This window comes from Lytechinus pictus, chromosome 16 (assembly GCF_037042905.1).
Source record: "Lytechinus pictus isolate F3 Inbred chromosome 16, Lp3.0, whole genome shotgun sequence".
NCBI classification, from domain to species: Eukaryota; Metazoa; Echinodermata; class Echinoidea; order Temnopleuroida; family Toxopneustidae; genus Lytechinus; species Lytechinus pictus.
The window spans coordinates 9,289,239-9,350,186 of NC_087260.1; the positions used below are offsets into that span (position 1 = coordinate 9,289,239).

The 60,948-nt window shown below is 36.6% G+C and overlaps 3 protein-coding genes across 4 annotated transcripts; 2 read left to right on the plus strand and 1 right to left on the minus strand.

The window, feature by feature from the left end:
* Positions 1–7,320: 7,320 nt before the first annotated feature.
* Positions 7,321–23,236, plus strand: LOC129278872 (uncharacterized). The gene is made up of 7 exons (XM_064111511.1): positions 7,321–9,253; positions 10,821–10,936; positions 12,158–12,295; positions 14,522–14,678; positions 17,737–17,878; positions 19,112–19,260; positions 21,380–23,236. Exons 1-7 carry the CDS (start codon positions 7,573–7,575, stop codon positions 21,727–21,729), a joined length of 2,733 nt encoding a protein of 910 aa, XP_063967581.1. The 5' UTR covers positions 7,321–7,572; the 3' UTR covers positions 21,730–23,236.
* A 4,698-nt stretch (positions 23,237–27,934) lies between these two features.
* On the plus strand, positions 27,935–34,909 carry LOC129278545 (echinoidin-like). The gene is given in 4 exon segments (XM_054914692.2): positions 27,935–28,204; positions 28,207–28,217; positions 28,737–28,914; positions 30,122–34,909. Coding segments are annotated over 4 exon segments (546 nt in total). The 5' UTR covers positions 27,935–28,084; the 3' UTR covers positions 30,359–34,909.
* Positions 34,910–36,699: 1,790 nt separating this feature from the next.
* On the minus strand, positions 36,700–57,116 carry LOC129279055 (U2 small nuclear ribonucleoprotein auxiliary factor 35 kDa subunit-related protein 2-like). 2 transcript variants are annotated; one of them, XM_064111237.1, is made up of 11 exons: positions 56,287–57,116; positions 55,299–55,387; positions 54,011–54,107; positions 51,302–51,422; positions 49,896–49,973; positions 47,328–47,369; positions 45,630–45,766; positions 43,303–43,519; positions 41,141–41,306; positions 39,082–40,633; positions 36,700–39,048 (listed from the first exon to the last, which is right to left on the minus strand). In XM_064111237.1, the coding sequence occupies exons 1-10, from the start codon at positions 56,310–56,312 to the stop codon at positions 39,090–39,092; spliced, it is 2,517 nt and encodes an 838-aa protein (XP_063967307.1). In that variant the 5' UTR covers positions 56,313–57,116; the 3' UTR covers positions 36,700–39,048; positions 39,082–39,089. The 2 variants fall into 2 exon arrangements, with proteins under 2 accessions (XP_063967307.1, XP_063967306.1); XM_064111236.1 differs by having other exon boundaries at positions 36,700–40,633.
* Positions 57,117–60,948: the final 3,832 nt, after the last annotated feature.

Consider the following 60,948-nt stretch of genomic DNA (forward strand, 5'->3'; position numbering starts at 1 on the left):
TACAACTAAAAGAAATATACAGAAAATTTCTATTCTATAAAAACGAGCAATCCATCTAATAACTCATTCCGATTACCTCTCTGAAAGTGCACCTCTTTTCCAACGAAACAATATCTTACCGATTCAGAATATCATATCATTACAGACCTGTTTATTCATGTACCAATGCCACAACCATATGCTACCTAAGTCTCTTCAAGATTATTTTAAAATGATTAATTTGTATCACTCATATCAAACTAAAATTGTAACAGTTACCACCCTCCTTTGTCACGTATAGCTTTAACTAGACGATCTGTTTATTTTATTTTTTTTGGACCACTCTTTTGGAACTCATTACCTGATTCTGTTCAATTATCAAAATATTTAAATCAATTTAAACGTGCATGTCTCCAAAACAAAACACTTCTAAACACGGCTTTCCATTAGACTTTTTTGTAATTATGTTATGATTATGATTATATTGTTATTGATCATTTTACATGTATTAATATAATCTATTCTTACATTGGGGCCAACTTATACAAGCAGTTGTGATTTCTTTGACCCCTCCACGTGTAATATATCTCTTAATCATGTTAATGTCAATGATTTGTATATATATGTATATTTTTAACTGTGGAAATAAAATTTGAATTGAATTTGAATTGATTTTATATCGATAAACACAAATTTTTAATATTACAATACAAGCTAGCATTTATCTACTTTTTGTTATTGATAATTCGTAGAGGTATTTCTACATTAATTTTATAGCAATTCAATGCTAATTTCTGGTCGTCGGTGTCTAGTTTACTGTTATAGCATTGTCATACATTTAGGTACAACCATTGTATTTATTGTACGTAGTTCATTCTTTGGTTTTTCTGTTCTTTCTTTCTTTTCCGAATCCGAATTTCAAGGAAATTTCAATTAATATTACACGTGTAAATTAGGCCTATCAGGTGTCATTATTCAAATTAATGATAGGGGTCATGCATAAATATGTCACAGAGGAACCCCCACCAAATATAACTTCATTATCATTTTTTATCTTTGTTATCATATTTCGGAATGTATGCAGTTACCATTTAAAAAAATATTGTATTTTGTTATTGCCATGCATTTTCTTCTCAAAAGGAAAGTGTCATGGGCGAATTGTATCATTTCCTTCAATGTGCAGATTTTCAAATAAGTGATGAAAAAAAATAATGTAGGCCTATATATTTGTTCAATATGGAATGCATTTTATAATCGGAATAAATAAAACCAAATCACATATATAAGAATTATTGAAATCCCCTATGACGTAATAATTTTGGACTATTTTGTAGTATTGGCATTTATATGAAGAAAAGTAAAATGTAAAATTACAGTACAACTAACATGTCTAATAAGCTATATGCAAATGATCTGAACCATTGGGCTTATATTCACTGTGCTAATATGTTTCGGAAACCATCGAACTATACTATTGTCTAGTGTTTTTTTTTTCTTCATGTTTTTACTAATTCGACCAAATTATTATTTCCAACACACTTACTGGTTCTTAATTGCATGAATTGTGCCCTACTCTTAATCAGAACCATCGTGTATATGACTGGTTTTATTGCTTGATCTGAACATTCTAACACTCGACAGGACGGACTGCTCTATTCAACCATAATACCTATTTGGTCGTATGTAGTGGTTTCTTCTATGTTGACAAAGGGTTTTTAAATCGATTCCCAGCCATTAAAACGTAACTCACTTACTGTTATGTATGCAATGAATCATTTATAATAATCGGACCAATACTGCAAGAAAAAAAAAGGGAAAAGGGATGAGTAAAAGAATGATAGGAAAGGGAAAAGGGTTAAAATTACAATTAATTTTCATTATTATGTCGAAATCTAATGCAACAGTAGTTTTTCGTTAAAAAAATACCAATTTTTTGCTGGCTCACAATTTTTTCTACTCTCAATTTTTATATTAATTATTGATCACTATTATTACGCCACTCATAGGCTTTATCTTTTTGCATTCGAGATAAATTGCTTTTTTTCTAGTTGAGGGTGTCACGGTATGTAGAAAAAAAAATCTGGCCTTATTCAAGGTATATGCAAACAAAGAGGGTTATAATGGAATTACGTATTTCAAAATCTTGTGTCCTGTTTCATTGGCATTAGCAGTTGTGTGGTGGGGGTCCAGTTTTTTTCTTCCTGTTTTGTCCCTTTATTGTATTTTGCCGCAGTGTTTGCAATTCAATTTTGCTTGAAAAGGCTCTCCTCAGACATGTCAGTCGGCTACTCGGCTTTGAACTTAGGTTTTTCCTTTGCATTATTAAATGATATTGTCACAATTGTTCTGGAAAGAAATCAATATATATATCATTCATGTTTTGTTTGTTTACATAGATTTCAATAAAATTATATATTCATTTTTTTATGAGATGGTAATCCCTGACTGTTGATATTTATATCACTATGAAATATTTGCATTTGAATTTTAATTTGTCTCTCATCCTGAAATGGCGATCATGTTGATGGTGGTGATAATCGTGTTGATTTTTTTTATGATGATGATGATGATAATGATAATTATATTAATAATAATGAAAATAATAATAATAATGACAATAATAATAATAACAATAATGATAATAATAACAATAATAGTGATGATGATGATGATAATAATAACAATAATGATGATGATGACGATAATAATGGTTGTAATAATAATAGTAATAATAATGATAATGATAGTAATATGTTGTTATGATGATGATGAACATAATGATGATGATCGTGGTAATGATGAGGGTGATGTTGATCATGGAGATGATGATGGTCATGTTGATCATGGAGATGGAGATGATGATGATGAGGAAGATTATGATGATAATGGTGGTGGTAATGATAATTGACGTCGATGATGATGGTGATAAATGATAAAAATGGTGATGGAAATAAAATTAATGATAAGGATGATGGTATGTATTATGGTGGTGATGATTATGATGATGGCCATGATGAGAATAATGATTATGAAGATTATGAAATAATAATGGCCAATAATGATGTCGATAGATGGGGTGATGGATGATGACGATGATGGTGATGCCGGTGGTGATAGAAAATGTGTTTCAGTTTCATTTTTATTGCATCTACTTAAAAATAATCACATTATATACAACAAACAAAACTATATTTGATTTTTAAGTCAATTGAAATCAAACTCGATTAAATATACTGTGGAAATGAATAAAACTTTTCAGCAACCCGACCACAAGATTATGATCCAGACAATATCGTGCATTTTCAAAACTTAGAAAATGGTAGAATAGTGCCTATAGAAATAATAAAAAAGTCAAAATAGCATATACCCACTGTCATCTTTTTTAATCGTAATCGGAATTCAAATTATAAAGTGCTGACATCGTCAAAAATCCGGGAGTTTCACAAAATACTCTTTATTTGACTTGTAAAATCCCTTTTGAATGTGTGAGGGAGTGTACTTAAACTAATGGGATAATGCATTTTGACAGTAATTGTACACTGTTTCAATTAACCTTACGAGTTACGAGAAAGCGGAACGAGTGATTACAGTCACTGATCTACTTGAAAACAAATAATATCAAAAGATTATGTAGGTGTATATTTTTGTCAATCACAACTCTATTCGTGGAAAAGATTCTTGAAAAAATTATGATAAAAAAATCATCGAAGCCGTGAGGTGTAGGCCTACAGGTAAAGTGAAAAATAATGAATTTTAACGATCGTCGTCGTTCGCGGAGCGGGGAAGGAGTGGGGGTGGCCGCAATCTTTTGAGAAAACCGGGGGAGCTTTTCTCAAAAGGATGTGTTGAGGAAGGGAAGCAAATTAACGCATCCTTTTGGGGCAACCAGGGGAGCTTTTCACGAAAGGCTATGTTTAGTTTTTCTATTTTTTTAATCAGTCATTGCCCCCCACAGTGGCGTAACTACGGGGGGGGGGGGGCATGGGGGGCACGTGCCCCCCAAATCGGAAAGGAAAGGAGAAAGGAAGAGAAACGTAGTGGAAAGAAGACATTACTGTTCACTATAATGTTATATCATATCATAATTATGTTTTGCTATATTACATAAGAAACATTTTTTTTCATAACTTTATGAAAAATAATTTGCTCAGGGCCTATGTCTTCATTGTTCCTGGTGTTCGCATTGTCTGTTTACCGAGATATATAATCCTGTAATCTTAATATAAAACATTTCCTGTCCGTGCTTACGTTTGCAGTAGTGGATTGGTGAAATATAGCTGCTCTCCATGAATTCCTAGAATCAGTCCTTAAAATGTTCCTTTTTCTAATCTGAATATCAAAGATTTTCAGCTCGCGCTTCGCGCTCGCATCATTTGGTTAGTGAACTACGTATGGTCTTCGTGAATTCCTACAAACAAGCCTTAAAATGCCCCTCTTCAGGTCTGAATTTCCTAAATTTTCAGCTCGCGCTTCGCGCTCGCATCATTTGGTTAGTGAACTACGTATGGTCTTCGTAAATTCGTACAAACAAGCCTTAAAATGCCCCTCTTCAGGTCTGAATTCCCTAAATTTTCAGCTCGCGCTCGCAAGATTTGATTGGTGAGATGGGTATGTTAATCATGATTACAAGTGCTTTATGTGCATGTTTAGATGTGATTCTAACAAAATCAGCAAGCGCTTATTGGCACTCGCATTAGATGACTATGGTGACATGTGTATAGTCTTAATGGATTCCTAAAATATAGTCCTTAAAATCTTCCTGTTTGGGGGTCAATATTTACAAAAAATTTAGCTCGCACTTCGCGCTCGCGCTCGCGTTATTTGTTTAGCGAGACAGGTACGTATCATGATTTGATTACAAAAGATTGATTATAATGTCCCCTTTAGGTTTGAATATCAATAATTTTAAGATCGCGCTTCGCGCTCGCATTATTTGACCAGTGAGAGACATATCCGTTTAATGGCACTGTCCTTAAAATGTCTCTATCAGGTCAGTATACCTGGCAAATGGGCGCGCTTCGCGCGCTCACTTAGTGACTCAAAATTGTTGCTGGTGCCCCCCCCCCCCATGCCGTGACCCCCGGTACGCCACTGGCCCCCCACACCCTAAAAAATCATGACCAAGACAGAAAGAGAAAAGGAAAGTAAAAGAAAGAGAGAAGGATGAAAATGATATATTATTTGATGACCATTATGTCAAAATTTGATACAAAGTGAGATTTTACAATAAAATGTCGAAATTATCACTCGCTCGCTTTGTTCAGTCAATACTTTCTATAATTTTGCCCTTACACCATATTTGGCCCGCTCAAAAATATAACTTATTCACGCCACTGATTATTAGGAGAATTAGAAAAGAGCTTTATTTTTTTCTTGATTTTGAATAGAATTGCATAATTATTGAAGTTCATAAATATTCTAGAGCTCACCACTCACGGGGAAAATAAAAACAACGGGAGAAAGAGACAAGGGAGAAAGAAAGAAAGAAAGAAAGGGAACGGGAAAAGTGCCAAAAGAAAACTATAAAAACCTAAAACGAAAGAAAACGAGAAAACTAAGGAAAGAAGAACATGTGAGAAAGAACAAAATCATTACGAAATACTAATACATAAGAATGATTAGTAAGAAATGAAACTAAATCAAAAGGTGACAAAAAGGCAAACAAAAGCGAGAAATGAATGTAAATTCAAATTCAAATTCAAATTTATTTCAAATTCAAATTCAAATTTATTTATTTCACTTCCATCAAACAAAAACAAATTGTATACCATATATAAACATAAATATTTGTATCCGTTGCAAAACAAAAAATAATGATACATATGTTGTGAAAAAACACTTAGACAATTTGGGCAACACATTGCATCGGACCCCACCGGTCCTGCATAGCACTGTCGTGTGGAAGGGTTCGGACCATGGCCCCCAAAAGTTCTACAACCAAACAAAAAGAAAGGAGGAAAAAAGAAAAGCAAATGAAAAGTGTAAGACATTTGCTCTGAATATCATGCCAAAATATATCTCAAAGTTAGATTCTCATGAAAATGTGATTTTTTTATGTTAATTTTTGCCACACGCGCCTTACTATGCCTCCCCCTTTTTTAGGCGAATCATAGGGCTTCGCCCTAATGCTCGCGCACAATCATAAAAAAATCCTGTTCACAGTGGCGTAAAGATCAAGAAAAAAAAAAGTGAAGAGAGAAGGGTGAAATATGATATTATTTTCTAAATATTATCTGTCACAAAATTGGAATTCTATAATCAAAATGTCAAAAAATTTGCTCGCTCTCTTTGCTCGCAATTAAAAAAATTGTTTTTTGCCCCATACGCCATATCTAGCCGCCTCAATTTTGTTTGCCTCATTACGCCATTGCCTGTTCATACCATGATATGACCGGAAAAAGTTTTGGCTCTTGACCCCCCCCCCCCCCCCCGGCCGCGCACCGACCCCTGTTACGCCCCTGTATAGAACAATTGAATAGAGAAATAGCGTGTTTTCTATCGAAATAAACAAATATGCATTACAAATTTACTTATGTATGATGAAGCAAATCACCTTAAAACTGGCTTCACATTGCAAGCTGATGCAATCTGGGAAATACCCGATCTGGGAATCCCCGAGTCCGTGACCTGCGTGACCTTTTGTCATGTTTGTGTTTTGACGAGCGCAACAGCATCCGCGTGTATGATATATGGACGGAATTCACCACATAATTCGCAAGTAACTTTAATACTCAAGCTCACTGAACTATCGCACGCCTGGATTTCTTTGCACGAGGGAGATCGAGCTTACCTATGCGTGTGGATGTGATTATTGTTATGAAAATCTCCTTAATGTCATATTGATAAAAGTTAGACTTGCATACATACATACATACATACATACATATAGACATAAAATGTATCTCTTTCAGGGGATTCCATATTTTCATCTCCTAAACGCTGGAAGTGGCTTATATATATCATCACCATCAGTAATTGACAATTGTTTAATAATCGGCCGGGTTTTGTCTTCATTACTATGCTGTGTCTTTGCCCTATATTTAAGAAAATGGTGTGCGTTGATTGATCACAATTTTGAATATGTAGACACAAGTTTATATAAAGCCGGGGGACTGGCCTCGAGTAAAATCATAGCGGTCTTGGCCTTGGCCTCGTTATTTGAGTGCACTCTAAGAAATGGAGAGCTAATTTACCGTGTATAGTGACTGCACTCCGGAGTGCTGATTCGTCTCGCGTGACTGGAACTCTCTGCCTGGCCACAACTTCAGCCATAAGTCTCTCGATAGCATTGTGAAATTCATTCATAAGTTTTCGAGTCATTTATGTTGAGAGCAGCCTTCCATACACATGGATGGGATTTTTCCCGCATACGTTTGCAGTAGGCCTACGTACGTACGTCTATTAGTCTGCAAGATTTTTTTACTTTTTAATACTAATGTTATACGTGAACAATCTTTAACTCATTCTCCATTAAAATCTAGTCGACTGGTTAATTCATCCTCATTGTGAATATTCATGTGTGCCTGTGTTTGGGAAACTTGTTGAGACAAATTAAATTAAAATCGAACAGCGTGGCCCTGATTCCGCCTGGTCATGTCTATCCTCGTACACAGTGATGCTACCGGAGTTGTTGTGGAGTTTAAACAAAAAGGCAATTTTGGGTTCATACGCCCATCAGACATGTCAGACCCTTGCCTTGATGACGTTGATGACGTGTTTTTTCATATCTCAGACGTTCCGAATAGATCCATAGAACCGGCGGGCGAGGTATGGTTTGATTTGCATTTGGGACCAAAAGGATATTTTGCAAAAGATATTACGTTTCAAACTTCCGATGATGAGGATTCCGAATCAGAATCTGAGGAGCATATTTTAGAGGAAGGTGTACATGGGGTTGTTACGCAGTACAGAGAAAGAAGTCGATATGGTTTCATATACGTGAATGACACTTACAACAAAGTATTCTTTCATATCTCAAAAGTTGAAGCGGAAGACATTGAAGTTGGAGATAAAGTGGAGTTAGATTTGTATTTGGGACCTAAGGGATACTTTGCAGAAGATATTACGTTTCCAACTTCAGATGATGAGGATTCCGAATCAGAAGATGAGGATTCCGAATCAGAATCTGAGGCGCTTTTAGAGGAAGGTGTACATGGGGTTGTTACGCAGTACAGAGAAAGAAGTCGATATGGTTTCATATACGTGAATGACACTTACAACAAAGTATTCTTTCATATCTCAAAAGTTGAAGCGGAAGACATTGAAGTTGGAGATAAAGTGGAGTTAGATTTGTATTCGGGACCTAAGGGATACTTTGCAGAAGATATTACGTTTCAAACTTCAGATGATGAGGATTCCGAATCAGAAGATGAGGATTCCGAATCAGAATCTGAGGCGCTTTTAGAGGAAGGTGTACATGGGGTTGTTACGCAGTACAGAGAAAGAAGTCGATATGGTTTCATATACGTGAATGACACTTACAACAAAGTATTCTTTCATATCTCAAAAGTTGAAGCGGAAGACATTGAAGTTGGAGATAAAGTGGAGTTAGATTTGTATTCGGGACCTAAGGGATACTTTGCAGAAGATATTACGTTTCAAACTTCAGATGATGATGATTTCGAATCAGAATCCGATTCTGAGGAACTTATTCAGGATGGTGTTCAAGGGGCCGTAACGCGCTATGGAGCAAAAAGTCGTTATGGATTCATCCACGTCAATGACACTTACAACAAAGTGTTTTTTCATATCTCGGAAGTGTCGGGGGACTACATTGAAGTCGGAGACGAGGTAGAGTTTTATCTGTGTGTTGGTCCAAAAGGATACTTCGCACAGACGATCGAGGTAATAAATTTGGAATCGGGTGACGATTCTGACTCTGAGTCTGACGCTGATGACGAAACTGCTAATGAGGAGACACTTCTAGCTAGTAACGCAACTGGCGTGGTGAAGCGGTACTTAAACAGACGCCGCTTTGGATTCATTAGGGGTGATCATGGTGATACGACATATAACAAGATCTTCTTCCATATTTCTGCAGTCTCGTACCAACCCGTGGCAATCCACGATACAGTGCAATTCGATTTGCACGTTGGGCCCAAAGGATACTTCGCGAAATCAGTCACATTTTACACTCCAACAAGGGTAGACACTGACTGCACTGAAATAGGTTTGGGTCAAAACGTGGGGTCTCATGGCGGCTACAATCCTCCTCAAGAAACAGAGAAGAAAAACAATCATAAAGAACGTACAGCAAATGACCCATCGTGTGCTGGTGAGTAAGACAAATAGGGGAATTTTATTTTGCATTTGGTATTCTCCCGACAAATGAAATGTCTTAGGTACATTTCAGGTGTTTTCGCTCCACGTCGCACGACGTATCCAAGAAGCATAAATCATAAATACCCCACGAGACACTGACGAACTTCATATAACACTTAACAAAACTTTACTGGCCAAAAATACATTCATATTCAACGGTCCTAAATTCTGGAACTCCCTATATAATAATTTTAAAGACAGTGTCTCTTTAAATGCATTCAAATGTAAACTCAAACCTGCTTCATTCCTATAATTCTTGGCAACTGAACTAACACTTCATTATCTTGATTCAGCATTCTTCCATTTTTCATTTTTATTTTTTTATCTTTTTTATCTTATATTGTCCAGTAATATCATCTTTTGTTATTTCACCAGATCAAGCTAGGTTGTGGTCAGCCCTTCCCCATCTTGACTTTTCCTCCCTTTTTTTTTTTAATTTACTTATGTTCTTGTCTTGTCCTGTATCTTGTTTTGTCCTGTCTTCTATGTCTTGTCATTCACTCTCTCTGCTTTTTCTTCTGTCTAGTGCGCAATATATTCTTCATAGCGGAGACCTCTTTGTGTGACTAGCTTTGCTTTCGGTCAGTAATTATATTTACATCAATCTGATTTAGACCTTTTTTTCTTCCTTCTCTTTTTTTCTTTCCTGTATATATACGCATATATGAATAAGTTGACAACATTTTTTTTTTCATTTCCAAGGGGGATCCACACTTTACAAGCTTTGCATTTAGTGGACCCCCTCATTTCCATTTATGCTCAATTTATACTGTTTTTTTACGAATTAATAATGCTCGTCTGTAAAATTGTATCGGATTTACATTCCTTTGTACTATGTTTTGAATGGAAAAAGGAATAAAGAATTGAAATTGAAATAATTAGCAATAATCAAAGAACACTTTTTTACAATTGAAAGTATTAACCACAATGTATAAGTAATCGTGGAAATCAAGTGTACGATTGAACGCTAACTTTTGTGCCACGGGACCCAGGACGAAATTTCGACAAAGACTTTTTTGTTGTTCATTGTCATGAAGGGTATTTGACAATGCATTGTCTATGTTCTTGAAGCCGACGTGCGGCCTGGAGCGAAAACTCCTTAATAGGTACAAATCCCGGCCCAAACTTTTGTCTGCAAGCAAGAATTGAATTTCTCCACCTACTATCATGATCATCTGATCACCAAACAGGAATAAATTGAAGAGACTTTTTATTAACTTATTTCTTTCATTTGTTTTAATGTTAATTCGGTCCAATGTGTTTGGCAATCATGTAAACTAGTCGCCGTCAACGCCCCCATCCGGATGATTGTGTTTATAAGGGTAGAGGGTTCTAGAAATATGATCAAGATGGGTATGGTTTTTTTTTCCAAATGCTAGCAAGTTTGTCTTTTTATGATGCCATTCTCGTTCAGAAAAAAAACCCCGCACGTTTCATCGCGATGATTTACCGCCCCTATTATAACCATGTTATTCTCTCTGAATATGCTGAATGATATGTTCATGTGTTTATGTATGAAGGTTCGACCGGTACAACAAACTTTGAAACCTCTCGGATATCAAGAGAAAGGGGGAACACTTTCTTTAAGCAAGCACGTGAGCAGGACAGTGACAAGAGCAAAATGGCTTACTACCTTGTGAGTAAAAAAAAAAAAAAAAAAAAAAAGATACTTCACAAATCCCCAACTGAAGGAAGAAATAAGTCATAAAACACATAATTATTATATATGGCCTGAAAGAGTATATTCTACCAAATAATTTGATACCATATATATGTGGCATGTGTTAGAAGATGGACGATCAGGAGGTATTCTTTGCAGTGAGGTAAATTTTCAATTTGTGCCAAAGTAAGGCATGACTGTAGTGGTCCACCTGCACTCCCCCAATCAGTTATATCATGTATATCGTGAGGAGAGACCTGCGGGTCATAGCGATTCAGTTCGCTTTTAGCCTCCCAGGCACAGGTGACGCCAAACAAATAATAATAGTAATAATAATAATAATAATAATAACAATGATGACTGCAATATACATGATAAATGAATCCAGATGTCAATGATGTCGTAATCTTACAAGGGTTGCATCAAAATCCACTTTAAACCACTTTTTCAATAATTTACCTTATATTTTTGTGTAGTAATAAATTCTTCTTGATATAAATAAATATAAATATTTATCTTTGCATACTAAGAGAAATGAACAAATGAAGGAACGAAAGAAGGAAGAAAAGGGGGAAAGAACGATTTAGGGTATTTGTTATTTTACACTGTATATTATCCTTTGTTATTCAATTAAAAAACCGCGTCACCATTATGTTGTCCCCGCCCCCCCCCCCCCATATCAATCGATCCTATTTATTTTCAAGACTTTGACATATCTTTTAACCATATCCATCGTTCTTATTGGAGTAATGGTTCAAAATTCAAAACATCTTGGTCGTACCTGGTGTTGTAATAACAATGATTTGCACTTATCTGATAATTTTTCATAATGATAAGAATAAAGACGAAGGGTTTTACTGACTTTGGACTCATATTATGCTGCATATAATGCTTGTCGAGTCATTTTCACCAATCAAGGCCACTGCTTTCTAGATTTTTGAAATATTTTTTTAGGTGTGGCATTTTTCATTCGTCTATTTCATGCTGCATCGTATATGTATATGTAAAAACCATTATTTATATATTATTTTGCCAAAATAGAATAATATATCAATAATTAATGATAACGATGATGATAAATTGGTCATAGGAAGAAGTCGTAGTTAGAGAAGTATAGTACCAGTCGTAGTCATGGGGATAGACATTTTTTTAAGGACCAAGCGCAGGACTAAGGATAAATAATATTTTTTAATATAGAATGCTTTGGAGTGTTACAAGAAGGCCTACACAAGTTCCTTAAAGGATGAGGATTTGGTTTCAGCAGCGAAGAATACTGGTACTACCTGTTGGAAGCTCGCTAAACTCAAGATAGATGGGAATTCTTCTGAGCTGAAGGTTTGTAAATGATCTACCCCGGATATATAACCAATTCAGATATAAAAGTACTCTACCATGCAGCAGACCTTGTGTAGCATGTTATTAACACCCTTCGCCAATCTATATAGATGCTTAGCGCCTATATAGCTAGAAGGCAGATGTTTTGTGACTGATTTGTTCACATCTATTTTAGTTGGAGTGGAGTTGCATTATTTTGCATATTATTATTACTACAATTCTCACCAGCAGCGTAGTGAGCAAGGGGCCAAACTCGGCGTAGCGAAAAAAAATCTAAAGAGTTACAAGCGAGCGAGTAAACCTGTTTAGCAGAGCGAGACTATAGGCGCCACTTTTCCGACGGCGACGGCGGCGGCGGCGTCAACATCAAATCTTAACCTAAGGTTAAGTTTTTGAAATGACATCATAACTTAGAAAGTATATGGACCTAGTTTATGAAACTTGGACATAAGGTTAAACAAGTATTACTAAACATCCTGCCTAAGTTTCAGGTCACACGATCAAGGTCAAAGGTCATTTAGGGTCAATGAACTTAGACCATGTTGAAAGAATTATTTTCAAAATCTTAACCGAAGGTTAAGTTTTTGAAATGACGTCATAACTTAGAAAGTATATGGACCTAGTTCATGAAACTTAGGCATAAAGTTAATCAAGTATTAGTAAATATTCTGCTCGAGTTTCAGGTCACGTGACCAAGGTCAAAGGTCATTTAGGGTCAATGAACTTTGGTCAGGTTGGGGGTATTTGAATACTATCATAACTTTGAAAATTTATGGATCTAGTTCATGAAACTTGGACATAAGGTTAATCAAGTATTACTAAACATCCTGCCTGAGTTTCAGGTCACATGACCAAGGTCAAAGGTCATTTAGGGTCAATGAACTTAGACCATGTTGAAAGAATTATTTTCAAAATCTTAACCGAAGGTTAAGTTTTTGAAATGACGTCATAACTTAGAAAGTATATGGACCTAGTTCATGAAACTTAGGCATAAAGTTAATCAAGTATTAGTAAATATTCTGCTCGAGTTTCAGGTCACGTGACCAAGGTCAAAGGTCATTTAGGGTCAATGAACTTTGGTCAGGTTGGGGGTATTTGAATACTATCATAACTTTGAAAATTTATGGATCTAGTTCATGAAACTTGGACATAAGGTTAATCAAGTATTAGTGAACATCCTGCCTGAGTTTCAGGTCACATGACCAAGGTCAAAGGTCATTTAGGGTCAATGAACTTTGGCCAAGTTGGGGGTATTTGTTGAATTACCATCATAATTTTGAAAATTGTTGGATCTAGTTCATGAAACTTGGACATTAGGTTAATCAAGTACCACTGAATATCCTGTGCAAGTTTCAGGTCACATGACCATGGTCAATGGTCATTTCAGGTCAATGAACTTTGGCCGTGTTGGGGGTATTTGTTAAATTACAATCCTAACTCTGAAAGTTTATGGATCTAGTTCAGACAACTTGGGATATAAGAGTAATCAAGTATCACTGAACATCCCCTGTGAGTTTCCAGGTCACAAAACCAAGGTCAAAGGTCAGTTAAGGTCAATAAACTTAGGCCATGTTGGGGTAATTGTTGAATTGCCATCATAACTTTGAAAGTTTATGGATAGAGTGAATTAAATGTGGACATGAGTGTAGTTGACAAGTCTTAAGTCACCGTTCAAATGTCATTTATGGTCAATGAACGTGGTATTATGTCATTATATGAATGGTGTTTTTGTGAATGATTATTTTATAGTAGTTTTAAAAGTTGGCACTGTTGCGTTTAGAATCTTTATTACATTCCCCCTTTCAATTTTTTTTTGCCCCCCCCCCTTTTTTTTGGTCGCCCATGGCCCTGGGAAGTTTAGGTGCTGAAGCACCCACAAGATTATCCTAGGGGTAATGCGTGTATTATTTTCCATAGGCAGCACCCCATGTGTTCTGGTAGATGTGGAAATATTGAAAAAATATCACCAAAATTACGGTTTTTTTGGGGGGGGGGCTTGTCGTCAAATTTCTCTGGACCCAAATGGGTCTTCATTTTTTAGTGAAACTTTTTTTTTCTTTCGAAATTTACATCAGCACCCCCCGGCCCTAGTAAAAAAAAAAAACGTTCCCAGGGCCCTGTGATCGAACGCCCCCCCCCCCCCTCTGCTAGCTCCCATCTGTACGCCATTTATTCTCAATATGTAAACCACTGATATTAGTTGTCACCATTTTGTTTTGTACCTAGGTGGTTCATGCCTATTTCAAAGATACACTGCAGTATTTCAAGATCGCTCACGAGAAAAGGAGCTGCATGGTGGACGAATGGTCTAATCATCTGGAGAAATCCATCAAGGAATGTCTGAACGACATCAAAGCATGGGTTGCACCAAGAAACGACCAAGGTATTTCCTTGGTCTTTAAAGGGGAATCCAGCCTTGGCCATGAAATGTTGTGTTGGGAAGGAGAAAAATAAATTGAACAGAATGGTGAAAGTTTGAAAGAAATCGGACAAGCAATAAGAAAGTTATAGCTGCTTTAAAATTGAGATCACTAATACTATGTAGATTTCAAATTGGCAACTGCGTAAGTAAATTATGACAAGGGGCAAGGACAACTTTCCCATAGGCCATGTACTTTATTATCAGGGATTTGTGGTTTTCTCCTAAGTACCCATTCCCCTGGGGCAGTAATCTAAATATAATCCAGGTAGTATATTGTTGTATGTCCTCATGAAAGAAAAATATAATTTGAAATAAAACTTTGGGGAAAAATGACATTTTAGCCATAATATGCATTGGAGTACATGGAAGAGTAGTCCTTGCCTTACATCACTATGGCATCCCATATGCGGTCAATTTGAAGTCTCCATGGGTATAGTGATTACCAATATTTACAACTTTTAAAAATTCATAACTTTCTTGTTGTTTGTCCAATATTGTTCAAACTTTCACCTATCAACTTGTCTGATTTTTCTTTTCCTTATAAAAACAAGTTTTTATTTGGGTTGGATTCCCCTTTAATGAGGACTTGGGCTGACTTTTGCCAAGACTTACTTCATTCATCGTACCTATACGTAGCTTGAAATATCCTGATGTTGGCGTAATGAGCCAACATGTTTGAGGAAGTTTGACATGGCATATGAGGCAAAAAAATCTTTAAAAAATAACACTGACCTTTTTGAAACACAAATCTAATGTTGTTATATATTTCGACATGATACTCAGAGATCATATGTAAGTAATTTTCCAATCATTTGTTTCTCTTTCTACCCTTTTTCTTGGTCGTGAAAATGTGTGGTGGTCCATGGCTCAAGCCCGCATTCTTTACGCCAGCGATTAGGGTGATGATAACCTGGGTAAATCTATCCCTTTCGTTCAATGCCTTATTAGAATTTTTATTATTATTTATCTGATGATTATGATTCAATGTTAGTCGAGATTTAAATTCCCGAGATCAATTCGTGTTTGCATATTATGGGACCAGCCATCCCCCAAAACCAACAATAAGTCGCCCACGATGAATTTTGAGATTTTTTTACTGAGTTTGAACAAGCACATCCTAAGCTGTAAAGTGATGTATGATTTGTCAAACTTGATCAACAATAACTCACTCAATTACTGGATTAAATGCAGAGAAAACAAAGCGAGAGCTTCCGAAAATGAGGAAAAAACAACATTTGAAGTTTGTGTTCACCAGAGCATGAGATGTGAACACTAAGCAATTTCAATAAAAACTTCCAAGCAATTCGCAAAAACTTTTGTCAAAGAAACTCTTGTAACTTGTTTTCTATTAAAATTTAAACTAAATTTTTTTTTGGCATTATTAAGATGAAGAAATATTCCTTCAGACAAGCTAAGTTTTAAATTTTCGCTTTATGAAGACCAATTTACTATTATGGCTTTTAACAGAGATCTTCTCTGGCGACTTATTGGTGGTTTTGGGGTGGTTGTTCACACACACACACACACCCTTCCACGCACCCACACACACACACACCCTCCCTCACACACGCACACACATATATATATATATATATTGTAAAGAAATAGATGAAGAGAACAATGGTAGGCGTAGCTTAAATCAAGGTTCCCCAGAGCTATCTGCCCTTTGGAAAAATTAGTGTTGCCGAAAAAAATGTCTCTGCCGGGAATCAAACCCGGGCCCCCAGCTTTGAACGCCAGTGCCTTAACCACTAGACCAAAGAGACGGGTTAGTGGCTATAGGGCGACCCCGATCCGATTGACCGTCAGATATACAGATTTTCGACACCATACCAATTAAAATTTCTTTTGTCGAGTGTAGGTGGGTTTTGAACAATGACAAGCCGCCAAGCCTCAGCAGGATCAAAGCTATTGCTTTGATACAGTACACGTATGGGATAAAGCATACAAATGTGTGAAATTATACATGTACAACGGCTTTGGCAACTCTTTTAATTAAATATTTTGTGAAGAAATGAATAAAGAGAACAATGGTAGGCGTAGCTTAAATCAAGGTTCCCCAGAGCTATCTGCCGTTTGGAAAAATTGGTGGTGCCGAAAAAATGTCTCTGCCGGGAATCGAACCCGGGCCCCCACTGTATCAAAGCAATAGCTTTGATCTTTTGATCCGGCTGAGGCACGGCGGCTTGTCATTGTTCAAAACCCACCTACACCCGACAGAGGAAATTATAGTTGGTATAGTGTCGAAAATCTGTCTATCTGACGGTCAATCGGATCGGGGTCGCCCTAGCCACTAACCCGTCTCTGTGGTCTAGTGGTTAAGGCACCGGCGATCAAAGCTGGGGGCCCGGGTTCGATTCCCGGCGGAGACATTTTTTCCGGCATCACTAATTTTTCCAAAAGGGTAGATAGCTCTGGGGAACCTTGATTTAAGCTACGCCTACCATTGTTCTCTTCATCAATTACTTTACAATATTTAAATAAAAGAGTTGCCAAAGCTGTTGTACATGTATAACTTTACACATTTGTATACTTTCTCCCATACCTGTATCAAAGCAATAGCTTTGATCCAGCTGAAGCATTACATGGCGGCTTGTCACTGTTCGAAACCCACCTTCACCCGACAAAGGAAATTATAATTGGTATAGTGTCGAAAATCTGTCTATCTGACGGTCAATCGGATTGGGGTCGCCCTAGCCACTAACCCGTCTCTGTGGTCTAGTGGTTAAGGCACCGGCGATCAAAGCTGGGGGCCCGGGTTCGATTCCAGGCGGAGACATTTTTTCGGCATCACCAATTTTTCCAAAAGGGTAGATAGCTCTGGGGAACCTTGATTTAAGCTACGCCTACCATTGTTCTCTTCATCCATTTCTTCACAAAATATTTAAATAAAAGAGTTGTCAAAGCCGTTGTACATGTATAATCTCACACACACACACACATATATATATATATATATATATATATATATATATATATACATAATGTTTGTCTGTTTTACGGTATGTTTTCTATCTAGATCGAATTTGTGTCCTCAAAGAGTTTGTAGACTACTTGCCAGAAAGTGGAGCTAAAGTAAGCTGTTATCTTCACATTGCTAATATCTACTTCAGAAATGGAAAGGATGCTATCAAGGAAAGGGAATACAATGGCTGTCTGAGGTATGCATAAAATGCAAGATGTTTCCATATACTAAGATATTTGCTCGACTCGTTTCCTTTAATTGTGTTGGTTGTGTATGCATCGATAAGTTTAATAATATAATAAATATATTTTATTAAACTAAATTTGATTTGCCCCTGAACATAAGGAATGAACATTTCAATGGCCTATCGTTATTTGATGAAGAGTCTCCGGATTATTAAATCTTTGAAAATGAAATATTGTATAATCCATACAATAAAATAAATTTTAAAAAAGTGAGTAAGAGACATCACCGACTCTCTCTCTCTCGTATTTCACCGAGTTATGCAAGTTGGGCATATCACTTTTTTTTAAATTTCAAAATGTCGTTTCTTTCTCAATTCACATCCGATATGTCTGATTTCGATGAAATTTTTAGTGTTTAGCTTGTTTGATTTTGATATTTTTATTCCTAACAATTTTTTTATGGGGGGATAGTCTTTCGCTTTGAAAATAAATAAAAGAAGTTGCAATAAACATTGATTTCATGAGAAAGTCTGCAAAACCGAGGTTAATTGTCGCCACATCATCCAAAATCTACATCTGGTACAGTTACTTAAACTTTGTGAAATCTTGATATCTAAGCTGAAAAAAACGATCACACTGAAAATTGCCAACACAAATAAGCACATGTGAGACATTGTATAATCATTGCTCGGAAAAAGACCCGACAGACTGATGAAACGCTATGCTTATTTTGCTTATGTCATGTATGTGTGGGCACGTCTTGGTCTAGTGGTTTTGACTCTCGCCTTTCAAACAGAGGGTCGTGGGTTCGAATCCTAGCCGTGGCGTGTTTTCCTTCCGCAAGAAATTTATCCACACTTTGCTGCACTCAACCCAGGTGAGATAAATGGGTACCAGCAGGAAATAACTCTTCAAAAAAGCTGTGCGCACCTGAATCGGTAGCCTAGCTTAGCCGGGTAATAATGATAGCAGGGCCCGCTGGGAGAACAGTTTTCGGAACTGAAGTGGCTACCCTGTGTAAATATACCGTTATTATTATTTCTCAGCATTACTCAGTGTCTTCCAGAATCCTTTGGCGCAATTTTGTTATTCATTACTGTACGTAGTGACACTTGGTTGGTCATTTTATTGGATTTTGTATGAACTCATTTTTTAATCGTTACCACAACTGGTATTTAGTTTATCTTCGATCGTTTATTATCATTACTGTCAACATCTCTATCATTATCATCGTAATATCTTAGGTATATGGATGACTGCGCCGCGACTCTTAAAGAAGCAAGGAAAAGTTGTTCAGACCTTGAATCGGGCTGCGAAGTAAATATAACTGATCTGGAGAAAGATATCCACCACCAGAAAGATGTCGTTCAGAAATGTCTTGCAAAGGTCAAAGGTATGCCTTCCATCTCAAAATAACGATAAACTACCCCCATTTTTATTCGAAGTAACATATAACGTATTTTTAGCTCATCCGGCCCGAATGGACAAATGAGCTTATGCCGTGACATGGCGTCCGTCGTCTGTCGTCCGTCCACAATTTCAAAATGCTTCTTCTTCGCCATTTCAAGTCCGATTTCAATTCTGTTTGCTTTATAATTATGATAACTAGGTGGGGGATTCAAAACTTCTACACAAAATTTTGAAAATTCATTAAATATGCTAATTTATGCGCATTTTTTAAAATTCACAAAAAATGCTTCTTCTTTATATGTTGACCGATTTTGATTTTTTTCTTCCATCTGGTAGAACTTCATGATGTTCATCAAACTTCTACACAGAATTTAAAAATTTTGACTAGAACAATTTTTATGCTAATTTATGCGAAATTAATTTATTCATATATAAAAAAAATTAACATAAAATGCTTTTTCTTCTTTAATTGTTGACCGATTTTTTTTTTTCTTCCATCTGGTAGAACTTCATGAGGTTCACCAAACTTCTACACAGAATTTTGAAATTTTCAGTAGAAAATTATTAATGCTAATTTATGCAAAATTTATTCATAAATCACAGAAAATGCCTCTTCTTTATTTGTTGACAGATTTTGATTTTTTTCCTTCCATCTGGTAGAGCTGCATGGGGTTCACCAAACTTGGACACAAAATTTTGAAATTTTGTCTGGAAAATTATTTATGCTAATTTATGCAAAATTTATTCATAAATCACAAAAAAAATGTTTTTTCTTCTTCATTTGTTGATCAATTTCAATTTTGTTTGCTTTATATGATAGCTCGAGGTGGTGATACAAAATTTCAACACAGAATTTTAAAACTCATTAAATATGCTAATTTATTCATATATTTTCAAAACTCACAAAAATTACTTGTTTATTTGTTGATTGATTTTGACTATTTTTGTTCCATCTGAGAGCTACATGAGGTTCACCAAGGTTCTATACAGAGTTAAAAAATTTTGACTAGAAAATTATTTATGGTTAATTTATATGAAATTTATTCACAGATCACAAACAAATGTAATTTCTTCATCAATTTCAATTCTATATCCTCAATTTATGTCACCAATATAATTCCCTACAGTGTCAACTGGGCTGGAATTAAAATTGTGTTAAATTTCGTTGCGAGATGCCGGAAGAGCTCCACATCATTGATGTGCTAGTTAAGAAGTTCTTGCGGTTCGGGTTTTGTTGTTGTTGTTGTTGTTGTTGTTGTTGTTGTTGTCTCGCCTGCACGAGACCATGTGCGCCGCTTTTCCGACTGCAGCGAATACGACGGCGGTGTTGTCAACATTGAATTTTAACCAAGGTTAACTGTTTGAAATGTCATCATATAACTTAGAAAGTATATGGACCTATAGTCCATGAAACTTGGACATAAGGTCGAGCAAGTATTACTTAATTCTGCCCGAGTTTCAGGTCACATGGCCAAGGTCAAAGGCCATTTAGAGTCAATGAACTTAGACCATGTTCCACATGGAAATCTTAACCAAAGTTAAGTCTTTGAAATGTCATTACTTTAAAAGTTTATAGATTTGGATCTAGTTCATGAAACTTGGACAAAGGTCAATAGATCAATATATTTTGACCACCGTGGTATTTGTTGAAATACTTTGAAGTTTATGGATCTACATGTAATTCATGATACTTGGACAGAACGGTAATCAAGTATCACTGATCGTCTTGCCCAAGTCTTAGGTCATTATGGTTAAGGTCTAAGGTCATTTGATTTCAATGAATCTGGTACTTTATTCATGTGAATGGTGTATTATATTGCTATATTGTATTGTGTAATGCAAGCAACACTACCAAAGGTGTTATACTTGTTTTCAAAGCTTTTGGAGTATCATCATAATCATCATCATCATCATCATCATCACTATGGTTATTATGATTATCATTATTACTATTATTACCACTATGGTGATGATTATTATCATTAGTATCATATTACTACTACTATTACTACTACTACTACTATTATTATTATTATTATTATTATTATTATTATTATTCAATTGTTTAAAAAGAACCTTTGTCCATTCTTTATCATATGCAGAGGCACAGGAGCGTCAAACACAAGGGAAGGAGGAAGCGAAGGAGAGGGAAAATGCAAAGATTCAGCTAAAATCCGATCTAAAGAAATTGGAAGGTTTCAAAAAGCTGACCCTTGACAAATTCATCGAACGGGTGTACAAGCAGTGGCCTCCCAAGGGGGTTGATAAGTCCAAGTTGCGCAGCCCATCTTCCGCATCATCGAAGAGTTCGACAAGACGGCTCCTCATCCATGCAATTGCATTCTACCATCCAGATAAGGTGGATAAGAAAAAGCACGGCGTAAAATGGCATGTATTGTGTGACGAGATTACAAAATGTCTGAATGCTCTACTTTCGGATGTTAATATATAAATATGTGGGAAAAGAAACAGCTCCTTACAGCAGAGGCGTCGGTCCCGCGGGAAGGCAGGGGGCCATCTTCCCCCCAAAGAAAAAAAAAGATAACTTGGAAAGTGTATAATACACAATGAAAATATCATGAAAAAGCATTGAAAAGCTCAATAAGACCAACTTGGCATAAACATACTATCCACCTTAGAAGATTGTCATTTTTTCGGTAACCCGAAATTTGTTGACATAATTTTTCACTCCCGAAAACATCCGAAACATAGATTACGGCCCCTGCCTCAGAATATGTTGGAAGGAGAAAAGGGATGGGTGTGCTGCTACGCGTGGGGAGGTAACCGCCCCTATACATTTTCAAGAAGTTAGATAAAAGTTTTTAAACAGAACATAAGAAAGAGAAATGAAGGAGAAAGAGGAAAGAGGAATATAAGCAGAGTGGTTTTGGTCGCGTAACCCTATATACCTATGTTATTCAATTAATAAGCCCCCCCCTCTCGCATTATTCTATGTATGTAGTTAATATATTATTAGACGTATTATTTTATATACACCGTTAACCATCAGAAATTTCAAATATATTGTGCGCTATAATATTACAGTATTACATACTGGAGAGAATACGGCATTGCTGTTTATTTCAGTTTTAATACCAATATGTTTCTTTTACTTTTATCAAATCCAACTTAACACTAATGTGAATTCCACTCAAAGAGAAAATGGACTAGCAAATTGTTTCTATTGCAGACAAATGGGATCGGTTTGACGAAATTGAATAGAATGACTCGAGTTTGACAAGTTGTATTTCAGTGTATGACTCTAAATCTGCCCTACCATTACGTCATCACATCAACACAGAAGAGCTTAATTCCAAAAGGGGCTTAATCCACTTTTGACCAAAATTGATTTATTGATAGCAATATATGTATCTTAGACGTGGGAATCAAATACAACCATATCGCATTTGAACAAAAAATCTTTGGAGAAGGTTGGTAAAAATTGATTGAAAATTTGAATTTTATTCCAACAGATGCTTAATCTAAACAGTTTTATTCAAAAAGGAGCTAAATCCACCATGTAAAAGGGTGATGAATATCTTATTCAAGCCGATTTTTTTTTCTTGTTTTCTTTTTTTAGTTATGATTTCGGAATAATCTAAGCAATAGCCAGTTGGTTGTGTAAGTTCATGGTGTAAAAGGAAAGAACCATCTGGATGTTAGTATCCGGCTATTTCTTTTTTGTTAAATTGAATATTTCCCGATGTCTTGTGTTTCGGCACTAGCAGTGGTGTGGTGGGGTTCCAGTTCTTATTTTTTCCCCATTTCATATATAGTGCTAGCTGTTTTGCTTGAAAAGAAAATATACTAAGATTTCATATAAAAAATTGACATGTCTTGCTTTTGCTTTGGGAATATTATCAGTCTTGTTCTAGAAAGTAGCCAATATGTTTTTAAACAATGTCTTGTTTGTGTTACATGTTTAATAAACGTTAACTTCTTATTTTATTTTGCTTCTTAATTTAATCCTGTTAGTTTGATAATTGCTGGTTTGCAGTATTCGTATCAATAAAATTTGCACATGATTTTGTATGATGCCTCTGATGATGATGACGACGGTGATGCTGATGGTGATAGTGATCATTACGGTAGTGATGATGATAACGATGATTATGATTATGATTATAATGATGATGATAATGATAACGATTATGATGATGATGATGACGGCGATGATAATGATGATGTAGATGATAAGAATGACACGACATTGATAATAGAAGTAATAAATAATCGATGCATCCATGCTTCACATATCGAGTTTCAAATTTATTTTCAACGCTTACCCTTAAATAAATACATACAAGTCATAAACAAAGCTTACATTTCAGCCACTTTTACTCTACGGATTACAAAAAAACATTCAATATTGTGCATCCTAAAGACGAGAAAAACCTAAAGATGAAATAACAACGTTAGATCAAAATAATTCATCCACCATTATCCAGTGAAAATTGAAAATACTCTCGACCCCTAAAAATCAAGCGATTGTTGTTTTCGTCTCACCTGCATAGCAGAGTGAGACTATAGGCGCCGCTTTTCCGACGGCGGCGGCGTCAACACCAAATCTTAACCTGAGGTTAAGTTTTTGAAATGACAGCATAACTTAGAAAGTATATAGACCTATGATGTGGAAGAGATCTAGTTCATGAAACTTGGCCATAAGGTTAATAAAGTATTACTGAATATCCTGCCTGAGTTTCATGTTACATGACCAAGGTCAAAGGTCATTTAGGGTCAATGAACTTAGACCATGTTGGGGGAATCAACATCAAAATCTTAACCTAAGGTTAAGTTTTTGAAATGTCATCATAACTTAGAAAGTATATGAACCTAGTTCATGAAACTTGGCCATAAGGTTAATCAAGTATCACTAAACATCCTGCATGAGTTTCACGTCACATGACCAAGGTCAAAGATCAGTTAGGGTCAATGAACTGAATTGGGGGTATTTGTTGAATTACCATCATAACTTTGAAAGTATGTCGTTCTAGTTCATAAAACTTGGACAGAAGAGTAATCAAGTATCACTGAACATCCTGTATGCATTTTAGGTCACATGACCAAGGTCAAAGGTCAATGAACTTTGGCCATAATGGGGGTATCTGTAGAATTACCATCATAACTTTGAAAGTTTATGGATCTGACTCGTGAACTTGGACATAAGAGTTATCAAGTATCACTGAACATCCTGTGTAGGTTTAAGGTCACATGATCAAGGTCAAAGGTCATGTAAGGTCAATGAACTTTTGCCACGTTGGGGGTATTTGTTGAATTACCATCATATCTCTGTAAGTGTATTGGTCTAGTTCATAAAACGTGGAAATAAGAGTAACCAAGTATCACTGAACATCTTGTGCGAGTTATAGTAGTTTTCAAAGTCAGCACTGCTGCTATATTGAATCGTGTGATGCAGGTGAGACCGCCAGAGGCATTCCACTTGTATTTTAAATCTATATCTGTATTTAAAAAAAGGAAGGAAGAAAGAAAATGGATAGAAGTCGTGTTTGCTCGCCAGTAGCGTACCTAGGATTTTGCACTGGGGGGGGGGGGCAAAACCGTCCGCCAATAAATTTGACAAACAAAAAAAAGGTCTTCAATGAAAAAGATTTTCAATGGTACCAGAAAAAAAATTGACCAGCAAAAAATAAAAATAAAACAGTCTTCAAGCTCGTCGGGGGGGGGGACAAAAAAGGTCTTCAAGCTCGTCAGGGGGGAAAGGTTTTCAAGCTCGTCAGGGGGCAGACTGCCCGGCTCGGTGTAAAAATGGCAGAGGTAATAATGGCAGAGGTAAAAATGGCAGAGGTAATAATGGCAGAGGTAAAAATGGCAGAGGTAATAATGGCAGAGGTAAAAATGGCAGAGGTAAAATTGGCAAAGGTAAAAATGGCAGAGGTAAAAATGGCAGAGGTAAAAATGGCAGAGGTAAAAATGGCAGAGGTAAAAATGGCAGAGGTAAAAATGGCAGAGGTAATAATGGCAGAGGTAAAAATGGCACAGGTAATAATGGCAGAGGTAATAATGGCAGAGGTCATAATGGTATAGGTAAAAAGGGTCTTAAACCCCCATGCAAAAAAAAAAAAAAAAAGCCCCCGCATGTAAGCCCTACATAGATTAACTAAGAAAGGTTCTAAGAAAATAAAAATAATGGAAAGGGTGACATTTTAAAAATCATATATAGATCGTCTGCACCAAATTGATAATCTTTTGGTTGGAATATCTTATTTTTCTGGACTCTCATGGACGGCCTTCTCATGTCAAATCGCTGTATTAATATTCAAATTTAAAGCACACTCTTGATCGCAATTTTACTTAATTCATTTAATGGGAAGTTCAATTTCAGTTAAAAGTCATTGTAGAATAGCAAAAAATAAACAATAAAATGATATTGGTGAGGGTTTTATGAAATCAATCAAAGATTAAAAAAGCTATACTTCTATACTTTAATGATGACGTCATTTGCGAGCAGTTTTCCCATATTTGGTGTATAGAAAATATTAATGAAATGTAATTTTCTAGAAAAAAATCAAAATGTTTTTTTTTGTATCTTCAGTATATATCAAGAGACAAATCATTTCTCTTACGCTCCTGAAATATCTATTTAAAACAATTATGAACCATTTTGTAGTGCATAAGGGGCAGCTTCCCATATATGACGTCAAACCCTTCGGGAACCTGACATCCACTTGGACTAGCTGCATTGAGGTATTGCTCTAAAGACTGAACAATAATTGTATCATTTACATTTAACGTATCACATTAAATTCGGGCAGACCCAGGATTTTCCGGGGGGGGGGCACATTTTCCTGAAAAATGACACGCAAAAAAGTTTTCCACCTACTAACTCGTCCACAAAAATAAGTAGCCAGCAGAAAAGGGTCTCGCTTTAAAAAGGGGGCACGCTTCAGTTAGAACCGCATATTTGCTAAGATTTTAATTGTACCTCTCAAGGGGGGGGGGGGGCACGGGCCGGCTGTGCCCCATGGATCCGCCAGTGACATCAATATCTATTCATCATGATCCATCATGATGTGGAAATAAAGAAAATTACTTTTATTACAGAATGTTCAGTTATTTTTTGTTATCCAGGTTAAATTAATAATAATAATAATTTTTGATCGCCCACAAATGTAATAATGACTTTACCCACAAATGTAATAAATTTGAAGGGATTTTTGGCGAATCCGTTCTAAACTAAAATATAATGCGTTCATATAGCGATGGACCTATTGTTATAGGTCCATGATATAGCACAAAAGTGCAATCTTTTTTCCAGACCCGGTTAATTAAAAAATTATAATGTAAGTCCAAAGTCTTTTTTCCAGACCCGGTTGATTCAAAAATTATAATATAAGTCCAAAGTCTTTTTTCCAGACCCGGTTGTTTAAAAAATTATAATATAAGTCCAAAGTCTTTTTTCCAGACCCGGCTGTTTCCAAAATTATGGTATAATTCCAAAGTCTTTTTTCCAGACCCGGTTGTTTCAAAAATTATAATATAAGTCCAAAGTCTTTTTTCCAGACCCAGTTATTTTAAAAATTATAATATAAGTCCAAAGTCTTTTTTCCAGACCCGGTTGTTGCAAAAATTATAATATAAGTCCAAAGTCTTTTTTCCAGACTCGCTTTGGTTCGGAAATTATGGATGATTGTTTAAGGGGGAATTTATATTTTTGTTGTGTATATTCTAAGCGCCTTGTTTCATTGGCTTTTCTTATCTTTTTTCAAAAAGTATATTTTCTCCTGTCTGTCTCCTTCTCTTTGGCTGTTGTCAAGCGGCGGGATTCCGCGGAACCCTGGGACCCCCCCCCCCCCGACTGGCTAAGGCCCTGGTATATGAATGCAATTGACATATGAAATTATTGATTATACTTAGTATAACCTAAACTTTGAAGTATGGAATAAATCCATGCAGGGGCCCTCTCATGCCCTTATAAATTTCGAGTACATTTTACTCATTGTGTTTCTTTTCGACAATTTCAGCAGATTTCTGATCAAATACTATATATTATAATAATGATGATGATAATGGTGATAACAATGATAGTAATAATGATAGCGAAGATAACAGCAATAATAATAATGATGATAGTGATATTAAATAACCCGGTAGAACACGCGGCCACGATGATGACCAAAGAGAAAAAGAACAACGCCATCTTCCTCTGATGAGTATCTATCTTGTAACAATCCCAAAGATTCTACAGCTCTTTGGAAAACACAGGGCTTAGCTGGATCAGTAGAACTTCTGAAATTAATAATTTTGTTTACCAAAACACCGTGGTGTTGATTTTCTTTTATTTTTATTATCTCTCTGTTTGTCATGGAAGAGCTTCGGAAGTATCAAGTAAGATCCGGTTTATATCACATATCCGTTTTGGCCATGTTGTAAACCGGGGAGGATTTCTGCCAAGCTCTTGCTCCCCAAATATAAATAACCAAATTAAATAAATGAACGAATAAATTAGTAAATATATCAGAAGAAGAAGGGGAAGAAGAAGAAGAAGAAGCAGAAGAAGAAGAAGAATCAGAAGAAGAAGAAGAAGGGAAGCAGGCGACCCCCATTTGTATACCTTTACCTACCTCTATTATTTTTCTACTTTTTTTCAATAAACTTTTTGTCAGGGGGAACTTCCCCTTTGAAGCGGAAATTCGACGTAAACAGGATTATGCTTGCTACTTCCGAAACTCTTACACGCAAAAGAAAACCTACACCACAGCGTTTTACTATAAAACAAAATAATTTGCAGAAGTTGTATTAATCTAAGCCTTGTGTTTGCCAAAGAGCTGGAGAATATCTAAGACAAGATGAATGCTCAGGGGAAGATGCCGTTGTTCTTTTTCTCTTTGGTCATCATCGTGGCTGCGTGTTCTACCGGGGCACTAGCGGGATGCTGTTGTCCTACATACTGGACTGCTTTCGGACAATATACTGCTACAGGTAAAACAAAATAATCAACAAGCTTATTCTTTTTAATTTGTTAAGTGGCTGTGGCATTGTGAATTTGAAGTATCGGACAACTATAGATCAGGTTTGCAGTGATCTAAAGCAACATGGACAAACATGGACATAAAATTTATGGCTCTCGATTTAATATCAGTCATGTTAGTTAAATCAATGAGAATTAGATAAACATTATTATCAGTGCCAAAGCCTGGTTACCGCATCTTATAAAAGGATGTCAATCAGCAAGTTAACTTTGCTCGCTTACTTTTATGTCGTCATTAACATTTTGCCTTTGTGTATGACTATCTCATATCTCACCCAGTAAACTCTGACGTCATTATTTGCAATTTCTCATCATTTAACTCTTTTTGCAGCCGTGCATGGTAATGTAATTTTCTTTTGTGTTTTAATATGATCGAATGACCATGATCCCCTAATAGCAGATAGATTCTCTATTAAAAATTATAATATCATTTGTCCCTGGGTCTCTGCCCTCTTTCCGATCCGTTTTAGGTTTTTTGCCTACAACAAAACATGGGAGGACGCAGAGAACTACTGCCAGTCGTATAGTGTGCCCTCTCTCGGCAGTGGAGGGACAGTTATCGACAGCCTTGGGCACCTTGTTTCTATCCATTCTGAGAAAGAGCAAAACTTCATCTCAACAATTTTCAGAACTTCCCGGAAAAAAGAGGTCAGTTAAGGCATACAAATCAAGATGCAGGAGGAAGGGGGGGGGGGGAATGAGAGAGAGAAGGGTGGACTATATTTTCATAAAACAATTATGTCGAATCTATCACAAAATTGGATTTTCGAACTTAAAATGTCAAATTCTTTGCCAAATACTATTTATCTGACCCCCTGAATTTTTGTTTTGGCTCATCATGCCACTGGGCAGACATAAACATGTTTGAAACAAAAAGCAACAACATAATATTCACACAGACCCAGCATGATAAGAATAATATTTATAATAAAGTTGCTTACAATTTAGATCACGTGTTTACTGAGTTTAAGCATACGTCCATGGTTTAATTAAGCAATTATTGATAAATCAAAACTCGTGAAAAAGATGCATGAGTATTCCACTTTCTTTTTGGGAGCGTTTTTTTTTTTTTTTTTTTTTGGGGGGGGGGGGGGCGACCGCCCCCACCGCACCGCCCCCCCCCTGGCTACGCGCCTGCGTCTACGTCCTGGCTTACACTCATCTGGTACGGTGTCACTCTTCATATACCCATCACACACCTAAAGGGATTATGAGACCGTGCCTTTTCATCCATTGCTCCGTGCCTCTGGAACTCCCTCCTCCCTTCTTCACTCCGTCATGTCCGTGAAATTGACCTCTTCAAATCGTCTCTCAAAACTCACTTATTTCAGCAGATGTGTAGTAATTAGCTTATAATTGGATGAGCCTGCACTTTTGAATGTTTTTGAACAGAAATATGGCGCAATGTAAATGCTGTGGATCATCATCATCAAGATAGTTTAAATGGGTGTGCTTGCGTCTAATTTCCTAGTCTTTTCCCGTGCACAGGGCCCCTTTCACAGAAATGCTCTCAATTTTATCCATGGACTTCTATATAATCTTTTATATATCTCTTTATACCCGGATGTATATGCACGTTTAATTTTTTTAATTATACTTATTTTGTTTGTATGTTTATATTTTCATATATCTATTTATACTTTTTCTCTAAAGCGCTAAATGATAGATTTATGTTTATATATGCGCTCTATAATTATATCGTATCATCGTCATCAATTATCATCATCATCACTAATATCGTAATTATTATCATCATTTATAATTATAATAACATTTATTTATCATCATCATTTTTATTATTATTACTATTACTATTGTTATTATCATCAATATAATTATTATTTGCATATCTCAGACTGCACCGGCGGCCATGTGGCTCGGACTTCACGATATATCAACTGAAGGTGAATTTGAATGGACAGACGGGACTCCGATGGACTTCACCAAGTGGTCACCAGGACAACCAGACGACTATCGGACGCGGGAGGATTGTGGGCTGATGAGAAGCGATTATGGAAACAACTTGTGGAATGATGGAGGATGCCAAAGTGGCAACGTGCCCTATTTCATCTGCAAACTTCCAGCTAATTAGCTAGGCCTATTGAGATGAAATCTACCATACACAATGATAACGACAACGACGTCAGCGGCGGTGGTGATAAGAAAAACTTAAAACTGAATTCAAAAGATCTTTCTCTTATAAAGCAACTACCAATTCTATCCATTATTTGAAATGAGGATGCCAATTTACTGGCCAAACTGCAGTGGCGTAGAGATAAGGGGTTTGGGGCGCTTACTCCCCCCCCCAAAAAAAAAAAGGGGGAAAAGAAAAGAAAAGCGAAGAATAGGCAAGAGGGAAGGTTGAAATATGATTATTTCTGAATAAAAATTATGTGAAAATTCTATCTCAAGATTTTTTTTTTCTAAATAAAACTAAATGTCAAAAAAATTTCTTGTTCGCAACTTTTTATAAAATTTGCTCAAAACGCCATGTCAGTCAACCTCAAATTTTTGGGCTCTTTACGCCAGTGATTACAACATAAGCTTTGTTCTGGTATTCCTTCGTTAAGTTTTGTATATCATTTTATGCTTACTATATAATTTTGTGTTATATGGATTAACTATTTAATGTTAATTTTCACAAAATTTGTTTTTAGTACAATTTAATCATATCATGTTTATGTATTATATCTATGCTTGTTCAGGTGCACTGCAAAAACTCCGGTGTTGATTTAACACCAGCCCGGAATCTATATTATGTCCACACCAGAGAAGTATTGAAACAACACCAGTTTGGAATCAAAACGATGTTGTTTTAATACTGATTGGTGGTATATAAACACCTTTCTGGTGTTAGACCAATCTCTGGTGTGGATTATATAGATTCCGGGCTGGTGTTAAATCAACACCGGAGTTTTTGCAGTGTGGCGGGCTCCGCTGCTACGCATTTTTTTATTCATCGAACCGGACGACCCTTCATCTTATTTTAATATACTTTGTAATGAAACAAAAACAAATATGTGAATGAGTAAATAAATACATATATGATACCAGTTTATTTAAGTTAGAGAGTCAAAAGGGGCCTAAGCTTTCGATCCTAGCAGAATCTTCGTCGGAGGCAAAATGACCAGTTTATTTAAGTGATAATTACAAAATAATAAATGTATACAGGGCAGTAGCCAGGATTTTCTATGAGGGGGCTCCGAATTATAAAGAGTGAACCTTTCTATTTTCTTCCGCAAATACTTTTCACAGATCGGCCGCTTAAATGAGAACTGCATGGACAAGCTCTACCTTAAATAATTTACAAGGTCTTATCTGAACAAGTGCCAGTGGAGCGCCTCTGTCAGTCTCAACTGCATCACGCGATTCAATCTAGCAGCAGTGCTGACTTACAAAACTACTATAAAATAATTATTCACAAAAACACAATTCATATAATGATACAATACTATGTTCATTGACAATAAATGACATTTGACCTTGATCATGCGACCTAAGACTTGTCAGTGACACTTGATATCCACATTTTATAAACTATATCTATAATCTTTGAAAGTTCATTAACCCTAAATATATAGCTTTGACTTTGGTCATGTGGCCTGGCACTCGCATGAGATATTTCGGTGATAGTTGATTACTCTTATATCCAAGTTTTATGAACTAGATTCATGCACTTTCGGAGTTATGATGGTTATTCAACAATTACACCCGACATGGCCAAAATTAATTGACCTTCGACCTTGGTCGTGTGACCTGAAACTCGCACAGGATGTTTAGTGATACTTAATTACTCTTATGTCCAAGTTTTATGAACTAGACCAATACACTTACAGAGTTATGATGGTAATTCAACAAACTTACCCCCAACATGGCCAAGGTTCATTGACCTTAATGACCTTTCACCTTGATCATGTCACCTGAAACTTGCACAGGATGTTCAGTGATACTTGATTACACTTATGTCCAAGTTTCATGAATCAGATCCATAAACTTTCAAAGTTATGATGGTATAATTCAACAAATACACCCAACTTGGTAAAAGTTCATTGACCCTAAATGACCTTTGACGGTCATGTGACTTGAAACTCAGGCAGGATATTCATTGATTACCCTCATGGCCAAGTTTCATGAACTAGGTCCATATTTTCTAAGTTATGATGACATTTCAAAACCTTTACTTTAATTAGTTTAAGTTGCAACAAAGCGCAATCTGAGATTTGTAGTATACAGAGTCCTGAAAACATGGAAACGGACCCGTTTAGGACCGTTTCCAGTGACTCATGAACTAGGTCCATATACTTTCTAAGATATGCTATCATTTTAAAAACTTAACCTTCCGTTAAGATTTGATGTTGACGCCGCTGTTGGCAAGCGGCGGGGTTCCGTGGAACCCAGGGAAGCCCAAAAAAAAAAATGGGAAGCCCCCCCCCCAAAAAAAAAAAAAAAAAAAAAAAAAAAACTGGCTAAGGCACGCTCTTGTATATGAATATAATTGACAGAAATTATGGATTATACTTATCAAAACCTAAACTTTGAAGTATGGTATGACGGCAATGAAAAATCCATGCAGGGCCCTCACGTGCCCTTATATATTTAGAGTACATTTTACTTGTGTTTCTTTTCAGCAAATCAGCATATTTATGCTCAAATAATAAATATGATAATAATAGTAATGATGATAATGATAATAATAATGGTGATAACAATGATAGTAATGATAGCAATAATAATGATGATAATGATATTAAATAACCCGGTAGAACACGCGGCCACGATGATGACCAAAGAGAAAAAGAACGGCATCTTCCCCCGATGAGCCAGTATGATCTATCTTGTATCAATCCCAAATATTCTACAGCTATTTGGAAAACACACAGGGCTAAGCTGGATCAGTGGAACCTCTGAAATTAATAATTTTGTTTACTAAACACCGTGGTGTTGATTTTCTTTTACTGATATTATCTCTCTGTTTGTCATGGAAGAGCTTCTGAAGTATCAAGTAGAATCCGGTTTATATGACATATCCGTTTTGGTCATGTTGTAACAGGGGTGGACCCAGAATTGATCGGGGAGGATTTCTGCCAAGCTCTCGCTCCCCAAATATAAATAAATAAAATGAATGAATAAGTAAATATATCAATCAATAAAAAGAAGAGAAGGAGGAAGAGGAGGAGGGGGTTCATCATTATGATCATCGTTATTGCTATTATTATTATTGCTATTCTCATTATTACTGTTATCATTTTTATTATTTGCATATGATGTAAATAAACACATAGGCCTGTTTTCTGAAGTCAGGTTTAACTTAGACCATGGTCTAACTCTGTGCTAAAATTATGGGAAGCCAAAAGTGTCACAATTTTTATTAACTTGTATGTTTCTTATGTTTACTGCATGTGCTCTTTCCCGATTCATCGATGGTGAAGACAATCATCCGTTTATACTTCCTACACAATTATGAAAGATTTGAGAGCCAAATGAGGTGAAAAAAATATTATACATCTACTGCTAGTGATTTATGTAACAATTGGCTATCCATACTTAAACCACAACTTTAAACCTGAGTTTAAGTTAAAGCTGACTCCAGAATACGGGCCATAGGAAACAATTTATATATGTGATAACAAAATAATGGATTATGATTGATATAATGAAATTATTGACTAAACTAATACATGTATAACCTAAACTTTGAAGTATTGTATGACCGCCTTGTATAAATCCAGGGGCCCTTGCATACCCTTGTCAATTTCGACCACATTAATTTTTTACCGGTGTTTTTCCCCCAGCAAATACGCACATTTCTGCTCAAATAAACAAGTTGGGGATAGGAAATAGTAAAGCAATCTATGCCGAAAATGCAGTTTGGACGGTTAAAAGCTTTTAGGGGCCAGGGCACTGGCGTAAATCCCGGGGGGGGGATATACCCCCCCACTTTTCGAGGAGGGGGGGGGGGTGACCTGTACGAACATCCCCCCAGTTTTTACGAAATAAATGAAAAAAAATCACAAGAGATAATTGTTTTATTGGTGAAAATTCTTCCTAATATACCGCTTAACAAATAAAACAATATTATTGAATCATAAAATGCAAATAAAGAGCCCGTTCACCATTTCCAAACGAAATACTTATGTCCTTATTATAACATTGAAGAGAAACCCCCGTTTCTTCCAATTCATAAATGTTTGGGTCTTTGGGAAGGGATTAAGATGGAATGTCAAAACATTTTTAATGTAATCTCTAATAAAACCATTAAACCATCATGGGGTAAAAAAGATAATAATATTGGAGGGGTATTTGCCATATGGACATACAGTGGCGTAACTACGGGGGACATGGGGGGCACATCCCCCCCCCCCCATCGGCTGACCCCAAAAAACGGGGAAAGGGGGAAAGAAGAAAAGAGGGAGAAAGGAAGAGAAACGTAGTGGGAAAGAAGAAAATATTCATTATAATGTTATATTATAATTATGTTATGTTACATAATACATAAGAAACAGTTTTATTATAATTTTGTGAAAAATAATTTGCCCAGGGCCTAAGTCTTCATTGTTCCTGGTGCTCGCATTGTCTGTTTAACGAGATATATAATCCTGTTGTACTAAAACATCCCGTTTTCAAGTCGATATAAAACAAATATATTTCCTAGCACTCGAGTTATCATTGTTTCATGTAGTGACATATGACATATGCTTCTTTTTCATGACTCAAAAAGTGATTGCCCCATGTTAAGGTCTTCGTATACATGTATATGAAACATTTCCTGTCCGTTATTACGTTCGCATTAATGGATTGGTGAGATATGTCTGCTCTTCATGAATTCCTAAAATCAGTCCTTAAAATGTCCCTTCTTCTGATCTGAATATCAAAAATTTTCAGCTCGCGCTTCGCATCATTTGGTTAATGAAATATGTATGGTCCTAGTTAATTCCTACAAAGAAACCTTAGAATGCCCCACTTCAGGTCTGAATTATATAAAGTTTTCAGCTCGCGCTTCGCGCTCGCATTGTTTAGCGAGACAGGTACCTATCATGATTACACAAATTTGATTATTATGTCCCTTTTATGTGTGAATATAACAAAATTTCAGCTCGCGCTTCGCGCTCGCATTATTCGATCAGCGAGATACATATCCGTTTAATGACAATGTCCTTAAAATGTCTCTATTAGGTCAGTATAACTGGCAACTGAGCGCGCTTCGCGCGCTCCCTAGCGCACTCACTCAGTGATTAAAATTTTTTGCTGGTGCCCCCCCCCCCAATGCCGTGACCCATAGTACGCCACTGTGGACATATCAATGACAATTCCTTGCATATCTAAAAACATGATTGCAAAAAAAATGCAAAAATATTTCAGTCATCCCCCCCACCCATCAACACGGATTTACGCCAGTGGGCCAGGGGTTCGGTTTCTCCCCCTTTCGTACTTGTCAGCTGACATACTGTTTTAAAGAACATTTTAACTGCTCCCTTGACCACAATGTCATTTTTCCTACTGGTCGCAATTCATCCGATTACATATAAGATGGCGTCGGTTTTGATGAGAATGACAGGAAGTGATGGGGATGATGATGATAATGATAATGAGGGTGATGGAGACAATAGCTGGATTTATAAAGCGTTTTTGCCCGAGGATACAAAGCGCTGCTATCATTACCCGGCTTCAGCTCAAGCTACCATCACCTCAATTCACCTGGGACGGGTGCAGCACAGTGTAAATTTCTTGCTGAAGGAAATCACGCAATGGCTAGCATTCGAACCCACGACTCTCTGTTTGAAAGGCGAGAATCAGAGATGGTGGTATATAGTGATGATGATGATGGTGGTGATGGAGATGGCGGTAGTGATGATGAGGATGACGATGGAGATGGTGGTAGTGATGATGGAGATGGTGGTAGTGATGATGATGAGGATGATGGTGGTGATGATGATGATTATGATGATGGAGATGGTTATGGGGGTAGTGATGATTATAATGGTGATGATAGAGATGATGAAGATGATTAGGTATTAATGCTGCTGATGGTGATGAAGATGAAGAGGATGACAGGGAGCAATGGGATGAAGATGTTGCCAATGAAGGTGATGATGACGGTGGTTATGAGATCAATGATGATTGTGATAACTGTGATGATGATGGTGATGATGATGGTGATGATGTTGATGTTGATGATGATGATGTTGATGGTGATGATGGTGATGATGATGGTGATGGTGATGGTGATGATGGTGATGATGATGATGATGATGTTGGTGGTGATGATGATGGTAATGATGATGATGGTGATGATGATGGTGTAAGTAATAATAATGAAATTAAAACAAAAATAATACAGCAATACATATATATATATACAAAATAATAACAAAATATAATTGATGATAATAAATATAAAGGTGAGAAATACCAGAGACATGTAGGGAAAAAAAGTATATTCACATTGATATTTTATTTAAAAAAGAACATCCGTAATCCATTCAATCAAATATCAAAGATCTCATTGTAGATATGCATTGTTCTGGAAATACTATTACTAGTATTTTGTGAGTACGTTCGACCACATGACTCTTTTAAATAACACTGTGTTAACAACATCACAATAAATTGTGTTCTGTGCATTAATGACACTGTAAGATGAACTGAGCTGGAAATCACATTTTACCTGCCTCTCAGGAGTATAGCCTTAGTTTGTTTACCATCGACATATAATTGCATATTTCAATCATTCAAACATGGATGATTAGGAATCATTAAATGCGATGAAGCATATTTTCAGTCTTTTGTGATCATTGAAACATAATTCACTATTACAAAATATGATGTTGATCATGGCTTTTATTTTCCTCAAGGGGTATATCCTTTCAATTGATATACAATTCTTGGTATTTCGTTCGGTATTCACTGCACAAACGTTTTTCAAAGAATGCATGTCAGACTACCGTGTGAGTAAAAAAAAACACTTTGCACCTCACAAATCTCCAATTTTACCCTAATAGTAATACTTGGAAGACGAGGGGATGGGCTGATTAAACCCCCCCCCCCCCGACATTATTCGCAATAAATCGGGCGCACAAAAGTTTCTCACTGTGCTGCTCACTGACTTTTTACTTTCATGTCTTGCACAACTTTTGAGACCAAATTTGTGATCCCGGATACGGCTCTGAAATAAGGCAACATATTTTAAGTGCATGATGCAGACCCAAAATTGCTCCAAAACTTGAGTTTGTGTACAAATCCAACACAAACTGTGTATTAAGCAAAAATTCATAAATGTTGAATCGATCACAGACTTTTGCATAAGGGTTAGTGAGATTCATATTCCGTTTTTCATTTCTTTTATTCGATTCAAAATGAATAAAACCAACAAAAACTTTCAATACTGTCGAATTGATCACTGACTTTTGTATAAGTTTTACAGTGAAATCCATATTCCATTTTTCATTCCTTTATTTTATTCGAATTGAATAAAACCAACTAAAACTTTCAATACTGTTACATTGATCACTGACTTTTGCATAAGAGTTACAGTGAGATTCATATTCCATTTTTCATTCCTTCACTTTCTTGGCATTCTTTAAGACTGGTAACAAGTGAGGCATGGAAATAATAAACTGCATGATATCAAACCATAGCCAAAACTACAAAATATCATTAATCCTCTGAAAAAATTGATATTTCATTGATAATGTACATGTAAAATAGATTTAAAAATTCCACTATAAATTAAAAGACGAAGGTCCAAATGTGATAATTTCTGGTCTAGACAATCTTTGTGGCCTTCTAAGAAAATTGACCCCCCCCCCCTTTTGCCTAGTTAGGATTTATAGTGATACTCTTCAATTGAACAAAATATCTTTGACATTTATTATTTAACCATAAAAGGAATTACTTTACCCACCACTTTTCTGGAACAAAGAAAGATAACACTGCAAAATTTAATGACATAATTCTTAAGTTTTGCGTATAAAAAAAAAAAAAAAAAATTGCGACACACTGGTGACGCATCACAACGCCACATTACCTTTTCCAAGAAAACGTCATGCCAATGTCATTGTGTGCTTTGGCTAAAGATGGAATTTATATAAGGCGATAATTTTTCATTTTAATTGGAAAAAAGATATACATTTAACTTTTTCTATTTATCTTGATGAAACTTCCAAATACGATTTTAGGTTAACATGTGCTTTTTGAAGCTCAAAAAAAAAATCAAAATTCACTTTGAAAAGACTTATTGTTGGTTTTGGGGTGACAGAAAAAAAGGGGCAAAAACAATTGTGTGTAGTCCCATACATTCTTACTGTGGACAGTACATGTGACCTCACCATTTTTGTGACTTATTGCTTGTCAGCAAACATCAATTCTTATGTACATCACTTTGAGACAGGTTAATCCAGTATTCAAATTCACAATAAGAACCCTGTTTTCATTGAGACTTGTTATTAATAACAAATGTGTAATTTCTATAACAAGATTACTGTCAGTCAATCATATTGAGTGATCTCAGTAGCTTTTATCTTTAACTACACACTTGATACTATAAAAAAATTTCTATTAACGGGCTACGGTACTAAATCCATGTTTTTAACAGCGTTCTTCAAGTTACCAGGACTTATATCATATATAACAAGAATGTTTATGAAATCTCAATGAGTGCGGGGTGCCTAGATTAAAGGTCACGTGCAGTGGCGTACCTAGGATTTTCAACGTCTTCAAGACTCGTCAGGGGGGGCAGGGATATGTCAAATGCGTGGGTTGTGACTCATCAGGGGGGGGGGCAGTCTGCCCCCTCTGCCCCCCCCCCCCCGTAGGTACGCTAGTGGTCACGTGTTTAATGACCTATGTCCCATTGTTCTCATAGCTGCAAGCCTCAAGGCTTCATCATCATCTGACTCATTACCCTGATCTCCTTTGGTCACAAGTTCACCAGATTTAACGTTCACCACTGCAAGGTGTCTCTTCTCCATCCTCTCTCTCATTTCCCTTTCCTTCATTTTCAAATCTTCTTTCTCCTGTTCTTCAGAAGAGCTGGGACACGTAGTTTCACTTTCCCGACGCCTCCTCCTTTTTTTCTTGGGCTCCGAGGAGGGGCGCCGTTTGTGCTTCGCTTTGTGCTTTGTTTTGCTTTTCTTTTTCCTGCGGGCAGCCGCTGTCACAGTATGGTCATCAGCGGGAGGCTTTTCCTCGTCTTTGTAAGATGAACTCACAGGGAATTTGTCGTTCGATTCCTGGTGAGGGATACTGTCCTTTCTTGAGCCATTCACTTTCAGAGGAAGGTTTGCTTTGCTTTGCTCGTGATCACTATCTGAATTACTTTCTGCTCTATCTCTCTTCCGCACCCTAATTGGGCTTTTTCTTCCCTTGACCTTGTCTTTGCTACCACACATAACCCTTCCATAAATCTTGTCTGTACTATCACTTCGAATCATCTTGTGTTCTCTAACATCAGATCCGACATCACTATGATCTGAGCTTGATCTACTCCTCTTTCGGAACCTTTCCTTACTTGTACTTCTGCTTCTATTGTGATCAAATTGACTATCTTCCACTTTTCTTGAACTACTAGAATGCAACTGCCTCTCTCTACTTGCACTTCTACTTCCTCTATCACTGCTATTTTCACTGCTGCTCCTTCTAAAATGTCTTTTGTCCCTTGTTCTTCTACCCAATCTCTCTCTGCTTCTACTCCTATCTCTACTTCTACTTCTTCTGGAATCCCTGTCTCTGCTTCTGCTACGATTTCTTCTAGGATCTCTCTCTCTGCTTCTGCTACGACTTCTTCTAGAACCTCTGTCTCTGCTTCTACTACGACTTCTTCTAGGATCTCTCTCTCTGCTTCTGCTACGACTTTTTCTGGGATGAATATCTCTGCTTCTGCTACGACTTCTTCTAGAACCTCTGTCTCTGCTTCTACTACGACTTCTTCTAGAACCTCTCTCTCTGCTTCTGCTACGACTTCTTCTAGGATCTCTCTCTCTGCTTCTACTACGACTTCGTCTAGAACCTCTTTCTCTGCTTCTGCTACGACTTTTTCTGGGATCCCTGTCTCTGCTCCTGCTTCTTCTCACATACCGCTCTCTGCTTCTGCTTCGTCTATGTGAGTACCGCCTCCTGTTTCTTTCCCTACTCCTACTCCTCGAGTGTTTTCTTGAACGTCCATAATCCATTCTACTTCTACTTCTACTCCTTGAGCGTCTCCTGGACTCCCTGGCCTGCCAATCTCGTCTCCTCTGGTCGTCCCGGCGATGACTTGGTGTTCTAGGAGGACGGTCTTGATCAGCGTCAGAAAATTCACCTCTAGGATTGTGGAACACGTGAAGGAAGTTACAGTGCTTCCCCCTTGGACATCTGTCACGATGGAAAAGCCCTACGAAAACAAAAATAAGTCATTTTAAGTCATAGCTGGTCACAATGAAAAGCATTCCTGATGGAATTACATTCAATATCAAATACTTCAAAAATATTTTTTTAAGTCCAAAAATATGGAGAATGTATGGGTTTCATACTGTTGAAGAAGCTAATAGATATGCTTCTAAGGAGGTCAAAACCAATGGCTTTAACATCCATATGAAAAGTAATGAGAAAATAGATAGAGGCATACAATCATTACTTAGCCGATACCCATACAGTTTGCAGAATTCCACGGATTCCCATGAACACCCCCCCCCCCATGCAATTTCAAAAATACTTGAAGCCCGGGCTACATAGGGTTAAGTCAAATTTTCTCCAAAATGGAACAGATCCATACATTTCCAAGAGATTTATTCATAATAATGATAATAAAAGTGGTGGATTCATCTAGAGCACACACACCTGTCAGGTTACTTGTAGTTATCAAATAAAATGTAATACCATGATCTCTGATTGTTCTTACCACATATCGCTGGTTTCCATCTGTTGACCGGACAGTATCGTGGATCCAGCTGCTTTCCACCGTAGAAACGGCCTGTGAAGACTTCAAGAGCCTTGGCTGCTTCCTCTTCATTACTGTACTGGACATAGACATTACCTCGCAGATGGGGCTCCCAATTACGACATACCTGCCATCAAGGACACAATAATAATAGTGGGGCCATTCCATAAAATATGTACGTCCGACCCCATGTACATTATATGTGACCTTCATGAAATGTTCTGTCTCTGATTTCTGGTAGTTATGGCAGTCTGTAATGTTCTCAAAGGACCATAACTTGGTCGATTTATGAAGTGAAGTAAGAATTTAGAAAAATGGGGGTGGGATGTTTCAAAATGGTTGAAAATTTCAAGGAATTGCCCAGTGATACAGCGCAGAATATATGCTGACAGAGAGCTCTGCCAACCTTTAAAAGTAAAACATATTTTATCCAGAAGCTCAAAAGTCATAATTTTGACATGAAAGTAATTATTTCATACGCACCACGCGGTATTATAAATTTCTTTAAATAGGTAATATAAAGAACAGATTCCTTAAAACGAATCAAATCTAATAAGGTTCAGATTCAGATTAATCTCTGGTACACTTTCTTTTGCGTAAATCCATGATAAATCCAAGAGGAAAACCCAAAAGATCGAGTCAATATTTAAGCATGCAATGATAACACTCAGAACGAAGGTACACGATCACGTGAATAATGAGCACCATTGGCCACCTTTTTTTAGTTCACAAATGCTTGATGTATTACTTTATAGTATTAAATGTTAACATACTTATTTGCCCTCAAAATTTTATAATGAAGGTCAAAAGCACAGTGGCATAATTGGACCTGAAAAAACGGAATAATCATGACTTTTTCTTAATAGTTGGCAGCAAATAGTTTCTGCGCTATATAAAAAAAAAAAACCTATATATTATTATTATATTACAATAGTGCTAAGAAGTTAGTGAGCTCCAACAGAAAATGGAACATATTTAAAGTGTTCCAGTTCTGCCATGTTTAGATATTTAACTGTGAAGTCATGTAATAAAATATTAGATCCGATAAAGTTTGTTTCTCTGAGCTCGCCAAACATTGTCTTCGTCCAACTTTCAGCATGAAGGAGTGTGTTTCGTGGTGGGGTTCACTAACGTTTTTAGCACCACTGAAAATACATTTACAGAGTGCAGAAACTTTTCAACAAAAGCTTATATTTTACTGAAAAGTCTCCAGAACCCTTGATATGTTTAGTATTGTTTTGCCAAGCAAAGATAGTCAGCTGGAAAATGAGGCTATTGGTAAATGAAATCAGTAACCTGGCTGTGTAAATCTCAAACTGACAACTTGAGGAGTCTGTACATGGTAACAAAGGGATATGGATAACTCTATTTATGCTTGATTTAACAGAAATTAATAATAATATTCCACCACTGGCGTACCTAGGATTTTCCAGAAGGGGGGCAAATTTTTAGAAGGAAATTTCGTCCGCGAAAAAATTTGACAAGCCAAAAAAAAAAAAAAGGTCCCTTATCCGCATACAATGTATGCACCTTCTCCACTCCCTGGGGAGCATTCCAACAATAGCTCCAAGACTCACTTGCTAGGCATACTACATAGGCTTTCGCATCCTATCGGGTACCCATTTAACACCTGGGTGGAGCGTGGCAACTTGTGGATTGACGCCTTGCAAAAGGACGATAGGCTATAGTGGGATTCGAACACACGACCCTCTGATTACAAGTCGAGAGTCAGAACCGCTACACCACGGCGCTTCCACATTGTGGTTTTGTCCACTAAGCACCTTATCTTTACAGAAATACTAAATTTAACATCAACACCATATTGATAATGTCCTAATTTTTTCAAAAAAATATATAAATCTGAGCAATAGTTTGGAAAAAGTTTACATTTTTTTGTTTTTTGTGTTGGCATAAATGGAGAAGTAGTCCTTACCGAACACCACAAAATTATTACCTTTGCAGCCAATTTGAAATTGTCATACGAATAGTGATTACAACTTGATATAACTTTTGGAAATTCATAACATTCTTATGCTTATCCAATTCTTATGTTTTTCTTTTTCTTGGGGGTAAAAATAAATTTCGGCTGGCTTCCCAATTCAGGTACCTCATCAAAATCTCACCTTCAACTGTAAAACCTTTCCATATTCACGGAACTCGGGTAAGACATCTTCGTAAAACTCGTGGAAGTTCACGTAAGCGGACTCCTCGTCGCACTCCAAACCGATGTCGGCGTCGTATTCATCCTTGAAGTCTGGACCGAGACCAAAGTTTGTATACATCCCCGGGATCATGAGGGTGGTGCCACATTCCGTTGGTGGTGGGTGTGTCCTGGAGCACCTACGAGAACGGACAGAACAGGGGAGCATTTCTTGAAAGGACTTGTCAGACATTTTATCCGACAACTCCCGTTTCATCTGATAATTACCACAGGACCAGTGCTCCTCAGCCAATCAAAATCAAGGAAAGTTGTCAGATCTGCTGACAACATGTCAGACATAAATGTTGATGAAAAGCTCCCCAGATTGTACACGTAAACTGGAGGTAGAGTGGCCGAGTAGTCTAAAGGCTGTTTGGAATCATCCTACATGGTCTAATCTTAGTTTGTATACAACTTGTTCTTTTCCCGGGGGGGGGGGGGGGGGGGGGGCACTCAGTATATAATGCATAGTGGGTATGTGCCGCGGAGGGGACCCCCATTTTTACACTCAAATTTCCGTTCCAAGGCATAGCATTTTTGTCTTATTGAGAAAAAGAACAAAGAAAGCCGCTCCAAAGCATAGCATTTTCTTCTTATCGAGAAAAAAGAAGAAATCCGCTCCAAAGCTTCGCATATTTTTCGTTACGCCGTTCCGGTCGCATTGATCTGCTACAATGAGCTGCGATTTAGGTGAAAAGCGGCCGCAGAGCGCTGTCCGACCATCGCCTCTGCGCGAGCGCACCCGGGCTAGCTGCATCATGCACGTTCCATAGGCATGCATACGCACACACACGCTGGCGATCCGTTTTCACAAACATTTGTAGTTCCAAAGCCCATTCCGAGGACCCTCCTTTTTACAATAAGCCCGCTCCAAGGCCCCCGTTTTTTGTCTCGCCCGCGGCACACCCCTACCACTTTTTTGGTCGAGTGCCTACCCCCGGGGTTCTTTTACTTATACCATTTTGTCTCACCGATAGCCCACTTGGTCATACTCTACATGATTCTGTTTATCAGTCATATTTTTATTTGAAAAAATGCAAAATAAGTTTGACCAAGTGTGTTTCACACCAAATGGTAACACTTGTAAAATCGATAGTAGACCAAATGAAATTTGGCAATCTGAGGAAGGGGAAGGGGGGAGGGGAGGTGTGATTCAGCCTAAAACGCAGGAAAAAGTTAAGGCCTCAGTATAGCCAAACCAGTATAAACCCTGCTCTAACAATGTCAATACATCTGATCCAGGGTTGGCCAGAGAGGGAAGTATTTGTGGTAAATACCGCTGAAAAGAAGCATCAATAATTTTTGAGGAAATGGAGAAATAGTTGGAAATGCAGGAAAACACTACAAAATATACTTCTTGAACATTTTCCAGGTTTTACCCTGGTGTTTCTCAAGCATCTCTAGCATTTCCCTGTACCTCCTTGTAAATCTTAACAGCATTGATAAGTTTTTCCCATAGTCCGGGTTATAATTGAGCAAGGTGCCACACGGAAAAGGAGAAATTTTCATATAGTTGTTCTAGACCAGTTTTTTATGCTGAGTATGAATATATGAGGTAACCAGGCTGTATCCTGAAAATTAACCAGTGAGGGCGCTTTTTTCAAAATGGCCGCCAAATTTTCAAAACATTTGAATTTTCGTACAAAGATTTTGACATAAACATTCCATTGCCACAAAATTAGTGTCATATGAAAGACAAATAAATTCCCTACAATTTGGTACTATGTATAGGGGATAAGTAGGTCATTTGGCTGAGATTTTACGTAGAAAACTGCATTTTTTTGTCATTTTTTCCCAAAAATTGAAAATTGTGCAAATACATGATTTTACATAATTCTGAGAAAAATTAATCAATTACCTTGAAATGTTCCAGAAAACTTTATTGATATACTATTATCATGTGTATGAAATTCCAACTCTGTATCATTCTTCTTAACAAATTTATAAGGTATCAAACTTGAATACTTCAATTTCAGAAATGTCGCTTTTTGTATGCATTTCCATAGACTAATACGTATAACATGTACATGTACAATATATATAATGTATAGTTTGATACATAGTACCAAATTGTAGGGAATATTCAGCGTAAAAAACTGGTCTAGAAGCAATATATGAAAATTTCTCCTTTTCTTTGTGGCACCTTGCTCAATTATAACCCGGACTACCAGTATTTTCCACCTGGGCGGGAAATACCGAATTATCCCCAGAAATTGCCAACCATGATTTGATCTAAATCTAGTTTCATACCTCTCTCTGAAACGGCAAGCACCAGTCTTCATGAAAAAGGAACACAGCTCTTCTTTCTTCACAGCCCGTACGGGTTGGTTCCCGGGTGGTTGACTCGATGCGGGTGCCTCTGGGTTACGCCATTCCTTAGAAGGCTCCTAGAGTAACAAAAAGCATAAATTAGAAAACAAGTTTTCATCATCGAGTCTAAATCTTGTATTCGACCTTTGATCCGAGACGCCCTGAGCTTCCAGTGTCCAGACATGATTGAGATACATGTAGTTGGCCCCACTTTCATGTGCTAATCAGGTTCCACGTTAAGCCAAACATAAAACTTAACCTCGAAAACTATAAAATAAACCCTAAGGCTAATCCTTATCATTACATTATTCTGAACCAAAAACTCTATTACAATCCTAACTCCAACCCAATGCTCTCTGAGATATTAAGATCAGAGCAAATGTTGCAGGAGCATAATATTGTGTCACTGTTAATCGATGGGTAAATTGCCAATTTCTTCTTTGGCCATTTCGTCCACTCATCACATGGTCTAACCTTAATTTAGTCTAATGCTATTGTGTCCATCAACTTTTCGTCTAACAACCATTTGGTCCGATCATCGCTTCATCTAATCACCACTTCAGCTATGACCATTTCGTCCCATAACCAGTCGGTCTAAATACCCATTTTCTTCTTATTCATTTCGCCCAATTGACACTTTTTAGACCATATGGTATATGAACTAAATGGCTACTGGACCAACTGGTTAATGGACAAAATGGTGAGTGTACGAAATGGCAATTAGACCATTAGATAGTGGACAAACTGATGGTAGACCAAAAGATAATAGAAGAGTTGGTAATTGGCATTAGACCAATTGGAAATAAAGTAAATAAACCAATCACTCCACATTTCATTTTCCACATCTTAAAATTGACTAAAGTAGCACTGACAAACATAACATTGGAGGGATGTCCCCCTTAGTATCAAATAATGCACTTCCGTATATCGCATTTAAAGGTAAATGCTAGTTTTGGTAACGATATCAAAATGAGTTCGTACAGAATCCAATGAAATTACCACCAAAGTGTCTGTTTGTATAAATAAAACGCATGTGCCAAAGGATTCTGGAAGAAATTGTGTAATTGCTGAGAAATCAGCAAATAAGCACAGGATTCGGGTAGAGCGTCGGGCCCGACGCTCAAAGCAATAATTATACACAGTCCCACGTGCGCTTATCTGTGTTGGGGAAGTTCAGTCTGAACATTTTTCAGCGTAGATTTCAAGATTTCACAAAGTTCAGTTTATGTAACTGTACCAGATCTAGATCTTCGATGATATACTGACAATTAAGCCTGGTTTTACAGACTTTCTCATGAAATCAGTGTTTACTGCAACTACTGGAATTTCTCTTTAAATGTTATTGAAGACATGCCTATTTGCTGTTTCCTATTCTTAATAGTCAATTACTCAGCCTGTAATTCATTATTCCATATGTATACTTTTTTTTTACATCTTTGCAGAGTGGATTGGGTGCATTGTAAATCATTTTGTCTATCATTATTGTTATCATCACTATCATCACTATGAAGTCAATTATTATGAGGTCATGAGCCATTTTGGTGGCATGAGTTTACCCAAAGGCCAAGGCAAAAATACAAACAAGTGAATAAAATAAAAGCATGATTTGAAATATAATCCAGAAAGGAAGCACCTCACCTTCTCGTTGCCCAGTTCTTGGTCCAGCTGCAGAAGTACACTCTGGGTTCAAAGAGGACATATGAGTTGGTCACATGATCAGTCACATGTCATGAATGATCACATGACTCTGGATCTTTGAGCTATGTTAATTCTGAAAGAATCTGAGTTAAGTCTGAGAAGCACCAAGAATTGCATGGAAAAAAACATTCTTTGTTGGGCGGAATAAGAGTAAAATGTGCATGTAGTGAAATTATATCAAATCACTTCATGACAATTCTTATAGGATAAAGATTTTGAAAGTCACATGACTACATGTAGTCACATGATACTGGTCGTAAAATCCTCAAATTTCGAAACAGAAAAATCTCAAGAGACCATTCTTGACTTGACATTCTTATAGGATGAAATCTTTGAAAGTCACATGACTCCATGTAGTCATATCACACAGAACGTCATCAAATCGTGTTATATGGAGGGGAAATAATCTTTAGAGGAACCCGTAAAAGAGATTTTTTTCATAAAGCAAATGTTCTGCCATAGTCAGAACATGTAGATCTAAGTGGATTCAATTATAGTGTGTCTCAGGAGATTCTCATTTAATTTTGTTCAACTTGGGAAAATTCTACAAAATCATCATCAATTTTTTCATCTTTGTTTTGATATCTAATATGATATGAGAGGCTCATGCATGAAAGAGAAAGAAGAGTTTCAAACTCCAATGTCAAAATCAAGCAGAAAACCTGGTTGAGATTTGTCAGAGATACGATGAACTTGCTCAAGAAAGAGATTGTTCTTTAGCATTTCTTTTGTGTTTTTTATTATGCTTTTTTTTGTACCACATGTAAATCTCTGAATGAGAGAGAAGACACATTTCTGTGCAACTGATTTCCGCCTGGGCTCATTCTTCATTATTTGTAATCTGCCACTGTGAACAATTCATCAAGTATTTGGGTTGAAATCAAAGAAGAGATATTACTTTTAATGTCAGATTAAAATGTATAATCAAACATAATTTTGATGATTACGATATCTATCTCTAAAACAATTTTTTTTTGGGACAGACTGTGTATCATCAACAAATTTGGGCCTACTACTAGGGCCTCATAGCACAGAGCTTACAGACCTATTGTAGTTTTATGATTGACCATACACAATAATCAATGCATATCAATCTTAAAAATAAGAACCCCAAAATCAATCGCTAAGCCGTTTGTTACAATTGCCCGGTTTTGTATTCCACTCTTAATAAACTCAGTATATTTGGGATGAATCAAGTTTGTAGCGATAGTGGTTTATTCCTGAGAAATCAGATCTCTTTTCCAAAGTTGAAATATCTCTTCAGCAAAGACAGAAGCCTGGCTAGCAAGTGGATAATATTGAATGACTTAATGTATATCGTGAGCATAAAAGATGGAAATGTCGGTGTACATAATGCTATCTGATGTTATCATTGCAAAAGATACAGTTGAAACGGTGGAGTTAGAATGGTTGACACAATCTCATCCTGCAGAGGCCATGTGTTATCTTGGTTAAGGAAGTATACAGGATTGCTTATATGGTATTATCAACAAACTTTCAAATTCAATGTATGACAAGTATACCGAAAAATCCCCCCCAACTATTTGACTGGAATAGAGAAAATTAAGAGATCCTCCTACTGGCAATGCAAACAAGATCTGAGATGTCACACCTATACAACGCTCCCTTTAAAAACTGAAAATATACCTCCAACGCATCTCTTTTTTGATCATTCTAATGATATGGTGAATCATTCATTCACAATATAATGTGACACTTCTATTACATATCTCAACATTAAAAATAATACGTCCCATAGGAAGGGCTTATAAACACACTTGATCTTGCAAGAGACTACACAGAAGACAAAAAAATGAAGTGAAATGTGTACTGATGTAACATACAAGTGTGGATGTGTGACATCACAGATCTTGGTCGCATTGCCAATTAAGAAAAGCATTAGTGACCTAACCACTCAAATGCTCATAACTTCATTGGACCCGTTGCATAAAACTTTTTACCTGAGAAAACTCAGGTTGTTTTTACCAGAGTTTTTGCCCTGTGCTAAAGTAACTGGCAGAAATCAGACTAACCTTAGTTTTCTCAGGTAAAAAGTTGTATGCAACAGGCCCCTTATCATTCATTCACTCAGTCTTCCTCAAACTTTCTCTGACTTGTTTCTTTGATTTTTTTTTCTTTTAGAAATAATTCAACTGGTTCTGCTTTCAAGGGTTTCAAGTATCAATTTTGTTTGGTAGGAACAAATTTACACAAGCAAAAAAGTACTAATTTCATAATGCCATGAAAGCAGAGAAGATAGAAACAAGAAAAATCTGTCGAAAAAAAGAGCCTTCACTCAATTTCCATCTTCACATCAATGGGGGGGGGCACAAGAGGGGTCCCATTTATCACAAAACTAATTGTGTAAAGTTTGGGACAAGGAGGGGTGGGGGGGGGACGAAATTCTGATCTGGCCAGCAAACATGCACAAGAAACAAATTTCTTATCAAATGAACAGGATATTATGCAAACTTGGAGGTCGATACTCAGAGTTTGGTAGCCTATCACCTCAAGTTCCTGATCTTTCTTCTCCTTCTCTTCTTCCTCCATCTTCTGTTGTTCCTCCCATTCCGCTTGGATGCGTTTCTAAAAGGAAAATCATGGGGGAATTTAAGAAGAGAAAAGTTTGCAAATTAAAGTTAAAGGCATTGGCTAACATTGATTTAAATTTTTTAAAATCTGCGCTGGGAGGTCCCACTTGTCACCTGTGTCTGTGATATAAAAAAGTGAAAGATTGAGTGATCGGAAACACCATCTTAATTTCATCACATACACTTATGTGTTCTATTATTATTAGCGTGATAAGGAATTACACAGTCTTTGATAATAATGTATCAAAAGCATTTCTTTTGATTTCTTTTTTGTTGGTTTTAGAGATTTTAGGTTGATTAGGTTGATAGAAAGACATCTACGTACATATTTTATCTCTCCTTATTTTTTTTTAAATACATGTCTCTAAGGCTAACTTATTCCTTTAATTTCTAACGGAGACATGTTTGAGGACTTTATCACAACCATTTACAAAAGTATTAGGGTTAGATTCAAATTTATTTGCAAAAATAGACAAATCTCTTTTATGGATAAAGTATAATTAAACAACACAAACGAAACCGTCTTAAATCAGAAAAATAAACAATTACACTATTGTTAACAGATTCTGCAATCTATTTTCAGTATAGAATCTTCCAATTTATACCATTCATTCTCTAGATTCATTTTACATTGAATATGGCATTAAAAAATAATTGAATCTTTATGCTGTGTGCAAATACATTTGTAAATATTTAGTAAGAGCATCCAAACCAGTATGTTCAGAAAAAAGAACAAGCTTTTTGAAATAATTTATTCCTGATCCATTACTATATCACACTTTATCATAATATTGAAATATCATCAACATTTCTTTGAAGCATATTTGTGTGTAAAAGCAACGATTAATTGCAATGTAGATGGAAAGAAATAGTGAGGGACATCATCAGTCTGCTCATTCGCATACCGACCAGGAAGTGTTTTGTGAAATAATGCAAATTTTTAAATGTCATAACTTTCTTATTTTACATCCGATTTTGATGAAATTTTCAGTGTTATGCTTGTTGGATTTTTCTCGTTTTATTCAAGTGAACTTTCTGTTGGGGTGGACTTGTCCTTTAAGTATACATGTATAACTTCACTTACATCACTTACACTGAGAGAATCCATTCATAAATGCATACTTTTGGCAAGGGCACTTAATTCATGCTTGAATGAAGTGCAATTTTCGTGCCATAGTACACGTACAACTGAAACCTCTTTTGAGAATGTGTGATGCAAGGATACCTTTTCATGAAGTGTCTTGTCACTGATTAATAGTTATAAGCTACTGAAATCCTTGCATCTCATTGGTTGAGAGCATTTTTCTGTGTGTGTGCTCTTACCCTTTCTTCCATCTCCTTCTCTTTCAAGGCCTCTGCAATCTTCCGCCGTTTCTCAAACTCCGCTTGCGCAATTTGCTCTCTCTCCAACCAAGCCGCCTCCTCTCCATTCCTCTCTGTGTTCCTAGGGTAGAAAAAAAATATAAACTTGGACAAAATATTTCCAATTATCATTGTGTATTCTAAAAGGACCAAGTCCACCCCAACAAAAAGTTGATTTGAATAAAAAGAGAAAAATCCCACAAGCATAACACTGAAAATTTCATCAAAATCGGATGTCAAATAAGAAAGTTATGACATTTTGAAGTTTCGCTTAATTTCACAAAATAGTTATATGCACATCCAGGTCGGTAGGCAAATGAGGGAACTGGTGACATCACTCACTCACTATTTCTTTTGTATTTTAGTATGTGAAATATGAAATATTCTTATTTTCTCCTCATTGTCCTGTGAAACAAAGTTGTATTTCTCCCTGAACATGTGGTATAACCATTGTTTAACATTTTATGGTTCAGTCAACTTGGTCCTTAATGTCAAATCTGTAAAAAATTAAATATTGTATAATTCAAACATTAAAATACAAAAGAAATAGTGAGTGAGGGACATCATCGATTCTCTCTTTTGCATGTGACTAAATTGTGCATATAACTATTTTGTGAAAAATAAGCTAAACTTTAAAATGTCATAACTTTCTTATTTTACATCCGACTTTGATGAAATTTTCAGTATTATGCTTGTCTGATTTTTCTCTATTGATTAAAATCAACATTTTTCTGAGGTAGAATGGTCCTTTAACCCTATCTAGGCCGGGGGGGGGGGGGCCTCCGAGGCCCCCCCTCAACGAGTCGCGCAATATTTTTGCAGCGCAAAATTTTTTAACCGCGCTGCTCGCTGACTTTTTACTTTTAAGTCTTGCGCAACTTTTGAGACCAATTTTGCGTCACCCGGGTATGCGGTTCCGAAATTACGCAACCTTATGTAAGTGCATGTCAGACCAAAAATTACTCAAAAACGTGATTTCATGTACAAAGTCAATGTAAATTGTGTTTTCAACCAAAAATCATAAATGTATGATTATTTTAGTTTTGCTGGTCTAAATGTATGTATTTTATGCTGTTTATGATCTTAGAAGAGTCCCCAATGAATTTCATTGAAAAAACAATGAAAAACAAAGGGTCCAAAAAACAAAGAAATAAATAAGAAATTGCAAAAAACAATATAATACATAAGATATTGATCTGATATCACAATTTTTTTCATGTAAACTTGCTAAGAACACCACAAAGAGTTTCTATGCCAAAAATTAGAACATTTGGAGCTTTATTTATGGAGTTAGAGGAAAAAGTATGATTTTGCATACTAATTACGCATAAATTAGCATAATTACTTAATAACAATTCGCATGAAATAAATTACTATACAATTTTGTAGATTATATCCCAGACAACCTGCGTGCCAATCTTCGGCGCGATCGTGCGGCTGACGGCCGAGATCTCAAGGGGTGGCCTGGGAGGCCCCCCCCCCCCCCTGGCCATATGAACTCCCAAAATACCCCGGCCTAGATAGGGTTAAAGTAAAATTATTTCATGTAATAACATAAGAAAAAGGAAAGTGAGGATGACATCAGCACACTTAATAAATATTCATGACGATGTGCATATACCCCGTTTTCTCAAAATATTGATAAACTTTAAAGGTCAAGTCCACCCCAGAAAATCATTGATTTGAATCGACAGAGAAAAATCAAACAAACATAACGCTGAAAATTTCATCGAAATCGGATGTAAAATATGAAAGTTTTGACATTATGACATTTTAAAGTTTTGCTTATTTTTCACCAAACAGTTAAATGCACAACTCAGCGATATGCAAATGAAAGAGTCGATGATGTCCATCACTCACTATTTCTTTTGTTTTTTATTGTTTGAATAATACAATATTTCAATTTTTACAAATTTAACAATAAAGACCAACTTATCTTAACCATAAACTGTTAAAATAATGGTAATTCAACATGTTCAGGGAGAAATAAAACTTTGTTTCACTTGACAAGGAGGAGAAAATGAGAATATTTCATATGATAAAATACAAAAGAAATAGTGAGTGGGTGACGTCATCAGTCTGCCAATTTGCATACCGACCAGGATGTGCATATAACTGTTTTGTGAAATTAAGCGAAATTTTAAAATGTCATAACTTTCTTATTTTACGTCCGATTTTGATGAAATTTTCAGTGTTTTGCTTTTCGGATTTTTCTCCTTTCTTTCAAGTAAACTTTTTGTTGGGGTGGACTTGTCCTTTAAAATTCAATAACTTTGTTATTTGTTATCTGATTTTGATGAAATTTTCAGCATTTTGCTCTGTGAATTTTACTCTATTTTTTTTAGATGTAAATATTTTCAGCCCGGACCACCCCTTTAATTACATTGCATATGAACCCATAAGCAGCGATCCTCAAATATTACATTATGTACAGCTGCCTATGCATGATGTTCTTCTTTTACAGAAAAGCAAGCTAAAAAAAGTGGACATTGTTGATATCTCAAAGAAATTAATCAACCCATTTGTCAAATATCAAATCAACTCCCATTCATGAGTAAACTGTGTTTAACATTTCTATCGTAATAAACACCACGATGCAAGCTTTTGCATATCATTTCCATTTTGTGGTGGTTATCACTAATCCAACCTAGACATGACCAGACTCCTTACCTGGCTACACAATTATCTGTTTCCTTTTGCTCTGCTTCCATTGCGCTTCCTCCTGCATTTTGCATTTCATCATCTTCTTCCTCATCTGCTGGAAAATCTACATAACAGTCAGAATTTACAACTATTGTCAAGTATTACAAGGATATGATAGAACCTTCATCTTCATCAATTCATCTGTTGGAAAACTTTTAGAAGTCAGAATTTTGTTTTTTAAAATACAAAGGAATAAGACATCGCCCTTCACTGACCGAACGTTGATTCCTATATACCCACTTCAAACTTCATTTGGCAGGGGTATAATAAAATAATATGTGCCAAAAGACTGCAAGATATTGTGTGATTGCTGAGAAATTAGAAAAACGAATAGGGGTCTACACTGTCCCAATTGTGCTTATCTGTTTTGTAGATCTACAGGGTGATCGTTTTCAGCTTAGACTTCAGGATTTCACAAGGTTCAGTTTATGTAACTGAACCAGATCTTGATGATATTGTGACAATAAGTCTTGGTTTTACAGACCGTCACATGAAATCCGTGTTTACTGCAACTACTTTCATTCATCTTTTATAAAACCAGTAATATTCAGCTGCCATGCAAACCACTACATTACATTGCATTATGAAGGATTGTCTTCCCATTTGATGCAGAGTTACTCCTTTACACGCTTGGCTTATCATTATGACAGTGATGGCCCAGGTCTGGGTCCCAAATCTACCACTTGATGCAGAGCTGCCAACCGTTACGGAATATTAACCAGATACGAAATTACAATGTGAATAACCAAGTGGCTGAACCAAATGTTTTCTTACGAGACAAAAACATGTTAACAAAAAATGTTCGCTCAGTCATTCAATCGGGAAGTAAACACTGAATTTACATTAGAAAACATCTCATTAATATTCCGTAGGGGTTGGCAACTCTGTTGATGCAATGTACAGTAGCACTGCAGACCTAACCATGAATACATACAGGGATTTCATGCAAGCAACTATCTTCCTAACTTGGTATTAGGTAGTTAAATCCCTTTTAGTGGATAATTTACTTCTCCCATTTATATTAAGAAATGGAATTGGAAGAAACATGGTTGGACCCTTGATGTCGGAACGAGCGGGAATGAGATCGGAATAACAATTCTGGGCTTAAATTCATCCAATGCCATCATACAGCGTATTACTTCATGGCCGGGCAATGCCAGCATCTATAGAGAAAAAGGTTATCTAAATTTCCAAAAGTCAGATAGAGAGGGAATAATGTTGATAAGTATCTTTAAAACAGATACCAAATCAATACCTCTCCTCTGGGCATCTCGAAACTGTGCAGCTGCTTGTCTTTTCCTCTTCCGTTTCTCTTTCCTCACCTGGGCCCGGAAATATTTTCTCCTGGAAATAAGGGTAAAAATTGAATTCATAGAGCAAATACAAAATACTTTTCTCCCAGAATATTGGGGAAATTTCTCTTTCCTCACCTGGGCCCGGAAATATTTTCTCCTGGAAATAAGGGGGGAAAATAAATTCTTTGAGCAAATACAAAACACTTGTGCCTACATGTAAAGTAAAATATTTCTGTTTAAAAACCACGACTAGGCCAGGGTATATTATACCTTTTGAGATCATGTAACTGCCCCCCCCCCCATCAAAGTCATAGGCGCCGAAATTTGGCATGCGACCTTATCAACATGCAACCTAATCTACAAAATTGTAAATTATCTTTTTCATGAAAATTGGCTGCAGTTTATTATGCTAATTTATGCATAATTAATGTGCAAAATCATACTTGGTGGCCTTCCTTCCTAAATTAAAGCTCCAAATGTGCTAATCTTTGGTGTAGAAACCCTATAGGTGTTCTCAGAAACTGTACTTGGAAAAAAAAATTGATATCAGTTCAATTTCCTATGTATTATTGTATTTCTGTGTTTTTTTAACCTATTGTTTTTCTCTTTTTTTTTAATGAAATTTGTCGGTGACACATACATGTACATATGACCATTAAAAAGAACCAAATATATATATGTCGGCTGAAAACACAATCTGTATTAACTTTGTCACCTCCTGTATCCCTTGACCAGTGGGAAACTTACTCCACTTTTTTTACATTTTCCTGTACTCCTTGTACATCCCAGCATTTACAAGTTTGCACCCAGGCGGGAAATACGTAAATTTCCTGTGAAATTGGAAATCGTGGGGACTGATCAGTCGATGGAACATGAATAAACTAAGTAATCACTGCCGGCTACGGTCAAACATTGAAGAGGAAGTGACAAGAATGCATTGGAACTCACGGTAAGTGTCCGGTAACTGCAGCCATCTTGTTTGCCCGTCACCTCATCCGAGCTCAGAACTTGGAGCAATCAATATTGTCCTTTAAGAGAGAAAGAAAAAAGAAAGAGCAAATGTGACCAAGAAAAGAAAACGATATAAAAGTTAAGACTTGTAGTTGTACAAGTGATCAATTTAGGGTGTTGTATGTAGATCTAGACTATATCAGTTTTCAGTGTTATAGCTAGAGTGGAAGGTGGTGGTCGGGCCCAAAACTCAAAAGGCAGAAGATTTCTGACCACCACTAACCTACCTCAAGCGATGTTCGTACAGGCTCCGCTCCACTACCGCTACACTACGCTCCACCTACCCGAACATCGACAGTGGCGTAACGGACGGGGGGCAGGGGGGGCAAGCTGCCCCCCCTGGCGGATTTCACCGGGAAAATAACAAAAAACAGGAAAAAGAGAAAAGGGAGGGAGAAAGAAAGGGAAGGAAAGGGGAAAAGGAAAGGAGGAAAAGGAAAGGGAAAAGTGAAAATAAAACGAAGAAAATATATTGTTTTTTAAATAGAAAAGGAAGGAAAGCAGGAAAAGGGAACAAAAGAAGAACATTTGAGAAAGAACTAATCATTCCGATATAGGCCTATTTAATGCAATTTAGCATGATGGGAAATAAATTAAAAGATGACAAAATGGCAAACAATAGCGGGAAACGAAGGTAGAATGGAATTAGCTAAAAGCTACATTGGAAAACAAAGAAAAGGGACAAGAAAAAAAAACACTTAAAAACACGACCGGGCTGCCAAGGATTGAAAATAAAGAGCAGGAAGAAAGATGGACTGCATACAACATTGTGCTATAAGCTTGCTAAATTTTATGCAAATAAGCTCCTGGGGCTTTGTCCCAGACCCCACGCAGTAGGGGCTCTATAACGCCCCCCTGTAGGGACCCTTCCTACATTAAGCTTTACGTTCAATCGCTGGCGTACAGACGCGGGGGGGGGGGGGGGTCTTGGTTCCACACCCATGCAAGAGGAAATAAAAGAAATTTTAGGAGACAACGTATAATGAAATGAATGGAAACAATGAAATGTGTTATTTGCTGAATATAACGGAAAAATCTATCACATAATTAGAATTTAATTTCAATAGGCAATATTTTTTTCTCCAATTTTCCCACATTGCTATGTTTTGCCCCCTCAAAATATTTGGTTCATTACGCAACTGGGTTGGATGAATGTGTTGTGTAAAAGCTAATATACCCGCAATTAGATTAAAATAGCGGGAATCTAGTGGTCTAGTGGTTCTGACTCTTGCCTTTCAAACAGAGGGTCGTGGGTTTGAATCCTAGCCATAGCACGTTGTCCTTCAGCAAGACATTTATCCACACTGTGCTGCACTCGACCCAGGTGCAGTGAATGGGTACCCGGCAGGATTAATTCCTTGAATGCTTGAATGCTAGGCAGCCCAGTTAAAGCCGGGGTAATAATAGCGGATCGATTTAAAAATGGCAGAGGTAAAAATGGCAGAGGTAAAAATGGCAAAGGTAAAAATGGCAAAGGTAAAAATGGCAGAGGTAAAATGGCACAGGTAAAAATGGCAGAGGTATAAATTACAGTGTTAATAAATAAGGGTAGAGGTAATAATGGCATAGGTAAAAATGACAGTTATAAATGGTCAGTCATAAACCCGCCATGCCAAAAAAATCTAAAAGCCCCTCCATGTACACTAAATTAAATAAGAAAGGTTCTGAGAAGAAAATGGGAATTATAATGTTGGACTAATAGAAAGGGTAACATTTTTAAAGGATAATATAGATCTTCTGCACCAAATTGATAACACTTGACTTTGTATTTATTTTTTCCCGGACTTACATGCACCGCCTTCTCATGTCAAATCGCTCTTCTAATATTAAAATTTGAAGCACACTTTGGATTCCAAGTATTGTACTTAATTCATTACAGGGGAAATTCACACTGACATAAAGTTTATTGTAGAATGTAGAAATAGCAGAAAATAATTAAAATGATATTGATGGGGGTTTTAGGGAATCCATCAAAGATTTTAAAAGCTATTAGAATTTTACACTTTAACGGTGACGTCATTTGCGAGCAGTTTTCCCCATATATGGTGGAATAAAAAATATCAATGAAATGTAATTTTCTATAAAAAAAAGAAAATGGTTTTTATTGTACCTTAAAGGTAAATGCTAGTTTTGGTAACGATATCAAAATGAGTTCGTACAGAATCCAATGAAATGACCACCAAAGTGTCTGTTTGTATAAATAAAACGCATGTGCCAAAGGATTCTGGAAGAAATTGTGTAATTGCTGAGAAATCAGCAAATAAGCACAGGATTCGGGTAGAGCGTTGGGCCCGACGCACAAGGCAAAAATTATACACTGTCCCACGTGCGCTTATCTGTGTTGGGGAAGTTCAGTCTGAACATTTTTCAGCGTAGATTTCAAGATTTCACAAAGTTCAGTTTATGAAACTGTACCAGATCTAGATCCTCGATGATATACTGACAATTAAGCCTGGTTTTACAGACTTTCTCATGAAATCAGTGTTTACTGCAACTACTGGAATTTCTCTTTAAGTATATCAACATACAAATCATTTCACATCTGCTCCTGAAAGATTTTTTTAGCAATCATGAACCACTGATTAAAATGTGAAAAGTATACATTTTGGTGCATAAAATACGGGGCAGCTGCTATTATATGACGTCACAGATCAAAAACTCAGTTCTAATAACTATCTTAATCTTTGATGGGCTTACCGCAAACCTTCACCAGTATAATTATTTTTCTGCTAATTTTAAAGTAAACAATTTGTCAGAGTGAATTTCCCCTTCAAAACAGATCGATAGAATAGTACCTAAGAAACACCTACAAATTTAAATCCCTGATTCGCTACACATATCAAAAGCCATGCGGTAACCGTTACCATAGAAACTAGTTTAGGAACCTGACATCCACCTGGACTAGCTGCAATGAGGTATTGCTCTGAAAAACTGAACACTAGTTGCTATTATTATATCATTTACATGTACATTAAACTATACATATCATATCAATATCTATTCGGATGCATTATGATGTAGAAATATGAAAAATTACTTTTATTACAGAACGTCTTATTTTTCTGTTATAGAAGTTATGCAAGTGGTTCAAAGAAATCCCAAACTTTTCTATTTTAGTGTGTTAATGGTAGCGCACATTGGTGTTTACATTAACATTTGTTGGGTATGTATGGGATGAAGTGCTGTTTTACTATCATGACTATACGAACTGGCCAAGATAAATCCTTTTATCAATCACTAATTGAAATCATTTTGGCATGAAAATGTTTGAATTTAATATATCAACGATAAAGTATAGACCAACGAACGTAGAGGGCAGCAACACACAAGCGTGTTGCTATTAGGAAGGTCCACTCGATACGCGCATACAAATGAAGTGCGCGAACAATTTGGTAGTCATGCCAACGAAACCATGATCCGATACAATACACTCACGGAGTGACAGCAAAATAGAGGTAAACTAATAGATTATGACAATAGTAGATTAAAACAATGAAAACAAAAAATACATAAAAAATTGAATAATAATGTACCACATTCTTAAAATAATATATCACTAAATTATTGTCACAATTTTTCTGTACATCTCCAGTAAAACAGGATTAAATTCTGTCATAAATAAACCAGTCTGCTAATTTCACCCGGATTTAGCCAAGTCATTTTGTGACCACCGAAAACCTCTCAGAGCACTTTTTTAGTAGATTGTAGAGTTGATTTATTTTCATTTCCTCTTTATCATTATTTTTGCTTGAAATGTTTTTACATCAAATATCATGCTTAAAAATATGAAATACTTGTTCCTGTATTTTTCATAAAATATTACATGGTGGTGACAACAGTTTTATGACTTTGCATATCAATATGATAACAAGTATACGTGAGGTTGATACGTCTTCATCTAAATTTCGCTGCACCATAATGCGCCTACACAATCCAGCACCGCCTCTTGAGTATACAAGCGCCATGGATGGCATGACCTCGCCGGCGCCCCGGGCCGGTCGGTGCTGAGGTAGGGTACAGTGGGCTGCATGCATATGCTAACACAAATTTTTGTAAAATTATAGAATTAAAATAGTAGATGTGACATAGACCTTCGCCCTTTGATAGTTCGTCTCAATTCAAGACCCGTCGGAATATACATAGCTCGATACTGAACCAGATAATTGTTGTCTAATATTATGTCTAACGTTAGACTGGGACTTGGCTTTGCTGTTTAGTGGTCGTATTCGATCTTGCCTGATGGATTGCAAAATGTGGGTTGGATTTGTGGATATAGCATAATTATTTTAGATTTTCAGACTACAATCTACACTGTAAGTGAAAATTTAAATTCTAACCTTGAATATTTATCGTTACTCATCCGCCATAGTGCCACATCAATGACAGACCAAGTCTATATCTTTCAAGTCCATATCTAGCTAAGTCGAGTCGCGTCGAGATTATTATGCCAGTGCAGTGAGCATTATCATTCACACAGCGCAGTACGCGCATCGAGGTACAGGTGACCGGGGAAGTTTCGGCGCGGCCAGACCGGTACATCACGGTCTTGGCTCTGGCGTTAGCTTGTGTAGATTTGGTAGGGGCAGCGAAATGAAGCAG

Excerpts from the sequence above, each read along its gene's own strand:
- LOC129279055 (XM_064111237.1), bottom strand. The coding sequence starts at position 56,312 with ATGGCTGCAGTTACCGGACACTTACC. Across the intron at positions 51,423-54,010 it reads ACAGATAATTGTGTAGCCAG|GAACACAGAGAGGAATGGAG; the intron begins GTAAGGAGTCTG and ends TTTCTACCCTAG. Across the intron at positions 43,520-45,629 it reads GCTTGCCGTTTCAGAGAGAG|GTGCTCCAGGACACACCCAC; the intron begins GTATGAAACTAG and ends CCGTTCTCGTAG.
- LOC129278872 (XM_064111511.1), top strand. The coding sequence starts at position 7,573 with ATGTCTATCCTCGTACACAGTGATGCTACCGGAGTTGTTGTGGAGTTT. Across the intron at positions 12,296-14,521 it reads GGAATTCTTCTGAGCTGAAG|GTGGTTCATGCCTATTTCAA; the intron begins GTTTGTAAATGA and ends TTTTGTACCTAG. Across the intron at positions 19,261-21,379 it reads ATGTCTTGCAAAGGTCAAAG|AGGCACAGGAGCGTCAAACA; the intron begins GTATGCCTTCCA and ends TATCATATGCAG.